The sequence below is a fragment of the Dermacentor variabilis genome, chromosome 5 (genome assembly GCF_050947875.1).
Source record: "Dermacentor variabilis isolate Ectoservices chromosome 5, ASM5094787v1, whole genome shotgun sequence".
Classification (NCBI taxonomy): Eukaryota; Metazoa; Arthropoda; class Arachnida; order Ixodida; family Ixodidae; genus Dermacentor; species Dermacentor variabilis.
This window is the reverse complement of record NC_134572.1, coordinates 41,605,729-41,677,817: the sequence shown is the minus strand read 5'-3', so window position 1 is coordinate 41,677,817 and position 72,089 is coordinate 41,605,729. Positions and strand designations below refer to the sequence as shown.

At 45.3% G+C, this 72,089-nt stretch overlaps 2 protein-coding genes across 2 annotated transcripts; both read left to right on the top strand.

Moving 5' to 3' along the window:
• Positions 1 to 15,529: 15,529 nt before the first annotated feature.
• On the top strand, positions 15,530 to 53,307 carry LOC142583504 (uncharacterized). The gene is made up of 11 exons (XM_075693991.1): positions 15,530 to 15,617; positions 28,380 to 28,472; positions 31,453 to 31,727; positions 33,917 to 34,009; positions 36,891 to 37,028; positions 42,729 to 43,013; positions 44,395 to 44,665; positions 46,284 to 46,385; positions 48,197 to 48,373; positions 49,840 to 49,902; positions 51,201 to 53,307. Exons 1-10 carry the CDS (start codon positions 15,530 to 15,532, stop codon positions 49,899 to 49,901), a joined length of 1,584 nt encoding a protein of 527 aa, XP_075550106.1. The 3' UTR covers position 49,902; positions 51,201 to 53,307.
• Positions 53,308 to 53,930: 623 nt separating this feature from the next.
• Positions 53,931 to 65,503, top strand: LOC142582467 (uncharacterized). Its single transcript, XM_075692224.1, has 2 exons — positions 53,931 to 54,113; positions 64,881 to 65,503. The coding sequence occupies exons 1-2, from the start codon at positions 54,094 to 54,096 to the stop codon at positions 65,122 to 65,124; spliced, it is 264 nt and encodes an 87-aa protein (XP_075548339.1). The 5' UTR covers positions 53,931 to 54,093; the 3' UTR covers positions 65,125 to 65,503.
• Positions 65,504 to 72,089: the final 6,586 nt, after the last annotated feature.

Genomic DNA, 72,089 nt, shown 5'->3' with positions numbered 1-72,089 from the left:
AACAATCAATAAATCAAATAATCCTGTATTGAACAATGCCAAAAAAAGAAGGGAGGCATAGAAAAATATTTGCACCTATAGACTTTACATCTAGCATTGGATATAATACGAGAAATCACTGTAGGTCAGCCACAACTCTGGTGGCACACACACACACACACACACACACACACACACACACACACACACACACACACACACACACACACACACACACACACACACACACACACACACACACACACACACACACACACACACACACACACACACACACACACACACACACACACACGCGCACACACGCGCGCACACACACACACACACACACACACACACACACACACACACACACACACACATAAACACACACATAAACACACACACACACACACACACACACACACACACACACACACACACACACACACACACACACACACACACACACACACACACACACACACGTGCGCGCGCGCGCGCGCGCATTCATAACAACAGATCAATCAACAAAAAAAGAAAACGTCCTTGAAATGAAGGACTCCGTTTGTATTGTGCGTGAGCAGATTTAAGCGTATTTATGCCTAATATTTAAGCATGAAGTAAAAAAAAGTGGGCAATCGAAATTTCATTATGCCCCAAAACCGTCGTCGCGTCCGGACGTCATTACATGCGCCTCCCGACGTCGTTAACGAGAAATTCAGTTGCACTGGTTCGTGACAGTCGCTTCTTTGCCCTTCCGTTTATCAGTTCTCCGCTGGAAGCATTCTTGCTTTCGAACGCGTAAACCCACGGATGGCTCGGTAAGAACGCGGCCTGCGGAGAATTGCAAGAAGAAAAAAGAAGAACGTAAAAGAGAAAGAAATACGGTAGCGGAAGATTTCGACGGACTCAAGGACGTTTCCTGCCATTTTCAGGCGCGGAACGACCACTTCCGTTGGCGGCAGAGCTGACGATGCAGCGCGGACATTCCGCTCGTTCTAGAAAGGTTGGGAAGGGAGCTTCCTTCTTTCCCTCCCCCCCCCTTTTTTCTTGCTTCCCGAAAGTAGAGAAATGGCGTCGACAAAATAACAAATAAACGTGCTCGAAAAGAGAGAGGACGAAGGCAGAAATCATCAACGTCGTTGTTCGCAAGCATTGGGTGTTCCTTTTTCGTGAAGTTTTCGGCACCCTGTTGTCAGAAGTGAAGCGGAAGAAACTCGTCCCGAGTAACGGTCAGCTATGGGCCGCTAGGTTTTCTTTTCAAAGCAGTAAAAGGCGCGAGGCGCAGCCGAGTCGACGGGAGAAGCCGTTCTGGCAGTGCGCAAATAATAATCTGGGCCAACAAATCTTTATCTCACGATACTTTTCCTAGTGACTTTGCTTATTTACGAACTTATTTTTGTTGCTTCGAAATGCCGAAGTAAAAGAAGGCACCGAGCCGCGCAACGGAGAACGACGCGTTCTATTTTCGCCCTTTGCACGTTGGCCATAGTTTCGTTCAGTTTGTTCATCGCTTCTTATATATTGCAAGAACAAAACAAAACACAATAACAACAAAATAATAAAAAACGCACGGAAAAGATACAGTGTTAACGTTTCAGCGGTTTCTGTGAGAGGCATTGTATGGGCCTCTTTTTGTTGCAATGGATGGAAGTCTGAGTTCATACATCACACGTCGCTTTGTCCGAGTTCGTTGCGCTTCCGCGGGGAACTGAATGAAATGACACGCGAAGTGAAAATGCTGTGTCAGAAAAAGTAATGGGGTGATGCGTTATCGCAGTTACGTAAGCGCGTTTTCCCACTTATCTACCTCGAGAGTTGACACCCGTGTTGTGTATTTGCTGTTGCTACTGCGCGTATTACGACGCCTGAACACTGAGAACTAATGCGCAGTGTTATGAGCAAGAGGACGTGCTAAAAGAGCTATAGGGCATGTGGGCGGAAAGCGCATTCTTAATAACGACAGAAATAATAGACTATAATACAAAACAATAATAATAATAAAAAAGACACTTTCGCCGGTGCTCACATTGACTATGCATCAAATAAACAAACACGTGTGAATAAAGGATTATGCTAGACGCCAACGAAAATAGATGAGTACATCAGTAATTCTGACAGCGTAATACTGCGTCGAATGTGGGGTGACAAACGTTGGACCTTTACTTCAGTTACACGCGTTGTACTCTCTACCAGCTTAATTAATATGTAGCAAGAAAGGCACTTATCTTGCCTTCCTTGTCACTGTTCTCTAGGTATTATTGAGGCAAAATGCTTGCTATCCATCCGACAAGCCTGTTTGCAGCAACTTTTTCACCATTTCGTCTTCGTTTCATTATTCTGCTATAGGCCACAATCGGCTAAAATGGCCACATCTTCATTTCTTTTGCTGATGCTTTATGAATAGGGCAACTGCCCTTGGCCACTTCATTATTCAGTGAGATACTTGGAATCACAGGCGCCAGCTGCACACAAGCACAGGACCAGGGGCGCTATAACGTAAAACTATTCCAAACTTTTCTATTCAAATTCTGCAATCAGCCCTCCGAGATTGGTCAAAAACTTTTTTGGATGACCCCCACTTCACTTGTCTGTCACGCGACGTCACCAAAAACGACTATAGCTCCCCATCTGATATGATGTGTACACACTAATTATGCATCATTTGCTGAAGAAAAGAAAAATGGTTATTTGTGATTCGATGCCTTTCGCCATTACCCCTCGGCTATTGGTCACAAGTTTTGGGGCTGCACCCACTTCACCTGCCTGTTACGCGACGTCATAAAACCGCAAAGACTGACCACGTCAAAGTGACGTGCACGCGTTAATGATGCATTAATATGCCGAATAAAACTGCATTTTCTTCTGAATAGTCGCAGGCTGCCCCGTTCGGAAAGGAATAAAAGATGGCTGCCGCCTATCGCTGCGGCACTGGCTACTCGCACCTGCTGGGGAGCATAGGTTTATTTGCGTATAATAAAACATATTGCGGGGCCGTGTAACGTTTTCGAGCACTTCCGGCACGTTTACAATCTCGCTCTGCCAACTCTTGTCTGATGAGGATCCGTTTTAGCGTCATTTATAAGCTTCCGTTGCATACCGCTGGAATGTTCGACTAGCCACCGCAAGATAACTAACGGAAAGCGGACCAATCGTAGACGCCGGTACCACCCTCTTCCCTCAGTTATCGATTTTCAGTGCAGTGGCTCGGCCCCGTCGAATCCCTCTCCACTTGAGCATGCTCCTTGCCTCTTGTCAGCCATTTAGATAAGACAAGCCGCTCAGTGCAGGCAATGTTATTCGTTTTTTAAGCAAACAAAAGTGACCTCCTAGGAACGAGGAAAGCGTTTGATTGGTCTGTCTAGACAACCCTGCGGGTCAACGTCCGATGCTTGCGTCGGCTGTTACGCAAATTTGACGTCAGTAGATTGCAATAAAAACATCTTGGAATAGCTTTACGTTATAGGGCCCCAGGGTAATATAGATGGCATAAATTTTTGCAGACGCTCTGGTAGCCTAATCATTCACTTAACTGCTACAATAGCACTGGCATCGACCAGACCGAATGCAGGACACCTATATTTCCAGTGCTCAGCTTGTCTTATTAAGAGGAGTAATGATTGCAAGGAAATTGGCTGGCGCCCATTTCTACGCCGTCTGGGACAGAAACCCTGCGCAATTTCTTCTGAAAAATAAAATAAAAACAATAAATAAATAAAGAAACAATATAGAGCCTCCAATTTCACTACAGAAATCTCTCGCCTTATTCTAACCGAATACTCGGGCAGTTCTTTGCGAGCAACGCAATTAAAGTGCGGCTGGCTCAGCTCATCGCCACCGTCAGAAGGGCGTGAGGAGAAGAAGCCCCGGACGGAATGATTGCCGCCGCAGGCCCTGGAAAAGAATCGATCAAGGTTCGTGCACCGGCCACCCTGCGGCATTTCCTAGCGCCCCGTTCCTGTTCGGTGCCTTCTCGACAGCCCCTACACACTTGTCGCAGAACAAGCTGACGTCGCGAGTGTTTATTTTGCAGTTCGTTTCCGCGCGAATACAATAGATAACGACGAATGCCTGCGCGTGGACTAGGTGTAGTGGTTGTATAGAGGTCGTTTGCAACCTGAATCGTCTTAATGACAGATTCAGGATGCACGCGCAAGCTTCTTTCTAGGACGGTATTCAGAATTTTCGAACGTCGGGCCAGCTGATTGCCATCGGTGCAGCGAACCAAGCTGATCGAAACAGTGTCCTGAACGCCACTCAGGGATGAAACAGTCGATTTACGGTAGTTCGCTACAGTGCTATCAAAGCTGCGAGGTCGCACTGAGACCGCATTGGTTTCGTGCTTCCGCAGCGAAATGTAGCACTTGTACCAAAGCATTCATGTATAAACTGGACGGTCATAAAACACACGTCCACGTTGTCGCTTTGATTTGCGATTGCACATTTCTTTACGTAATGCATACATACTTGTCACATAGTGTCACACATTTGATTCCGATTTAGTTGCTGCTCAAGTGTAATCGAATGCACAATATATCGCATACAATTCAAAATATATATTAACAAAGCATAAGTAGAAGCAGAATCTCTTTCAAATATGGTGACCTTAATGGAGTCTATGAACTAATTACCATCCGCAGTGGGCGCAGGATCAGCCCATACAATAGCCATGCCTGGAACGTGACTTTAGATTGACATTCATGACTCTGAACTTCTTAAGGATAATTCATTTGAGGTATAAGCTGTCACTAGGGAATTACGGTAGCTTTATGTTCTCTGTGTATTCGTCTTCTCATTGTCGCCAAGTTTGCGATAGGGTCTGTTGTATTTGGCGGGAGATTGCGTGAACTTTGAGCTCGAAATGATGTTTCTTTGAGCAATAATCTAGGGGCGGTTTTTAATGGTTCTCTCTCAACAGAAAAAGAAGAAAATTTGCTGAGCCCGAGCAATGACAGTCAGTATCAATTAAATGACTGGTCCTTGTAAGGAACTTTCTTTTGGCTACGAAAATCTGCGACAGTCACACCTTTGTTCGTGGACTGGGCGCGGGCCGGTCGTCAGGCTCAATTAAGCGTCCATCGCTATGTGGTATAGCTCTGTTGTTGGGCATTAGCGAACATAGACGACTTACACATTGCAAACAGTATAAATAGAGTGTGCTGGGGTATCTCGTGTTTTCTGCACATTGCTATTTTCTTTTCTGCCCTATCTTATTTCTTTCGTGACATGTAGTCACGCTGCTCTGGAGATTTAATGGTTCTGGAGTATCTGGTTTCGGCTGGTGGAGCCAATATCTACACTATTAAAGCAATACCTCTTCTTTCTCCTTAGTTGTTTTTGTATTTGCAGATGAAAAAGATAACTTCGACATCGGAAAGAAAGAAGGAATGATCAGTAGCTAAATCATGCGCGTCACAAAAAATAACGGCTGACTCTCGTATCTCGAAGCAGTCGTAGCACTGTCCTATAGGCTGCAGCCTTCAAACGCAGGGTACATTTCTTTCAAATCAGCAGCCTCTACGGCTTCCCTTTAAAAGGCGTGATCGGCTATAAAATGGCATGCCCCTTTTGTCATTGCCGTCTGCATACTACGCACGTCATTTCATAACAGTCGGTCAGCTATAAAGAACGGCACCACAGCGTGCCAGCGCGGATAAAGAGGCGCACCCGAAACTGTCCCGCTCTTGAAGGGATGTCGGCTCGGTCGTGACGAAAGCCGTTCGTGGCAATGAGACCGTACACCGGAGACACTGACCACGCACGCGCGAGCTCAACGACGGCGATGAGAAAAAAATGTTGCGACAGTCACTCGCCGCCCACGCTACGGTGAGGCTGCGCAGGATATCGCCAGACTTGCAGGCCTAGTTAGAGCCGCAGAGGAACACAAACACTTTGGAACGAGTGCTGCTGCTTTTCCATTCGGCGGACTGAGCGCCGCTCGTTTAGTCTTGAGAGAGAAGTTTCCCCAGAATTCCGCGCAATCACGTTGGTGACGCAAGCCGCTCCTTCGATCGTCGCCGTGCGTGGGTCGGAAAGAATGCCCGCTAGGGAGGAAAAAAAGGCGAGCCGTAGCACACACGGCGAGGTTTCTCGTTCCCTGCGTCAAGCAAAACGCGATTATGAAATGAATCCAGCCACATTGCTGTGCGGCACAGGGTTTGACATCGTCTAGTTTCTTCCTGGCAGGTCTTATATTATAGAGCAGTAGTTCGCGCAGAGAATGGCAATTGGAACTTACTCTAGAGGTATTTCAAGTAGTCAGTTCTCTTTTAACTACGGAGAGATAGAAGTAGAAAACCGGTTGTCCTTGTACGTTTCAGTGTGTCTAGGGATATATGTGGACTTCATTTACTCTCCTATCTAACTCCCGCTTTAGATTTTCCGAACCTGAGGCGTTACTTCTTATTTCACGATATTCCTTTACTGTTATTACTATTGCGTGAAGAGAAGTAGCCGCCATCATTTATAAGGGATTTTCGTTTGCATAAGAAACAGAGAGAATGAGAGAAATATAAAAACAGAAATAGCTTGATTTGATTTTCCAACCGTGCTTTGTTTTATGCCTTCATTGCATGGCTTTGTGTTATGCGGCGAAGACACACTTCACGGCAATGCTGTAGATTGAGCGATCTCCCGGCTTCGAAATTGTATCCCCTGAAAGATAGAAATAAAAAAAAATGTTAATAAATAAACTCTCTCTCCCTGTTTATATATATATATATATATATATATATATATATATATATATATATATATATATATATATATATATATATATATATATATATATATATATATATCACAGCGAGGAAGCGTTCTGGTATTATTGTGACCTAGCATAAATTATACTCTGTCTTTCGTTCTACTAGAAACCGCACCGTGCCGGAATCAACCTCGAAATCGCACAACTTTTATTTTCACGATTCTTTTCAAATCAACATTTTTTTGCACGCGTTAAACGAAACTCACTTTAACCTATCGTCCAGAACAACTGTCAATCTGCCAATCTGTTCTGTTATCAAATGCGCCATATGTTGCGCGAAGTAACTGGGTATGCAACTCACCGACTGAGTAAATACCAAAGATTAATCTCTAAACATCAGGGGGCCGCATTCGCACACACACGCACACGCATAAAGAAAACGTTTGAGCTAAGGTCGTTCACAAGAGCAACTGGCAGCCAGTGCTTATGCTGAACGTATTGGCGCTGGGCGCATTCCAAAGGCAAAAAGTACTTAAGAAGAAAAAGAAGAAAATAAACTTTATTAGAAAGAATGGTCCGGTAATTTTGGGGCACTATAACCTAAAACTATTTCAAACTTTTCTATTCCAATTCTGCAATCAACCCTCACCGATTGGTCAAAAACTTTTTTTCGACCACCCCCACTTCGCCTGTCTGTCACGCGACTTCACAAAAACCGCGATGGCTCTCCATCTGATATGACGCGTACACACTGATTATGCATCATTGGAGCAAACAAAAGAAAAATAGTTATTTCTGATTCAACGCTTTTTCGCCATTAGCCCTCGGCTATTGGTCAAAAGTTATTGTGCTGCACCCGCTTCACCTGCCTTTCACGCGAAGTCACAAAACCGCGAAAATTCACGCGTCACAGTGACGTGTGCGCATTAAAGATGCATTAATGTGCCGAACAAAACTGAATTGTTTTTTCTCAATAGCCGCAGGCTGCCCCGTTCCAAAAGGAATAAAAGAAGGCTGCCGCCGATCGCTCAGGCACCGGGTACTAGCACATGCCGGAGAGCATGGGTTTACATGCGTGCAATAAAACTTCTTGCGTGGCCGTGTAAGGTTTTCGAGCAATTTCGGCATGTTTACGACCTCGTTCTGCCAACTCTTCCTTGCTGAGGATCCGTTTTAGCGGCATTCTTAACCTTCCGTTGCATGCCGCCGCGATTTTCGACCAGACACCTCAACAAAGTAAGGGAAAGCGGACCAATCGCAGACGCCGGCATCACCCTCTTCATCCGGCTATCGATTTTCAGTGCACTGGCTCGACCCCATCGAATCCTTCTCCACTTGCACGTGCTCCTAGCCTCTTGTCAGCCACTTAATAAGACAAGCCGCTCACTGTGGCAATATGTTATTTGTTTTTAAAACAAACAAAAGTGACTGCCTATATACGAGGAGCGCGTTTGATTGGTTTGTTCAGACAACCCTGCGGGTCACCGCCCGATGCCTGCGTGGGCGGTTACGCAAATTTGAAGTCAGGAGGTTGGAATAAAAACATATTGGAATTGTTTTACGTTATAGGCTCCTTGGTTCACAGGGAGGTTTGAATTCACAAATATTTGTGAATTCAGCCCCAGAATTATTTTTCTGGTGTATGTCATATTTCTTTCAGCGTCCAAACGTTTTGCGCCGAGCATTTGCATTAAACACGACCTGGAAAACCTCTTTAAACAACTGGGAGGACAGCAAATAACTTCATGAACAATCTCGAATCTTTCGCGCACTGTTCATTCTTTGACGATGAAAGGCTTGCCATTCGCACCACGTTGAGGCATTCAGAGGGCAGAGCAGTAACGGACGTCACAACAGAACACTCATATAAAGGTTGAGTTCTTCTGACTAAAGCAGGAAAAATGTTTGTGAAAAGTAATAAATGTACTGTGTGCAAGTATGGAAGAAAACAGAAAAACTAATTATTACAAGATTGCCTGTAGCATTTCACTTGGTCCTTCGGCGTGCTATTAAGGCAGTACTCACTCAGTAGAAAAACAGCCTTTCATTTCGAGGGTACTATGCTATCAACGTTATTCTGAGCTACGATACTTTCAATACATAATTTGGAGGCGGAAGAGTTAATCGCCTGCAGCGGTTGGTGTGGAATTGCCCAATATGGCGGGAGTAGATTTGCCTATCGCCGAATGTAAAACTCTCACATTACTTCGTCCACGGAACTTTTACCTTCTTACTTTTATTCTGTTTAGTGCAATTGTAATTACGAGCGGGTAGCGTGTGCGCATATCTAGGGTGGGAAGGGGGGGGGGGGGTAGAGATGAGATGAGATTCGAAACAGCTGTGAATGCAGCAAGCCCGCGCACGATTACACACGCGCTACGCCGCAGTACCCTACGCTTTATTCCCACATAACTGTTGGCGAGGCTTATTCAAAAGATGAGAGCTTCCATTTACTCAGTAATCCCTCGTGCGGTTGAAACGAAGACTGACATTTCTGCCGAATAATCAACCGCACTTTCGAGCTCGAATGCAAGGCTCGTCGGCCTTGCTGCATGAGGAGACGACGGGCTTAGCCCTCCATACATCCAGTCTCATTTTGGGTGTGTGCGGAGAGCGGCAGCGTGACGCGGGAGAGGACGGAGGGTGGGTGGACTAACGATCCACGCTCGAATCCTGCAAGGCCTGCTAACTAGTCTGCGGGTCCGCATGGGAGCGTTATTAGGTCTCCCGGCGTCGGTTGCATGGCTCGTTCCACAGCGATGAGACGAAACGGATGCCTGGATCGAAGGAAAAGAAATATTTTGGGAAAGGGACACGATGGGGCTTAGGGGGACCGTACAGCATGAAGAGTGGAAAAGAGCTTTATAAGGCGACCTTCGACGTCCATCACCAAGTGCAGTAACGTGATTTGGTAAGACCGCCTTCATCGAAGCGGGTCCGCGAAGAGGAACAGCATAGGGGAACACGTACCGCGTCTGGCGTCAGAACTAGGAGTGCGGTAGTCGCGCCGCTCGCATGAAACGGCAACCTACAAGGCCGACTAGCAACGCGAAGCAAGGCGGACCGTTTCGAAGGTAATTAGTGATTGCCGTAATGGCTGCCGATAAGCGCATCTTAATTGATTACCGTTAATTGATTACAGCTTTATTGAGCTGTACGTTGTTATGTTTATTTTTTACATTACGAGGTCTAGTTGGAGAATACACTATCCCCGAGAGAGAAAAAGGAAATGTAGTCAAAGTAGCAGAACGTGTGTTCAGTAAGAAATGTTCGTGACTGCCTGGTTGCCTTGACTAAATATTGCGCTAGCTATAACGTAAGACCAACGGCTATTTTCTCGAACAGCTCTAGAAAAGCAGCTGCATTTGAAATATTTTTTTAAGAGGAACTACGCGAACAGCTCTATAAAAAAAGATATTCTTTTAAATAACATCTGAGGGGGCCAAACAGATTTTGAAAAAATATGGTACGCTTGGTTAATGCTACTGTTGGCGTTTGAAAGGTGCCTCATGCAACCCCTCGTCTTCGGAAATTGTTTTGCGCACGAAATAATATATGCTTCTTGCATGCCTATCGCAAACTCAAACGAGTCCTATATCTATAACTATGGGGCAGTCATAACACGAAGTAATTCCTAATCAATCAATCAATCAATCAATCAATCAATCAATCAATCAATCAATCAATCAATCAATCAATCAATCAATCAATCAATCAATCAATCAATCAATCAATCAACTTTTATTTCTCCACGAGAAATATGGGCGTGACGGAAAAAAAGCCGCTAACTGCAGCTTGACAAGACTCCGGCCCCCTTACAAAGTTCAGCAGCAAGTGAACCGCGGTAACAACGTCTAATAAATAGAAATAAATAAATGTGAACGGGAAACAAGTAAACATACTTATTGAAAAAAATGCAATTTGACAAAATATATACAAATAGCCCATAATTTGCGCAAACAGAGAGCAGGATGGGTTTTAATTTGTCGTACAACATGGGAATATCAGAAATAGAGGATCAAAACCAATTACAAAGCTGTGAAATAAAAACGAAGAAACATAATATATAAAAAAGAAAAAATCATCTCGCAATATATGAGGTCGTAACATCAGTGTCTTTAATAAAGGGAAAATCAGACATCCACCCGTTCCTAGAAATTGCTACAAAGAAAAACTCATACGGGTTCCTCGAAAGAAAAGCCTCACTGTTGAAGAAAAAATTTGTTCTATTCCGGGACTCGAACCCGGGACCACCCGCCTTTCCGGTGCAGCGGCTCTGCCATTTGAGCTAACCACGCGGCTAGCAGATGGCAGGGCGAAGTCGAATTTGTCGACAACACGAGGCAAAGGCAAGTGTTTGAACTGCTAGGTCCGCAGAACTACTACGTCAAAAATCAGTGTCGTATCGAGCATGTGAACTCTAATAACGGAAAGAGGCAACGAAAACAGTTTGCCATTTGCAAGAACAGAGATCAAGAGAAAACCAAAAATGGAAAGAGAAAAATTTGTGATGTATAGTGAGAAATTGGTACCACGAAAAACTAAAAGAAAAAAAGCCTTCGAGAAAAAGGAATAACACAGTCATTGACAAATACATGCGCTGCATGTACAATTGACAGCGTTCCGCGAGTGCTCCAATAAATAATACACGGTGTTGCTGAAACTGAGCAAGCACCCGGCTATCCTGTATCGAAGGATCCACTGCACATTGAGAAAAATATAAATCAGAGAGAGAGAGAGAGAGAGAAAGAGAGAGAGGTTACCGAGGAACTGCGTGGAGTTGGTTGCCCTGTGAACGGTCGGAAAAAATTTAGAGAAGGCAAGAAAGAGTTGATGTGCCCTGGAGTGTCCATATTGTAAATCTCAGCGCTGCGTCACAGCCATCTACTCAGTCCGGTTACCTTCAAGAATCGCAGCAACGCTGTTGTAGCCCTTTGAAGCTGTGATGGGCGATACCATGGTCCCTAGATTTCTTTTTTTCCGTGAGAAGGATGAGACGTCTAGCTGGTTTAGGGCGGTGCTGAAAGTCCACCTTTTATCTTCTAAGGTCGGGAAATCGACTGGGAGTTGTATCGTTTCTTCGCAGCCACAGGCATTGGCATCGGTGCTATGATTCATTCCCATCAATATAGAGCAGGTGTTGGTGAATTTAACGCCCAAGCGCAAGAGATGAAGCTGTGTTTCTTCACATGTGAAAATGTCAAAATTAAATGGGGAGAGGAGGGGGGTTAACTTCCCGAAATTGCACAGTGCTTTATAATGAATGGCGTAGTGGAGAGCTCGGGTATAATTTTGACGTGGATTTCCTTAACGAGTATCCAACTTTAAGTACACCAAGCTTATTGCACTGATGCCACCGCAGTCGGTGTTCGTTCAAGCAGACAATAATAGCACTTGTGAAATAAGGGCCGAGTGAATTAAAATAACGGTAAGATCGGATTGTATTCCCCCACTGTATTTTTTTTCGATAATGTCTAGGATGTAGAGCGTTGAAATGTACGCAAAGTATCAAAAAACGTGGTGCCTGAGCACTTGTGTTAGAGTTTTTGTCTGCGTGTTCGTGTTCGCGTCCTACACTTCCCGCTATCGGTATTACAATGAACAGAATCCAACTCCTGCCTGAAGCTGCTTTCTGTGTATGCAGCGCGTAAACATAAATCATGGGTGATCGGTGCCATAGTCACTGGCAAAAGTTGGCGTACGGAGGTGCTCAAAGAAACAGCACTACAGTTCATTTGTGCTGCCAAAACTGGGATGGAATCGCCTCTCTTCCTCCACCGTCTCCATCACTAAATCATCATTATGTGATCCCCTGTAGTAACTCCTCCCATACTCTTCCTCCAACTCCTCTCTGCAACGCCGAAAGGCACTGAGAGTAAATAAATGAAATGAATGGAAGAAAGAGGTGGGAAGAAGGGGCCGCTTGTATGTCATAGCGCCAGCTGACTTTGCAATGGTGGAGTGCCCCATGATTTTAAGAGAACAATAAAAATAAAGGGCGATAAAAAGAATAGTTTCCGTCTCATGCCTGTAGGCCTGCAGATAAAAAACTATGAGCCCAGAATATGATAGGTAGGCCTTGTGTGGTACGCCTGAGTTCCGCTTAAAAAGTTGTCGCAGCTGGTTCAGCAATAAGTTAAGCAGGACTGCACACAATTGATCAAAATACACTCTGCGAAATAACCAACGACCTTCGTTTCTGTATTCATTTATACATTGATTGATTGACTGATGTCGACAAAGAAGTACACTATATTGCACGACGGTGATCGGCTGAATGAAGTAAGGATGTCGATTAGTGAAATCAACCACTCCATCCATTCAGCCGTTCACAGTGAAGTACGGAGAGCTCACTTCCAATTTTAGAAAGAAGTGCCACAAATAATGTTTATACAATGTTCCTCATAATCTGATCAGTTTCGCATTCTCTTGCAAGTTTATTATTTTTCTTTGCTATCTTTATTATTTTACTTGCGCAACTGGGTCATGCGGTAGCTAAACGGTGAGTGTTCGTCAAGTAGATAACAAAACGTTGTGAACTCGAATTTTAACAGAAGCCAGTCGCCTATCCTTTTAATTTCCGCTGAAAAGAGACGCTATAGAACCTTACTATGGTGCAATCGACATACTCAGAGTTAAATCGAATTGATGGACAAAGAAAACTCCACAATGATTTCAAGCTAACTTCGTACCGACTCTTTTTCCTTTACTGACTGGGATGTTCTTTGGCAAGCAGGTTATAGCTGACAGCGCGCTACTTAAAAAAAGTGAAAAAAAAAACGCTTTTACTTTTCTTCAGCTTACTTTTGTACTACTTCGCGTTTATATTGGAAGTAACAGCGTGCGCACTTTAGTTAAAAAATAAATACATTTAGAAATAGTTGGTACGCATGAAATTCAACAGCGGAAGTATGATCAACAGAAATTGCTTCTTCTGCGGAAAATAGTCACTTATGCGCGCAACATAAGCCTCTTAGTTTCACCCATCTTCAGCTGAGTTGAAAGTGTTATGTAATAAATACTTCTGTGACCTCTTTGTCTTGTGCAAGGACTGCCTAATTATTAGCGCAGTCAATCTTTGCTCGCTGTTCGCCGGCCAAAATGAAAAGAAACTTACGAAAGACGCTCAATCAACAAGGGCAAAATGTTCGTTTTTCTTTTTTGATGACCTAGGGCTCCACACGATTCTTTGTTTCATCTTTTTCTTTATCTCAGGGAGGCGCACCAATTTGTAGGAGTATACTGTGAACTCCCCATTGAAAGTGCCAGCGCTGCAATTTTTGCTGACGCAAACCACTAACAGTGATTGCATCCCAGAAAAGAAAAATCTATGTAAAATAACCCACCTAAACGCCGCGCTGAAAAATTGCGCCCTGAACAGACCAAAACGCTATGGCGGAGTGGGGCGCGACAAGCTGGGGAAAAAAAGAGAAAAACTGAAAGAAATCTGCCGAATTTGGAAGGCCTGTTCAACACGAAAGTGCACAACAGGCTGTTTTGTTGATGGCTGTTATATTAAGATGCGTAGCACGGCTTTACGTAGCACAGGGGACAAAATCGCATTCAAAGTGTAGTATTCGTTTTTGATTCATTATACATGTGATCATACCGTGATCATACTGTGATCAGCCGGCACCATCTTCGTGAGCCAACGTATGTTTTGTTTACCATGTTTGTACAAAAACAAATGTGTTTTTCTCGCTGTGTGTGAATTAATACACAAACGGCGACTTTAACCTTAGACTTGGCATTGGAGATTGTTGCTTACAGGTTTATATATCTTTTTCTTCTTCAATGCTGTCTGGTGCAGGAGAGCATGTGAGTATTCCTCTTGACCGTCGTTGCGTTTCTGCAAATATTTTTTTTTTGTTCAGAGCCTTGTCAAAAGTTCATTCAGATGCATATTTCAGCATTTGTTTGGCATGCAGAATCACGAACACGTTTTAATAAATGACGTTCCTTCGGGAATACCTCATCCAGCATTTACCTTAGTGCGCAAATGCCTCTGTGTTCTTTTTTACCTCTCCATAGTACGCCTTAGAGGCGAGCCCGTGCTCGCGGATTTAGCGAAATTGCGTCGTTTGGTATTTAATTTCTTTAAGACATTAGTAAACTAGGGTGTTATCCACCGCATGGAATCATTGTGCTGAATGTGCCTGAACATATAAGAATACATTTTGTCCAGCGTTCTGCCGCACTCTTTAAAAATAGTGCGACGTTCCGCATTGGCGTAGTGGCTTTGGCGTTGCACTGCTAAGCCGGTGGGCGTGAGATCAAATCTTGGCCACGGCAGCCGCATTCAATGGGGACGAAGTAAAAAAAAAATAAATAAAGAAAGCCGTCCGCGTACCGTGCATTCGGTGCGCGTAAAGAAGCCCGGGTGGTAGAAGTTAATCAGCAGTTCATCCTCTCCCCTCCCCCCCCTCTCCCTTGCGGCGCGCCTCATCATCTTATCGCGGTTTTCGCATGTAAGCAATAAAGAACGAAGAAAACAATGCGACGTTCTGTTCGAGCAGTTATTGCTTGAAAATGAGCAAGGAAACTTCGAGGAGTATTGTTTTTCCTGCCCTAGTCGCTTGATTAAAGTTTCGTGTTTCTTTACTTAGCAATGCATACGCTGATATTTTTTTTTCTACTAAAGATTGGAGTGTTGCTACAGTAGAACTGACACTCAAACACGTCCCCTTAAAAGCCTCCTTATTCAAATTACCGATCTCTATACATTCACGTTACTTCTGTCGCTTATATATCTTTTTATTTGCCCCACTGAAAATTTTGTCTATGTCAACTATATTTTCATATATTCCTTGTATGTTATCATCAATCATTGCATGAGAAACTGGGATGTTAACTCCGCAGAGGTTATTCAACCTGTACTTTTTTCAGGTTCCTGACGAAGTTGAACAGTTAGATCAGCTTAGAAAAGCAACAGGTAAGTGGAGTTTTAAATCTATGCGCATGCGTCATTGGGTGCCCGTATTACATAAAACACTTCAGCACATGCGGTATGGTTGAACTTTCTGTGGCAATGCACATGCGTTTTTGTGTTTGACTAGAAACGTCGTGATTACACTTTCGTATTGGCAGTTCTGTTCGTGGCTTTTGCAATTACGATGCAAGAATGAAAATTATTGCAACTTTAGCAGTGTACTTAACTTGAGTAAATTGAAGAAGTTGCACTCAAAGGCAGGATATACATTTTTCTGCACTAGGGCCCTGGTTTAGGCAGATTTGAGTGAATCACAGGCAGTGCGACTTGAAACAGCTATTCGGATATGCCATTACAAGTTACAGGACATTTTACGCCTGCGCTGTCCTGTTAGAAATTAGAGCGCTTTTTGTTATTTTTAGCATCACTAAATTTTAAAAATCGCCTGTGGCAGACAGCACAATTCTAACTGTTGGGCTAAATTATTGGATGAGGCAGACAACACATAAGCGAGCACTCAAACGCGTGAATAAATGATTAACATAATATAACTAATTAGGTATGTACTGAATAACTTAAGGCGCCATTACAATGACGAATTTTAACCGGTGAGCTTGCAAAGCAAAGCCTAAACTAATTCTGAGGATGGCATCGGATTCCAGATATGCACCGTCATACTTGCGGTAAGAATACACTGTTTTCTCACTTACTTTTTTTAAGCATTGAAGCACAAAAATTACTAGAATGACAATGTATTTTGTCGCACACTTTAAAAATTAGTGCCTGGAAACAGCTCTAATCCTGAGAATTTGTTCCAAGTGGATGCGCCTTGCGAACACAACAGCTACAATTCGTAAATTGGAATATGTGCCCTGAAGTTCCCTCTGAGCGGCGTTCAAAGAAACGACATTCAATTCGATACCAACGCGGTATAACCACTGCTCACGGCTGTTCGGTTAAAGTGACGGATTAAGGAATTATATTTCACTACTCGACGCAATATCTCATTGTCATTAAACATGCTACTTTCAAATGCAGAAAGTTGGGCTAGTTGGTTCAAATGCATACTGACAAAATTTGCGTGGGGACACGAAGACAAGCCGAGAAAAAACAAGGACGAGCGCTAACTCACAACCGAAGAGATAAGTGCCTCAGTAAGATTTCCGTCCGCTTATCTGATAGAGGATTTCGATTATTCCAAATCAATTATTATGCCAAATCAATCGGGTACACGGGGTAACACGTGATGTCCAAGATGATATCCTTGTTTTGTTTTGTTTCGGTTGCCCTATTTATTCGTGCATGTGTTTGGAATAAACTTCAGTTGTGAGTTAGCGCTCGTCCTTGTTTTCTCTCAGCTGGTCCTCGTGTCTCCGCGCAAACTTTTTCAGTATACCATTTTGGGCTTATTTTGCAGAGGTCTAGAGCCCGGGATTCCACTGAAACGGTCGTTAGAGAAAATTTCATTGAATGATCAGTCTTTATAGACATCGTAGTATCATATGAACACATTATAATGAGCGTGAAATTGTTCTGAAATGCCTGCGTAAGCATAGTTATAGCAGGAAACGAGGATGTCGGATGACTATCGTAGTTTTGTTTGCTCTCAAAAACATAGTTACGCAGTTTTCTTTCTATGCTTTTTTTTTTAGTTTCATCCATCTGCCCTGCCATAGTTAAGTAGCTGTGTATTCTCGCTGCAATTAACTAAAATACCTCAGAATTCCAGCCTAAAGGCAGATTTCCTGAAAATTTGAATCAGCAAAGATTTTCTTAGTAATGTCAAAGTAAGAAGGAAAGTGCGAAAAGCATATAAACGAGGCACATAAAGAAGCCGGCGTAATTTATTCTCCGAAGGTATAAAAAAGTGTGCGACGAAGCGGAGCGTTGATTAAGAAAAGCTGTTCTTGGAACGCCTTCATTGTTTGCCGAAATCAATCGACCAAAGTCGAACTGAGCCGGGAGAGGCGGCACTCACGCCAAGAGCAGAGTTACTAACACTCGACACAAAGGAGCAGCGGCGATTCTTATTAGCACAGCTTTGCTCGAGTGCACTGAAAACAACGTTTTAAAACAAAAGGGCATTCATTGCTGGAGTGTGAATAGTCACGCCATTTCCCGCGGACCTAAAAAGGTCGCGCGAATGTCATTTACTTAAGCGCACAGCGTCCGCTTCGGAGCCCGTCCGAATGCACGAAGATGAACGTACCCGATAACGCCTTCCCCTTCAAAATGAGCGCGGTTTACTTTCGAAAGAAAGGCTGAAAGCATCGTGGAATGAAACACTTTCATCGCTATCTTTACTATGTGGACATAGGCAAACATTGAATTCAATTATGGGGTTTTACGTGCCAAAACCTCAATTTTATTACAAGGCACGCTGTAGGGAGGGGCTCCGGATTGATTTTGGCCACAAGGGGACCTTGTCGATCCTCGCGAGGCAACAGTGGGATGATATTTGTAACTCGGCTCATGGTAGACTCAAACACGGAGGTAGCTGGAACCTGCTCAAGCATTTGCTGAACGAGAATGAAAAAAAGGACAAGCAAGAGAACAGCTACAGCTAAGCTGGTTCATCAGGAAAGCCAGGATAAAACAGAGGGAGAAATCATGGATAGACTTGCAGCCGAATAGCTGCCAAATGGAGGAGACGAGAGCCCCGAATATACGGGAGGCATATGTGAAGAAATTGACCGGAACTTCAGTAAGAGTGGAGTCACGGCAGCTCTTCACAGTTTTAATGGTAGATCGGCGGCTGGACCTGACGGAATAACTAACAAGATATTAAGAAGTCTAGATGATTAATCGATTTCTTATCTAACTGAACATTGCGGAACGTTGATAAGAGCTTTCATGACCGTATATTGGACGAGTATTATGAAGTATGGAGAACTGGTGTAATCCCTGCATAATGGAAAGCGTCCGACCAATTTTAAAACTCGGGCGCCCTGCAAGACACTTCAAGTCCTACCGGCCAATATGCCTAACTCCAAATGTCATCATGTTAATGGAACGAATGGTTTTGTTTCGCCTAGATGTCAGACTAGAGAAGCTGAATTTTTTTTCCTTGATGTCATGAATGGCTTTCGTCCCCGCCGTTCAGCTTTGGACAGCGTCTAAGACCTTGTCTCGGTGCTCGAATTTGCTAGTGGAAACAAGCATTCCGCTTACATGCTCTTCCTATAGACATACAGCAAGCTTTCGATTCAGTACCGCATAAGGCGATTATTTTCGCTCTTGCAACCGCGGGAATATCGGGTCGTCTGCTCCGCTTTGTGCACAATTTGCTATCGGAGGGTAGCAAACCGGATGCTGTTCTGGTTGACCTCTCTGCCTTTCCTACCCTTGCTTTCTCTCTCTCTCTCTCTCTTGCTATCGGAGCGCCGGATGAAAGTGCGTGTTGGAAGAATAAGTAGTGAATCCCGAAATGTGAAGTGCGATGTCCCACAAGGCAGCGTTTTATCGCCGCTTTTGTTTAACACCGTACTCGCTGCGCTTCCATGTCGTTTGCCTCGGGACAGTGACTTCCCTGTGAGCATAGCTGTCTACGCAGATGACATTGCTCTGTGGATAAGCGGCCCTTCGCACCTTGGTCCGCTGCTTCGTGCAAGCCAGCAAAGAGCTCTAAACGCTACTTCGGAGTACTTGGGTGAAGTTGGCCTGCTCATATAACCTGCTAAGTCGGGTGCTATAGCATATGACCCTAAACAACGCGCTCGTCGACCAATGAGCCGACTGTACCTTGACGAAACGTATATAAACTAGGTGCGACAACACCGTTATTTGGGGTTAACTGTGTATGATCGCATCACTCGACGTCCTGCGGTTAAATTTGTACGACGCAAATCGCACTCCTTCCTTAAGTATGTGGCCGCCTTGACTGCTAAAAGTGCTGGCTGCGACCAAACAACGGCTCTCCAGGTATACCAGTCACCTGTACTCCCAGGCATGATGTATGCGTTACCAGTCCTAAGCGTACCACCTAGTTTGATGGCCCAACTGGAACGAGATGATCGCGTTGCCCTTTGACTAACGGTTGGATTACATCGTGAGGCGCAATCTGTTGCGTTACTCACAAGAGCGCATCAGTTACCTCTGAGGCTGCAAGCAGACCAGAGAGCTCTATATCATATTGAGCGTATGTACCACGCATCGAATGGTCAATCGCTCTTTTATCGTCTCATTCACCACCCGTTATCTCGCATGGCAAAATGGCAGCATTATTTATGATTACCACTGACATTTCTGAACATGCTGCTACAGTCAAGCCTCCACCTCCAAAAAAGATATCACGAAACACGCATTCCCCATTTACCTCACAATCCCTGACATACGCGAAAAGTCTGATAGGCCTGTTTCGGCAATATCCCAATTTGCTCAGTCTCACATGTTCAAAAGACTTCCAGATTATCTTCAAGTATTCACAGATGCATCTGTATATAGCGACGGTCAAGGTGTCCCTGCAGCTTTTTTCTGCCTTTCCACTCAAGTACGATGTATCTTTGAAATACTTCATCCAATTTCGTCAACAACTGTGGAGCTAGCAGCGATTAATGTTGCACCAAAATAAGTGCAAGAGGAGTTAATCACATTGAAGATTGCCATCTTTACGGACTCCCGCGCTGCCCTTAACCGGTTGCAACGCAGTCAGATGGATTGCCCAGCTGTGCGCAGAATTACTGACTCTGCAAACGAAATTTCACCACGTAGGGTATCTCTCGTTGCTTAATGAATACTTTCACACGTAGGAATCACCGGAACTGAAGAGGCTGATAGGCTGGCTTCAACTTGTGCTCATAACAACTGTGTCTGCCCTGATATTTTGTGCAAGCTTGGTGACGCTCGTCTGCTTATTCGTCGCCACCTGCTCAAACAGCATCCAGACCAGCGCGTCGCAAGCGGAACGTCCCCGCCCCGTGTTCGCGGTCGAGGCTCGCCTCATCCCGTTACAGCGCAACTACTCAAGTTGAGGGGTGGCTGCGTGAATATGCGCAGACGTTTATTCAGACAAAGACGTGTGGCCAGTCCATCGTGTACGTCTTGCGACTGCTGCAAGACACTCCAGCACCTGATATTTGAGTCTCTCGCTTTCAGTGCGCAGCGCATGTCGCTAGTGAGAGACGATTATCATCTCCTTCGCCTGCGGTGTACGACACACAGCGACTGTTTCTACCCCAGTGGTTTTGCGTCTCGACGTGATCACACTCATCGCGCTCTACTTGCTTTTCTAGAGTTAACTAATTTAGGTTCACGTTTGTAGGGTCGATACTATTTCTTTTATTTACCCTTCTGTAGTTGCGTGACCTTCAGTGACCGGCCCTACTGTCTGTGATCTATACTGTGTGTTTTACTTTATTCTTTTAGATGTGTCCTGTTGCTATTGCCATTCCTGTTGTTATTTCTATCTTTCATTTCTGTGTTGATGTCACCTCCCTTCTGAAGAGTAGGCAGGCGTAGTGCCCCTTCGGTGGCAGTTGCTAGCCTGCTCCTCGCTTTCCCTTTCCTGTTAATTGTACATATGTTTTCAAAACAAATAGTAATAATAATAATAATAATAATAATAATAATAATAATAATAATAATAATAATAATAATAATAATAATAATAATAATAATAATAATAATAATAATAATAATAATAATAATAATAATAATAATAATAATAATAATCAAGGAGGAGGAGGAGGAAAGAGAAAAGAAGAAGGCAGGGAGGATAATAATCAATGTTGCAAAAGAAATGGTATACCCAGAGCAATGGAGGGTCGCCAATGTTATGCTCATACCAAAACCAGGTAAACAACTCCCTCTGAACAACCTTTGTCCTATTCCCTTAATGCCCTTTCTAGGCAGAGCTATGTAACATGTCATCCTAAATCGGCTCACGAAATACGTTGAGCAAAGCGGCATCCTCCCATACAACTTAATCGGCTTTCGCTCCGGGGTTGTCATCCCAAGATGCTGTGCTACTGATCAAACACCAACTTATACAGGCCAGCCCAGCGCATACGGAAGTTTTTTTGGGATTGGATGTGGAAAAAGCTTTTGATCGTATATAAAGCATAAGGCAATACTTGATGTTCTCTCAGAGATGGGGTTAGGTAAGAGACTTTTTAACATGGTTAAGGACTTTCTTAGAAACAGAACTGCTCAACTGATGCTGGGAGAGCTTAAATCGAAAGCTAAGAATTCGGGAAATAGGGGCACTCCCTAAGGGGCTGTGCTATCACTCAGGCTATTCAATCTAGCAATGTCCAAGGTTGCAAGAATTTTGAGAAAATTGAGGGTATACATTATGTGGTTATGGCGACGACATAACCATGTGGACTGCCAAGGGTCATGTAGGACAGACAGACACCAGCGTACAGGAACGTTTATATGTTGTAGAGAACACCCTGAAAGACATGGGGTTGAAATGCTCGGCAGTCAAATCAGAACTCTTGGTCATTAAGCATCCTAGAAAAAGTCTTAACCCAAGAGGTTAAATTCCGGAAGATGAGCTAAGGGTGTGCTTATACACTCATGAAGAATCAGCAATCAGGCTAGTTGAAAAAATAATTGTTCTTGGGTATCAAATAGAAGGGAATAATGCTAACTATAGAACAATGCAACATATCTCGCATAAGACAGATGAAGTCGTTAGGTTACTAAGAAGAATTACCGATAGATACAAAGGCTTACGGGAAGAAAGCGCTTTGCGGCTGATACATGCCTTTGCTCTCTGTCACTTCACCTATGTGGCTGGATTATTCAAATGAAAGCAGGCAGAACTAAAGGTAAATACTAAGCCGGCGTGGAGTGTTTAAATACCATTCCAGAAACCCCGTAACGCTTGTTTTGTGCCAAGAGAAGACTTAGTTAACGAGAAAATTGCATCTGAAGGGTCCGAATACCTTTTTCGAAATTCAAATTGCCCGCCATCCAACCGGGAGTGGCGGCATTGCATACGCCATCACCGTCCTTCGCTTCCGTCAGTGAGCAAAACGGTGTCCGACTGGCGACGGCACCGAGCCAAGACTGAGCGGTGTATTTGCCGCTGCAGCTGCTTTTTGGTCAAGTGGCGTAGACTGTTCGGGCATCTCGCGACGTCACACGGAAGTTGAATTCTCTGCTACTTGCAGTTTGTGCTAGTTTCGCGAGCCAGCAAAACTAGCGCAGCACTACGCGATAACGAAACTACTGAAACGCGAAAGCTTGGACGGCGCATAGTCAAGCGAAAAAGAAACCTTTCGACCACCCGCGTCGTTATGAAGGGTAATTTCAATGAGTTCTGTTTTCTAAATATGAAATATAACTGGGCAATTAGCATCTTATTTCATGTTATAATACAAGAATGTCTTTTTCAACGAGTGGTTGAGTACTAGTGCGAGAATTTAACTGAGAAGGGCTTTCGTCATGGGACAAGTACTAGAGTACTTGAGTGTCCCGGGGAAGTCTCTAACCATGTCCTGCATTTACATCAATTTCTCTGTTATTAAGTCTTTGATCGCAATAATATTGCCGCCTTAGGGATTCTTGAGCACTAATCCATAACTTTAGCTTAACTTAATATTTGCCGTTAGTGTCTCTTTAAGAAACTTAATCTGATGCTCAGGAACCTTGCTAAGGTATCCCTAAAGATACCGAGTAACGGCGCAACCGACAAACTCATGAGTCTAGGAGTGCACAACACAATGGAAGAAATCACGAAGGCCCAACAGCTAGCGCAACACGAAACATTGACAAAAACAAGAGCTGGCCGGAACATATTACAGATAATAGGTGTAGAAGTTCATAGATCAAGGAACAATAGAGGCTGAAGTAGAATTAAGGACTGAAGGAATAAAATCATAACCGACCCTCTACCCAGAAACATGCATCCAGAATTTAATATAGAAAGGAGAAAGGCACGAGCTAAATCACTCTTGCAGGACATAGAAAAGGAGAACCAACTGGCAGCTATAGTTGATGTTGCCTGGGTGAAAGGTAAAGACGCACATACGGCCATTGTAACAAATTCTCGAGGGAAAGTGCAAGACGCTATCACTATGTTTGCGAAGGTCCCCATGGTGGCGGAACAAGCGGCAATCGCTCTAGCCATCATGAGTAATAAGTGGGTCTGCATTTGCAGTGATTAGAAATCAGCTCTAAAGGGTTTTGATAGAGGATACGTAGCAGGAGTGGCAGCTAAACGTTTTGACAACAATGTAATTATGAAAACTGAAATCCGATGGTTTCTTGCGCATCATCATGCAACATGTAGACTGAATTCGTTAACTTGACCCTTGACTACAACCTCTCCCAAACTGTATCTCAGCCAACCCGTGGTTCTAACATACTAGATCTTATACTTGCAAACAATTCTGAAACAGTAGTTCACATAGAAGATTTAGACGGCTTTACTGATCATAATTTGCTTCAACTCACCTTAAATATACCTTCTCCTGTTTCACCCGCCGTGGTTGCTCAGTGGCTATGGTGTTGGGCTGCTGAGCACGAGGTCGCGGGATCGAATCCCGGCCACGGCGGCCGCATTTCGATGGGGGCGAAATGCGAAAACACCCGTGTGCTTAGATTTAGGTGCACGTTAAAGAACCCCAGGTGGTCAAAATTTCCGGAGTCCTCCACTACGGCGTGCCTCATAATCAGAAAGTGGTTTTGGCACGTAAAACCCCAAATATTATTATTATTACCTTCTCCTGTTTCTAATATGTCACCGAAAATAATTTGCGATTATAACAATAGAAATTACATAATCATCACCATTGAACTAGAAACGTTTTGGGAGCACCAGATGCTACCATCAAGTGAAGATAGCTCAAACGTACCGTTCGTACCTGATTTAGATTACGATTACATGGCAGAGACAAACATCACGGTCGAGAGCATTGCTTCGCTGATAAACAGCTTGAAGTGTCGTCTTCTCGTGGCAATGATGGAATAAATTCTAAGATATTAAAAAATACTACTTCTGCTTCAAGTGTCTTCCTGGTTCATATATTCAGGCAGTCCGTAATGTCTGGTATGCTTCCTTCCGACTAGAAGGTAGGAAGAGTTGTACCGATTTACAAAAATGGAAGTGAAAACTCGATTGAAAATTACAGGCCCATCTCGCTTACCTGCGTTTGCTGTAAAATGCTCGAGCATGTCATCGCTTTGCACATTTATAACCATATCGAATCTAACAGTTTCTTTTTCCGCAGTCAACATGGTTTCAGAAAAGGCTTTTTGCGCGAGACACAGTTACTCGAATTTACAAGAGATACGCATCTTAACATGAATCACTACTTAGAGACTGACTGCTTATTCCTTGACTTTTCTGAAGCGTTTGATCGTGTCGCATGCTGCCGCCCCATAACGAAATTATCTGCGTTAAAATTAGTCTCCTGTGCATCGTCACGGCTACGTAACTTTCTATCGAATCGAGAGCAATTTATCTCGGTTAATGGCTTCAATTTTCCCAAACCTAACATTATTTCTGGTGTGCCACAAGGAACAGTCCTTGGGCCTCTGTTGTTTCTAATCTGTGTAAGTGATCTGCCTAACAATATATCGTCTTGCATACGAATATTTGCCGATGATTGCATAATCTACCATCCAGTAGCCGACAGTGATGATTATATAACGCTCCAATGAGACCTAGTAATAGTGAACCAGTGGTGTACCACATGGCTCATGACACTAAACGTGTCAAAATGTAAAGCAATGTCTTTCACACTTCAATCTGGTAATTTGCAGTTTACCTACCACATTAACAATAGTATTATATCCCCGACTACACATTATAAGTATCTTGGCGTGCATCTTACACCTAGCCTATCATGGTCTGAGTACATTACTTGTGTCTCGGCCAATGCATCGAAAACATTAGGGTTTTTGCGCCGGAACTTTCGCAGTGTTCCATCTAGCTCGCGCAAAATGGCTTACTTAAACGTTCGTGCGACCCCAGCTAGAGTATGCGTCTCTTATTTGGTCTCTACACCAGCATTATCTAATTGAAACGTTGGAAATCATTCAGAATAGGGCAAGTCGTTTCATTACTAATAATTACATCGTCCAGTCTAGCATAACGCAGATCAAAGCCGAGCTATCGTTGCTCTCGTTGAGAGCTCACCGTGATATTGCACTGCGGTCATTATTCCATAAATTCATTCACTCTGACGGATTATCCCTACCGTACTTGAAACACCAAGTCTTCACATCGTGCAAATTGCACAATAATTTCAGCTACGTCCGCATATATTGAGCGACACAAGCATTTAACTTTTCACCGCTGCCTCGCGCTATCCGTCTCTGGAACAGCCTTCTAGATAGTAATGCTTCGCTCAGAAATCATGATAACATTTGCAGCAATTTGGTCAAACATTTTTCTCCACACTGTGCGTAGGGTTGAGTTAGTACACAGGTACTTATCACTCCCATTACGTTTACGTTTTCAATGTATTGGCACGCGTTATTGCCATATGTTTGTTTTTTGTTTCTTTTTTAACACTATGCTTTGTATAACGTCTCAACGCAAAGTATCTTGCTGCTTTTATGTAATACTTTTTGCTGTTCTTGGTGTTTTCATGCAATGCTTATCTGTTCATTCCTTTTTTCCTTTGTTTTGATATCTTTCTGTACATATGTAAGTTTCATCGTTTTGTCCCAATGTTTCAATCCCTGTATGCATCGATATCTTTTTACCGATTGTATGTTGTGATAAACTGTACTATATGCCCCCTCACGCTATGCCTCTTCGTAGGCCTGTGAGGTCGTTTTAAGTAAATAAATAAAATATGGAGAAAGTGGAGGAGACTCGGGCAAACCTTAATGAGGTTGCGCATGACTTGGCACGAGGACTTGCTAGCTGTGGCAGTCACAACCGAGCCGTCCTCCATTTAGCCAGGGAATATAGAGGTCATTTAATAACTTACAATGACATTACCCAACATTACTATTTAGGACGCAGGCAATTCCCATTCCCACATTCAAAACTGAACAGGGCTCAAGCAGTCTCACTGCGCTTATTGCAAACAGGTACGTATCCCACGCTGTACCACATTAATAAAATATATCCAGAGAGGGAGATTAAGAAGGACTGCAACGATTGTAATGGCATCATTGGAATCAGACGTATGCTGGCAGGGTGTCCCGCAACTCTTCCCAACCTCGTTGAAGAATGGACACAGTGAAAAAAAAAAGATACGAAGCCCATTGTTTCAAGACCAACGAAGGGCCGTCCAGAGAGCCCATGATGTCGCTGAAGTGCTTGGTCTGACAGTCCCAACGTTGGAGCGGCCCGCCTTGACCTAAAGAATCAAGCTTGTGGACCTCATTTAACCAAAAGTTTTCACACACACGCACACCTTTAACATACCCCTAATGCATGGTGCACGATAGTTTGTGCCGTTTAACATTGGCGGTGATATTGTGAAGTGATCAGGGAACCATATGGCGCTTCACTTCCTGCTTCGAAATGTTCAAGTTGTTGTTCATAATAAAAAAAATTATGTTCGAGCACGTAAATGCTCATTCCGTCATTTACTATAATTTCTAGTTTTCTCTTCAACAAAATGTATTTATTTGAAATAGTTCAAGCAGTTGCTTAATAGAGAGCTTCTTTGGTTCATATGCAGCATTTTAATGGAGAAATCGCACTTGCACCCTGTGTAAGGTTTCATTTAGGGCATGAGATTTCTCCAGAATTTCTTGCGAACCTTAAGATCGCCACGTTGTGCATAACCACGTGAGCGGAGTATTTTAAGGTTTTGACGGGGCACGAGAAGCGCGGTGAACGCAGTGCATTCGGAATATCCCATTTTTTTCCTCTTACGTTTCTTTCGCGTGTTTTGTGCTTCGGTTGTTGCATTACTGCATACGCCAAGTTATTTTCCCTGACTCTCTGAAGAAGGAGAGAGAGACAGAGGAAGGTCTGGAAGGTTAACCAGAAAGAAGCCTGGTTAGCTACCCTGCACGGGTGGAAAGAAACTAGTGATGTAAAAGACATAGGAAGGTATACATGGTAGTTGGTTGTTTACTAAATTAAAGAGAAAAAATGAAGAGAGGGAAATTAGCACTGACCGCACTGCAACTGTCTATCTTTGGCTGCTGGTCCCAGAACGGGGGTCAGAAACGGGGTGTAGCGATAGGAAAGTCACACGACAGGAAGAGAGAATAGCAGAGATGATCGAGAAAGATGAATAGAGAAGCGGAACTCGAGGGCACAAAATTCTGAGATGGTGCATGTCGCTGTCACAGTCCATCTCGCAGGCCTGTAAACAGCGTTCTAGCTGCTTTTGTAAGGCATACGTCCGTTATAACTACTCGATTACTATATTGTGTTTTGGCAATCGCCAGGCTGTCTACTGTGTATCACCGGCTTCTCAATATTGTCACATAGATAGACAAAAATATGCGATTGCTTGATCATAACCGTCACAGGTAAAGCGGTCGGCCCATCCAATAAGAAACAAATATGACTTTGTGAGCGGGACACAAATTCGCAGCCGGTACCACAGAGTTTCTCAAAGCCTCAGTAGCGCGGGCGGAGGACATCTCTTCAAATCACGAACCCATGAATTTAGGCGACTGTTCGTGAAACTAGTTGAGTTCCACAAGGCTAATGTACGATCACGTACCATGGAGCGAAGTGTAGCTGCTACTGCTTATGTTCTTGAGAGTTGAATAGAAACTCCCTGCGTTTGTAAGAGCAGTTGTTAGCACAATAACGAGCAAGAGCAGGTTGGTCGTTACAGCTTTTTACTGCATACTGGATAGCTTTATTGTGAAGCTGTTCAATTTTTGCAGGAGCCAAGGCGACGAAACTGGTTGAGGTGGAGTCGTCTCGCATCGTTAACGTGGACGGCCAGGTGCAAGCATCAAGTAACAAGGAGAAAGCGGGTAAGATACCTTGCCTATACTTTTTCTTCATAATTAAAGAAAGAGTGAACGTTACAGAAGTCGAAGTAAAGAATGTCCTTGGTCTTTTAGGGGTATTCATTAATTGGAAGAAAGCCAATACTCAGGCTGTATATAGATCGCGTAACTGGAACTTGCTGATACTGCCCCAAAGTATTTGGCGCTGTAAAGTACATATGCATTCGGCACTTGTATTTAAAGAATCAGCTGTGCACCAGTGACCAAATCTTTGTCTTTCATTGCTTCCCTTTGCTTCTTGAACTTTCCTTTTTGGCTAGCCTGTGTCGTAGAACTTGTTCATTGCAAGGATGACTTGATCCCGAATTCTTTGCAGATCTTGCAGTCAAGCTTCGTGAGGCTGCTGAAAAAGTTACAAAAGGTGGCTTAAATGTATTGTTGCGCTCGACGCTGTACTTTTGAAAACCACAGCCTGTATTCACAAAAGGCTCTTACGCTAAATCTGTTCGTGACAGCAGATTCGAGCCAAGATGTGTTGTACATATTGTTAGCGAAGGCGTCCGGCCAATGTCGAATAGCATTTACGAATGCAACGCTTTGTGCATTCGGACCCTGAAGAATGTATTGCATGGTAGCGTATTCTTTCCCCTCTTTCCACGTGTTGACGAGTTGTAAGCCCTAGAATCCTGCCGAAGGGCACAGCGTACGTCAGAAATGTAAATCGCCAAACAATTTGCCGTTCCATGTATGGGCGGCACAAAAGTGCAATAGAAACTTGCGAGGCTCAAACTGTTGACATGCAGAAGTGTCAGATTCGTTCGGGTTTGTGTGCAAGAAAATGTCAAGCGTGCTTAACGCGATTACTTTTTTTTATATATCACCCGCTTCTCCTGTGCAGTGTGGCAGTCGACGAACGCGTAGGGTAGAGTTTCTTTGCTGTTTGTCTTTTTTGCTAGGACCTGACGACACACAGCGACAGTGAATGGACGCTGTACAACAGTGGTAAGAAAATGGGGCCTACCACATTGGTGTTCGCGCGAAACGCGTAGAGCGCGTGGGATTTTTGGAAACCAAGGTGACACGAAGGGAGGGAAGATGAACACACCACACAGTTTTTCGGTTGTTGTAGCAGCCCGCATGTCCGGACGAAAAAGTGTTTGAGGAGTGCATTTATAACCCACGGGCATTCTACGAGTTCTGCTCGGTTAAGAAGGCATGTGGCGTATAGAGTTTGCAGTTTTTAAAAGGGAAGATTTTCGCAGGAGTTGTCCTTAGAAAGTGCGTACACGTGTAGATAAATAGAAAGAGAAAGAAATAAGGAGGAAGGCCGGATGTGTAAGCAAACGGGAACATGCAATTTGCTACTCTGCTCGTAGGGCTAAGAAAAAGAGAAATGTAAAAGTTAAGGAAAGGAGAATGTAAAACACCAACAGGCGATTACAACACTAGCACGAAGAGAAAGGACACCTTTTCTTTTAATGCCTTTCTGGCGGATTCAGAGTGGCCTTCCTTTTGGATCTTTCAATGCTAAGAGTAGCCATCATATGCTATACATTTCTTATTTGGTTCCTGTGTGAGCTGTGACGCATGCACGCCGGTGCCCCATTTACGACACACCCGAAACACGTCCCATGTAGTCGCTGCATTGGGTCTTCGGAGACCAGACTTCGTGTGGTGTAGACACGGAGGAAGTCCTGTTACTGTGCGCTTTGCAAATAGGCTACGCAGTCTACTTTATGGCCGTGAGCTAAGTGCCATTTTTTGTGTGAATGAGTGTCGTCTCTTAGTGTTTCATTTCTCAACTTGTGAAGTTCTCTCTTTCGCTATTTTGTTGATTAGTTCTTGCTACACGAAAAGGAGCAGCCGTCATCATTGTACTGTGTCTTCTTATTTTACTTTCCATTCAAGATAGAATTATTTTAAATACGTCGCGTCAATCGTGGGACGAAGAAACACTTTATTGAAACATTGTCCACATAACAGGCACTTCAGGTCACGTAATGTAGCAGCAATGAGACCTTCTCGAATGTATGGTGCGGTGGGTGCACGGTGGTAAACAAAACAACTGCGACTTGCTTTTTCAGCGTTTGTCGCACTAAAATCAGTTTGAATGACTTTCAAAGAGAGAGTTTAATATGTTGCGTTCCTCATTTACTCAACGTGGCCGGACGTGTGGAACTCCAACAGAAGCTGGTTAACTGGCTTCGAAAGGCTTTGGATACGTTTTCCACAGACCATGTTGCAATGTTTGATTCAGTGAATAATTAATGTCTTGTTTAAAAATCTGTGTCCTCGATTGGTATAAGAAATAGTATTCTGGTGATGATTAAATATTTTTGCTCTCTGCAAAGTGTAACGTATACACCATTGTACAACATTGACGTGAAATGTTGTAAGCCATAATTAACTTAAGAAGGTGAATCATACTTAGAACAGTACGTGCCAAATTCGTTAAGTTAACCACTCCCGGAGATCGCCAGATGCAGTAGCGTAGTAAAGGGGGGAGGGGGGCGGTAAGTGGGAAGGGTGAAACGGGCCCGTGTCCTGCCCAAAATTTTTTTGTTAGTATGCGGATTGTCGAGCCTTTATTTTTCTCCGTGCACGCTCCCGCTGCCTCCACAATAAAAGAAGGAAAATAAAACGGTTTCTATCTACACCACCGCCCATATAATAAAGAGTCACGCAAGATTGTTCTGTTCGAGTGGATAATTTCCAATTTCCAATTTCCGAGTGGATAACACATCCAATGGAGTTGTCCCTACCTTCTCCTCCCTATGAGCAGCCACCTATTAACCGCGTACCATTTGATGAACTCGCTGGACAGCTGCATTACTCTCTACCTGAAGGCAGAGCGTTCTTAATGTACTCTTGTAGCCATTGCTGCTGACGAAGCATACATCCAGTTGTATACTCTATGAGTAATTTTTTTGTCAAATTGAAATCGGCAGCGATAATAAAACTACACACATGGCTAAACTGCCCCTCCCATTGCATTGGCGTGCAGTGAAAGACGCCCAGACCGGAGCTACGCTCGCGAGCGTCAAGGAGGCCTCGGAGTTGGAACAGAGCGGCCCGGGTGAACGGCCTCACAGCGTGTCACGCACGCAACTCGACGTGCCGGCCCTAGGCATCCACGAAACCAAGGTCGAGGACTCCCGTAACAGCAACAACCTGCAACGGCAGCTGCAGCAGCAGCAGCTTCTCCCTGGTCCTGGCCTCGCCGAGAAAAAGAACTATGTCCCTTACTCCTGGAACGCTGAGGAACCAGACCGTACCGACGTGCGTGTGACCCCCCCCCCCCCCCCCAACACTGGCGGTGGAAATGTTCACACTCATTCTTTGGCTCGATGCTCTGCAATAAGATGGAACTCATATCCAGCGTACTTGCTTGACGGCGCTGCAGGCGTCGACGCGTTCAATTGTGATATTCATTAGAAAGAAATGTAATCGCCGTGGTTACTGGAGACGCAGGTAGTTAACAATAAGCATTCTCTGCCATAGCAATAGCGTGGATATAAAACAACCGCGCAGCCGCCAAGGAACGTGAGGCTGCAAATGAGGACGAAAATTCGTTCTATGTAGCTCATGTTTTAGAGAGTTTCAACGGGAAGCTTTAGCTCGGGCCCATTTCCAATGCTGTCTATTCAAATAGATGTAAAATGCAGAAACGCTTTTCTGAGATAACCACTGGGTCCATGTTAATGAAAGTTGTTGGCATTAGAAACATGAAGTTAGATTCTTGTCATTGGTTGAAGCAGAATGTTGATTTAGGGCTTGAATATTTTAAAAGGACGTTACGAAAATTGGTAAGTATAAAAAGAAAATGGAAGCACGAAGTTAACAAATTCAGAGCTCTGCACCAAGAACAGATGTCTTAGTGCTCTGACTGCATCCGTTAGAGAATCCAAAGCGGAGGAATTTCATATATAAATTTATATCTTACGTGAATGTATTATATTGTTTACAATAGTACAGCAAAATTTCTAGTGACATATAGGTGGTCTATTTGAGAGCCATATGTAATACATCAATGCTGTCCGCTTTAGATCTGCTATTAGATGCCATTTACAGATTTGCGATATCGCTTTTCTTTGCTGAGTTACATAGCTGTAGCGGAAGCACTGACAACTGGGCGAGTTGCTATTAATTCATATTAACTGCACAACTAAACGGCGACAAATAAGGGACAGGGGACACAAGCGCAGCTCTCAACTAGCTTGTTTCAGGAAAAAGATTTGACACTTAAATACTTTATTGTCACATGACTACCCTGCTGTTAGAACTGATAACCACAAAGAAACCCTCAACATAGAAGAAATGCTACCTACCTTCGACTGGACCGAAGCTATAAAATCGTTAATCAACTTAAACGGGAGTCGCGACACGTGCTGTGCAAGAAGGCAAATTCTTTATCTGACAGTGTGATGATGCGCTCATTGACACATGCTTTACTCATTTTTCTGACATGAAACGCCTCTATGATTCGCCTGTAAATTTTTGTTGGGTAGTCGAAAGGATGCGCGTGGTCGTCAACGAAGCGTCGCAGAGTTGTAGACTTGATAATTTCCTTTTCTTAAAGCTTGCGGTCTACAACAATTTTTATTTAAGAATCGGCGGCCTAAATAAAAGATTTGGAAACAACAGTCACTAGATTTTAACTTTTTCTTTAAAAGGCAACAAACATCATCAAATTTGGTGCAATGTTTGACGAGAAAAACGATTTCTCCTTTCCCCGAGCTAAAGCTTCCTCTCAAGGTGAACGTCTCATCGCCGATATGTCACCGTGACACTGATAGCGTATACGGGAATATCTGGACTGGTCGAAACATACTGCGATGACGTGGTAAAATATAATGGGTTGAAGCTATACGAATGTTATCTAGCGAAAAAAAGCAATCCAGAAATAATGTTATAAAGATTAATAAAGATTAATGTCGCTATCGCTATCTACATGCCATCTGATGCAAACCACAGTCGATCGTTGCTGTAAGCGTTCTGTTCTTTTCGGTTGATCAAGCGTCACGATGTGTCGTGATTGGTGGCAATGCCATCTGCGCCTGCACTGTCGTGGCAATACAGTAATAATAATAATGCCTTATCATGTGGCTCAAAGACACTGTTTTGCGTTGTTGTATTTTACTTGGGACAATGGGTCGTGTTCACTGCTCAAATTCTTGTGGGAAACTATGTAGTACTAGGTGTGTAAAAGCAGGTGTATTAAGGTGATGCTGCCGCCATTGCCACCAATAGGTAAATTAATACTTTTAATAAAGTAAGGTATATTTACAGCTATCATATGTTGTGATCAGCAGTTAATGCGTAGCTGTGGCCATTTGCGATTTCCGTGTAGTACACATCAATTGTAACCTAAGGCACTAATATAAGCGAGCCGAAGGACGCACCTCTCAGCTTTCACAGCTCCAAAGAAAATAAATACGCACTGTCTTTGTCTTGCATCTCTCATGCAGTACACCCCTACTGACCTGGCTGAATACATCCTGAGGACAGGAGACGAAGAAGGAGTTGCCATTGCTGTGGAAGAGCTGCTCAGGCAAGGAATGGTAAGAGGCTGAATGGCATTTCAAGTAAAGAAGCAGGAGTGAGCCTTCACGTGTATAGTGCTGCTTAAGCGTGCAGTGCGATAGGAAAGCACATTTAAATGTCCTTCACAACACACGTCTCAAACAGATACTTTAACTAGTTCTGCATGTCCCTGAGTTGATGTTTTTTTCTATCAGTGGTGCGTCCATTTCTCATAATTTTAAAGCGATAGCTTTCTTTAGCTGCTTCACCCACTTTGGATGAAAGTCTTGCCGGTCTAGCACAATGAAAGCCGGGAGGAGATTCATCTAATGTCACTAGGGAAGTGCTGGCTGCTGTCTTGCCTAGTAGACAAATTGGGTCACTGGATATGTGCTATTGGGCATTTGCTCGAACCGACAACTTCACCACTACGCCAAAGTGGATCGCCACTGCATATACGATATTGGTATGTGCGCACTCTTGGCCGCTACCCCAGAATGGATGCGCCAAGGTGACACAAGGGGTGGCACAAGGTGACACATTGTGACACAAGTGTGCTGATATTGCAAGAAGATTATGCTGTTTTGTATTATTTGGCATGGTTGTTGTCAGCGAGAGTTCCACTTCGTGTGTCTGCTGATGTGTACATAAGAGTTCGGAATTAATTGATGAGTGGAGATATGCAGCACTTCTCAAGAAAGCTATCGCTGTCTCTGACAGTCATCTTCGAAGATTTCTGCCACAATATTTTTTGTCATCGTTCTAATCGGCAGTAGAATGCTAGGCGTACCGAAAGGCGAACCTCTCTAGTTTTAGCAAATATATTCGTTTTGTCTCATTTTATGCTTCGGCGACACAGATGTATAGCTGGTAACGTGACCACCCCCCGAGTATGTTTCTATCGTTTCTTACTTGTACAGTAAAGTACCGTCTGGCAGACCATCACATACATTGAATATATTGTTCAATAAGACATAAAAAACAACGCAAAAGAAAATGAACAAGTTATGAGTTTTCTGCTTCAGGAATATACAACAAAACAATTTTGTAAGTGCTACTCGTAAAAAGTTAAATGTAGACAACGTTAAAGACATCGTTAAAGTTTGCATTCCTTCCTAAGCTCACTCATGCTAGTTTAGTTTATAGACAACTCAAAATACAGCTGTAGCTTAAAAGCACGTTTAAGCGCAAAGCACGGAGAGCATAGAGGAGGCACAACGCTTGGTACTATCGTTTCTCTTTCCGTTTTTTTTTTTGTGTTCTCCAGCCTTCGGCATTTGCACTGTAGAAATAATAGTGCACGTGTTGCTGGAATGCCTCCTAAGTGCACAGAAAAGGTAGCAACCACGCTACAAATTTAGCGCTCTGATCAGCCACTTATTCTCACTTGGGATAATCTTGGATGATGGCCAGTAAGTGGCCTTGGACGAACAGTGAAATATTTTTTTTATCATTACGGAGGTGGTGCTTAAAATACTACGGTCGACTTTATGCAGTCACTAAAGCTCGTTTTTCATCTTTCGTTTTTTCTTCCTATCTTGCACGTGCTAGAGTTTGCGCGAGCTAAAGCGTCCTTTTGCAGGACCTACAGCATTTACATAAGCGATCGTTTGCGGAAACGGCACCGCTTCTCTCCGCTAAAACAAGGGAGACGCACTCCCTACGACGGAGTTGACGCCGTTGCAACGTCCCTGCTTTAGTGGACGCTGTCAAACACCCGCCGTGGTTGCCTAGTGGCTTTGGCGTTGCACTGTCAAACCCGAGGTCGCGAGGTCATACAGGGGCCATTGTGGCCGCATTTCGATGGGGGCAAAATGCGAAAACGCCCGTGTACCATGCATTCGGTGCACGTTCAGGAATCCCAGTTGGTCAAAATTAGTCCCCAGTCCTCCACTACGGCGTGCCTGATAATCACATCTTGGTTTTGGCACGTAAAATCCCAGAATTAAATCTTAAATTGAACGCTGCAAAACTGCAATACTACATATATAGTAAGTTGCCTGTGACAGAAAGTAGAATACTAAAGCGTGTGGATGCGAAAGGGTCGATATGTATAAAAAAAGTACACGCTCGCGCAGATGTGGCCCGAACAGAACATGCCATCCAGTCTTGTTGATATTGAAAGTGCGAAGCCAGGAACGAGAGATGAGGAACAATGATTTATCCAAATCCATAACTGTGCAAGTGTAGGAAAGAACATTTGTTAGGACGCACAGTGCACTTGACAAAGTGGTGAGCGGTAAATGATTAAGAAACAAGAGTGCACGCACATACAGACGCAAACTCACAACACGGAATACTCGTGGAACATGAAGCGAGCGGCGCTGTTATTTTCAATAACTGTCAGTGATGCAAGTTCACCAAAGAGAGAGCGCCTCGCCTAGTCAGCGGGAAATTTCAAAACGCGCCTTCGATTTCTTCACTTTGTTGAGCAAACTCCGCCGCAAATATAAAGCTTTCAAATCCAGCGCAGGCCGCACTGCCAATGTCCTTTCCTAAAATAACGTGTTTCCGTCGTTCGAAAGCCTCCTTGAGCCGTTTATTGCGCGGTGTTATCCTTTATTTGTCGCATGCCTAAAGGAAATAAAAAAGGTAGTTGTATGTGTGCTTATTTCGTGAACACGTCTTTCACGGAAAAAAGCTCTGGCTGCCGGAAATATTTCATATGGAGGCTGTATCTATCCAGGAGCACTTTAGCACTTTGAAGCTTCGTGTGCGGAGCTTCGCTAGTGCTAGGAAACTAAAATCCATGCCGTCCAACTACTTTTTCACACGTCATAAAAGTTGCCGCCGCGCTTATTCATTCATTCATTCAAGCATTAAAACGCCTGTATCACTTCAAGGCATACCGAAACACATTTTCTTCTTCCGCAACCGCTGGCGTAGCTCACAATGTCCTACCTCTATTCTCTTGCGCAGATGACGCGAGAGGAGGCCATCGTGTACCTGCAAGATGTCAAGGCCGAGATGAACTACATTCGCGCTCAGCAGGAGAAGCTGCGCAAGATCCAGGAGCTGCGCGAGGCAATAAACATGAAGAAGAAGGATGAATTCAAGGTATCGCGAGCCTCGAGGATATTAAGCTTTATTAACTTACTACTCCTGCGTGGCCACGACGTACCCACTGCCTCTTCGTGGACTCTCCAACTGTCCTCTGTTGGGCCGCATCGAATAATCCTTTTCGATATGTAGCATCCTCCATAACTTCTGACGTTTTTTTTTTTTCATTTGGTAATCACCGAGATTACGTTAACAGGGCATGGGCTACTCTCCCTTCATCTGCTCTCCCTTCCTTTATTCAGCAAATAGCCTCTGTCTGTCTGTCTGGTCTCTTAGGCGGAGCCTCCGAGAACCCAATTCAGGACAAAGCCGTTCGTTTCGAACGCACACACAAACGTTTAATGGAACTAAAGAGGGCTAAAGAATAAATAGAAGAAAATAGCAAATATAATAGAAACACTCAAATACACATCAAGACACACACTTGGGGCTAGTATGGAGCTAAGTAGTGCGCGAGTCCGGGCTTGCCGCGACGGCAGGGATACATAACAGTCTCGACGCTGCGACAAGCTGGTGAAAGGAGTGGCGCCGGTCTCACCAAAGGTCGTGGTCGAAGTTGGTTGACCGGGCGACCGGAACTGGCCAGCTCTGTCTCGGAGAAGTAAACCAGGCGGCTTGGTGGCACGACCAGACGGCGTACTAGAGCTCAACCCAGCTCCTCAGGCGCGGCGGTGTCGCCTTCAAGGCTGACCACGTGACACCGTGACGTCACGACAGAGGAGAAACGGGGCTCCAACTCGCGCTGTCGCTCGCGGCGTCGCGGCGGTATATAAGCAGCTGCGCTTGTTTCTAGGTGGCTTTGGCTCAACTCTTGCAAGATGGGCTGGGTGGGAATCGAACCAGGGTCTCCGGAGTGTGAGACGGAGACGCTACCACTGAGCCACGAGTACGATGCTTCAAAGCGGTACAAAAGCAACTCTAGTGAATGCGGTGTTGCCTTAGAAACTAGCTGTTTCTAAGGCTCAGGCGTGCGTCGCTTGCTCAGGCGCACATTTCGTTGCCGCGCCGAACGCTACGTTGCTCGACGCTCACCGCGTCCAATGCGGGGCGCGTAGTCGCTGCGCCGTAGCCCATTGTCTTACACCCCTTGGCGGGTCGACGGGAATGCTGTCGCGTTCCACTCTTGAAGGCGAAGCAGAGTAAAGGCCAAGTTATACTCCGACGTTCTCGGCGCGCGGGCTAGCGGCGGTTGCGGTCGGTTACGTCACGTCGGCGACGCCGCGCCAAGCGCAAGTCCGACGCTCTACACTCCAACCGGCGGCCGCTGCACCGAGCGCCCCGAGATCGCGCGTTGCCACAGCAACCGTCCCAACGCATGCACAGAGAATCAACACCGCGGACGCGCGCCGCCCGCCGTTTTGTTTCTCTTTTTTTTTTCTCGAGATCGCGCGCGTTTTGCTTCTACGTGCGGAACGCCGGGAACGCTTCGCCGACGCGGCCCGGCGCGGCCGGCGAAAAATAGGAGCGGAGCTATTCATGCGCCGGAGACGTTGGAACGCGCCCGACGGCGCCGGTCACGCCGGTTACGTCGTGTCGCCGGAGTATAGATGCCAGTTTTTCTCCAGCGTGGCGTCGCGGAGTTCGACGCGCGCGCGCGCGCACGCTACGTCGGAGTATATCTGCGCCTTAACGCATGAGTTGTTTCTTCGTCTAGCCGAACCAAATATAGCCAAGCAACAGCAGTTCACCAGGCTAAACAGTGGTTCAACAACTAAAATAAAGGCTAGTATGCTTCGCATCCTGGGCTTAACCTTAGCTAAGCCACGGCCATTTTTTCTTCTTTCTGGCGGATTAGGCGTTCTCGGATTGGCTGCCTGACGCCCCGTGGTCTTTTTTAATTGGTTTGCTTTTCTTCTTTTAGTTGTTTTTCTAGCGCCGCGCGTTCACGTGCGGGACGCTCTTCGGCGTTGTCGTCTTTCTCCTTCCAGCACGGAATTTGCCTTGGCGCGCGCACTCCTTGTCTGCTCCTGACCGTCCCTATCACCGCACCATGTAGCGCACCACACATAGAAGTATGAACAGCATTTCTTGGCGAACAGCGTTCAACTGCTCAGAGCAGGAAGCTGTGTGTGACAGCTGCTCTTTGCGCTGTTAACGGTATAGCAGGGCATTCGTGTTCAATACAAGTGGCTCTACGTCCTTTGTCTTGCCGTTGCCACTTGTTTATAAACCAGGCGCACGGGTATATCCTAGAATAGCAGCTTGGGCTTGTTGGTTTTCCATCCTGGTGTTAACAGCGCAAAACGCAGACGGGACACGAGACGAGAAGACGACACCACGAGCGCTGATCTTCAACAACGTTTATTGGAAAGAAACACGGCTTCTTATACCTTTGCCCACACGTATCACAGACACGTCATTGCACTTCACGTGAAACACACGCCTTTTCGCACACAATATAATGATTGTACGTGCAAATACAATCAAATACAATTCGATACCCGAAGATAAGATTCTGGAGTACGTGGAAAAATGTATAGATGCACACGGTGCTGTCGGTGTTTTCAAAATTCCTGCAGCGTTTCGACTGGTGGGTTCCTGGAACTTCTTTCTGTATATTTGAATTCCACTCATGTTATGTGGGAGGGGACTGAGTACTTGCAGAAACGCGGCGTGTGTATAGGGTCCTGTATTGGCGCCAGCAGCTAGTGATTTATATCTTGTCCAGAAAGATAGATTACTTCAGAATGTCCTAATCAGAACAAGCGTCCGAAAAGTATTTCGTTTTGTTGATGATTACTTAGTTCTCTCTGATGGCAGTGGCCCGAATTCTGATGACGCAGTTTTGAAGGCCGTAAGGTGCTGTATTCATGCGCTTAGGCCGCTTGCTGTTACCCACGAGGTCCCCACGCAAGGGTCTTTGAGATTGCTTGATCTGAGACTCGAAGTCTCTGGGGGGAAGGTCTGCTGGGCCTATGCACCCAGAGGCGACAAGGCGCCACTGCCATTCCAATCAGCGCATTCAAAACTGGTGAAGAGAGCCATTGCAAACCTGTGTCTAGCAAATGCGCTTAAAAAATCGTGTATCCACGCGATGGAACAAAGTTTTCGTGGACAGGTTGACCGCCTTATTGGGGCTGCAGTTACCCGTCGCACCTTCTTGTGTCTGTTGCGGGACAAATGAGCAAGAACTTGAGACTCGAACGTGTCAGTGGCAAGCAAGGTGGCAAGAACACAAAAACAAAAGAAAAGCGAAGGACCGTGGCCTTGCCATACATGCACACCGTTTGAAAAAAGATAGGGTGCAAAGCTGGTGTTAATGTTGTGCTTACTGCCCCAGAAAAATTGAAAAGCTTCCGCGGATGCGTAAATGCAGAAGAGCCGATAAAGCAGCAAGGGTGCACGATAAATCACCCGAGCCGTTTTGTGGATTGCGCAGAAGCCGTGGTGTATTCTGTACCTTTGAAATGTGGGAAAAAGTATATTAGGGGAAACTGGAAGATGCACACGCGAAAGACTAAAAGAACATAAACTTAACGTCGAGCAGGCGTACATGAATCTAGGTATCCACGACAGGGATTGCCCCTCTAAAGCTTGTGCCGCAGAATTCGGACACTGTGAAGTGCTGAAAAAACACAGTGACCAGCTGGTTCGGGAGATCATTGAGGCAGCCGAGATTGCCAGACTTCGTGACCAATGTGTTAGCTCGCCGTCCTTGTTACTAACAAAAAAAGAACTTGAGCTTTTGCGCGTACAATCATTGTTTCACATGAAGTGAAATAACGTATCGGTGACACGTGTGGGCAAAGGTATAAGAAGCCGTGTTTCTTTCAAATAAACGTTGATGAAAGTCAGCGCTTGTGGTGTCGCCTTCTCTTATCGTGTCCCGTCTATGTTCTGCACTGTTAACATAAAGAGAGTACATCCTGTTATTCTCGTCCTTGCTTTTGTAATTGACGCATGCACACATAACCAGACACACAGACACACTGATAAACATACGCATGCGTCCATACACAGACACACCTACACACAAAGAGCCCTCCCCCTCCCCACACACACACCTCGATCCTCTCCCCTTTACCTGACGTTTGACTCCGATTCCTTGTCTTTGTAAGCAGGAAGCCTTGGATAAAGACTCGCAGAAACAAACTTTATTAAAATGCTGACGCATTAACCCAACCAGAAGTTAGACTGCCGTGTTGTATTTACATGTTTTCTGTGTGCGACGCATTGCAAAACACTGTCCTTTAAGGTTGTCGAAACATGGTCTAGGACTAACGGGTACTCCGAAAGTCTTTCACGTATTTCTTGCAAATTGCGTTTCGAGTTCCCATTTTGGCGCACAGGTTTCATACATGACGTCATCTAGGCACCTTCAGCACACAGTACAATAACCTTAAGCGCACTCGTCACAAGCGAGGAACGTCAAGCTTTTCTTAAGGCGTAAACAGTGTCAACATGGTTACTTAGAGTGACCACTTCTTAAACGCCCGCTGGGAGATTAAGTGGTTCAACAAGGAGTATAAACAGTGCGGTGTCAACAATAAAAATAATAGCGATCACCGATCGGTCCGTCTTGTACGCTGAATAGTTTATTATCGGCAGCGGAAAATTGTGTTGTTTGATTGCTTATTGTATGCAAAGTACCGCGTGTACCTTTGCCGGTGTGTCATGTTTTCGGTACATATACATTTTTTGTATTTCTTGCTTTGTTCTGTGTTACCACTGCGCTAGGAGCCATATCAGGTGTATTTCCTTTCCTTTTTTCTCCAGTACCATGGTAGTCAAGAAATATCGGGTGTGGCAAGAATCAAATAAATAAATAAATAAATAAATAAATGAAACATAAAGCCCATCGGCTGTCCTCGCATTTGAAAACGGGGTTTTTAACAAAAGTAAAAAAACAGAAAAAAACAGTAAAACTCGTGTTTTTGTGTGTTTGCTACTGAGTGGATACAGTTTGACGGGATTTATCAGGAGAACACTAATCACTAATTTGTTGTTTGTTTTGTTCATTGGCTTCATCAAGGTTATCGGGGTTACATTGCGGACAACTGCTTGGGCAAACGACCACAGACTAGCATTAGGTGAAACGGAGTTGCTGTCGCCAGCAAACGGCGAGAACTTGCCTGATTATTTTTATCTCAAATAAAAAATAGGACTACGCACTTCAGCATTATTTGATGTCTTATGGTCTCCCTGATTGCATTTGTACTCTCTATTTCTCTTTCAGAAGGACTTCACTTTGGCCTAGTTGGTATTTACTGCATATCATATTGACCGCAAATAAAGACGGGGACAGAGAGAGACAACACATAAACGTTTATGTGTTCTCTCCCTCTGTCCCCCTCTTTATTTGCGGTCAATATGATATGCTATTTCTCTTTGTTTATCTTTTATCCTCTTTTTCCACTCCCCGAGCGCAGGATAGCAAACCGAATATTTTGACCTGATTAACCTTCCTGTATTTATTCTGAGAGCGCTTTTGCAAACAAGGCAGTGCCGTCCGTGTGCGGGTGTGCGAGTGTGTGCTGGCTGACTGTCTCTTTATTATTATCATTTTTTCCCTCTTCCTATATTCCCCTTGCTGCAAGTGTGGGGTAGCCAACGAGACACGGTCTTGGCTGACCTCCCTGCCTTTCTTTTATATTATCTCCCTCATTTTTTTACTGATAATGATATAAAACAATCGCGTTCGCACACGACTGCGGCTCCACACTTTACGGCTTTTCTTCTTCTTGCATACATCTGCAGGCGCAGCGTCGTCCGGCTGAGGCTCTTCGCACACGGGAAATGGAGCACTCGCCCAAAGTTCCAGTCGCCTCCAAATCGTCGCAGAAGGCGGCCCAAGCTCCTAATAGTAAGGCGGCGGCGGCAGAAAAACCGAAGTCTCCCGCCGCCAAGGCCGCAGCCTCTAAGGAAGTGACGCCGCAAGGGTCGTCAAAGGCCGGAGGAAGCAGCAAGGCAGCCGATTCTTCGAGCCTCTCAACAGCCGCGAAGACCGCCGGAGAAGACAAGAACAAGGCGTCACAGCACCAGGTGTTTCCCTTTTCCCATAGATATTGACCGTGTATGGACTGCATATAGACGGTGCATAGTTCTGTATTGCGGAATGTGTATGGATTGCTCGTGTCCGCAAATATTGACGAGGGTGGCCTGCCTATGAATTAAAGGAAGAAAAATGGCCGACGATTACGCTTCTTGGTAATGCGACCTTTGAGCGCAGCTGCTGCCTTGTTTCAACAAAAAGCGACCGCATACAGAACACGCAGTCCCGAACGGAGGCGGTTCTGCGTTTCGGGTTGGGCAGCACACACCGCGAACCGCTGCTATCCAACCGGCGCTCCGGCGACGCGCCATATTATAGTGGGTCACCACCGCGAAGGTTGGGGGGAGGGAGATTAGAAATTATTATTTAATATTACTTCTGAGGTGGGATGAGGAAACAGGTGGAGAACAGGAGTACTAAGTAGAGGTCAAACACTGATTCACTCAAAGGCAGGACTCGATGTGGCCGCATAAGGTTGGGGTTGGAAGTAGATATAAGGGTACGAAAAGCTATAACTGTCTTTCGAGTTACCGCAACGGCACTGCACCAGGTAAGGGGCAAGAATGGAGGCGGGAAAAGGACAGCCAGGCGCAAGCACTACTAGAGGCGACAAATGCCACTGAGGAAGGCGCCGCGCGAACGGGTAAGCTAGAGACACGGCTGAGAGCCGTACAGCCACACGACGCGGAGACGGAGGAGCAGAGAGGCGTGGATCACGCGTGAGGCGGCAAGGGGTGCCCGCCGCCGGCACCGCGGCAGTGCCGCGACAGCGGGAGAAGAGACGGCGAGGGCGGAGTGGACGGTAGCGGTGAGAGTCACCGCAACACCTCTGCGCGGAGGAAGGGGCCGAGAGGATAGGCGAGTACACGTGATTATGCTTTGGAGGACAAGAGGAGAGCAAGACTCGCGCCGCGAGCGAGAGGTGGCAGCAGGAGCGTGCGCGGATGATTACGTTCGTTACGACGAGTCATGACGGCGAGGCCGACGGCGACGTGAAACGCGGCAACGGGCGCCTAAGAGCTGCGCTCTAAAAATAAATATGAAGTTTAAGAAGGCGTATTGCGTAGTAATGCTTAACTCTAAATTGACATGCAGGATCGGGTTAAGCCCCTTAGTGTAAATAATCAGGCAGTCATGTGAGCGAATGGCAATGATTGGACAGACTGTGGGGATTGGGACGGGGAGGAGAAATATTTTTCAGCTCTTAGCGTTCAGTGTAATCCTAAAAAGTCGGAAAATAAAAATCGCCATTTTCAATTTAATTACACTCTTAGAGTTACTTCATTTCATTGTCAGCATGCTATTGCCATTTGCGCAATGATTCTACAATCTGAAGTTTACTTTTCGGTCACGGACACAAATACCTCCCAGGCCTCGGCGTCGTCAAGCGGAACACAAGCTCGGAAGCGCGGCGGTGAGAGGATGATGCTGCCTGGTGGTCTGGCGCCCAACAAGCTGAGCGTGCTCGAGCTCGAGCGACTGGCAGAAGAGCAGCGAGTCCGGTCGGCGCAGCAGCAGGCCGAGGAAGATGTGCTGGGCGCGCTGAAGAAGCTGCGAGGCTCATCGCTGTATGACGAGTACACGCTCGAGGAAATCATCTACTGGCTCGCCAAGGACATGTTTGCCCACAGCATCGTCAAGGGTGAGGCTTTGACGACGTGGTGCTTGAAACGCGCTGAGCTTTTTTTTTCATTCTTGTGCCAGTTTTTAAACGAGGCTTTCTTTTCAGATCGTAGAGGAAGGAAATAAATTAGGAGAGAGCATTACGTCAACCAAGCCAGCCTTGGCAAGCGAACTGTCCGTGTCACCATTCTCCTCGCTTTTTCTCTAGCAGCATCGGTCCATTGCCTGACCTCTGAGACGCAGTGTGTTGGCCGACTACGTCTGGCGGCCGGTTGTTTTTAACGATGTGCACGTGTTCGGCTGCGGTGCTGTAGCTCAACTTGCAGCGCGAGAACACTAAAATCTGCTGCGAGCTCTGGTGTGACGATCACATGTTGGGCCGATAAGTTTTGGCATGAATTGTGTTACGCGACGCTCTCTCCCAGCTTTATCTTCCCACATGTTGCAAAAGCTCCAGTACTTTACTAACCGTGGCTGCTGCTGCTGTCTCTCCGAATAGCTCATACACAACGCAGCAGTCATATAACGAATCTGCTTATGCAGTATAACCACTTGTACTGTCTGCCCCTAAGGTGGTGCCGAAGGCCGGCTCGGTTCTCTACTGAATTATACAATGAAACAGCAAACGGTACCTAAATAACCCTTCTGAAACAAATACATGCCTTCAAGCGCACCATTCATTAAAAGGGCGAGGTATCTTTTTTTTTTTTTTGCCTTCTCTCCCGCAATTTGGCGCGTCTGATCGGTCGCTTTTGCGCAGCGTAAAGTGGGCTGATCCCAGAGGCAGTGTTATCTGTGGTCGCGTGGGGCACGTGAATCAGGGGAAGTGGTTAAATAAAAGTTAAATTATGGGGTTTTACATGCCAAAACCACAATCTGATTATGAGGCACGCAGTAGTGGGGGAATCCGGAAATTCGGACGACCTGGGCTTCTTTAACGTGGGCCTAAACCGAACAACACGGGCGTTTTCGCATTTTACCGCCATCGAAATGCGGCCACCGTGTACGGGGTTCGATCCCGTGACCTCCTTAGCAGCCCAACACCATAGCAACCACGGCGAGCCCGTGATGTGGTTCTCCGCGTCTTGCCATCTTCCCGGATCGGCAATCAATCAATCAATCAATCAATCAATCAATCAATCAATCAATCAATCAATCAATCAATCAATCAATCAATCAATCAATCAATCAATCAATCAATCAATCAATCAATCAATCAATCAAAGGAACTTTTATTTCTCCACGAGAAGTATTGGGCGAGCGCCGTGTAGAGGGTAAATAATGTAACCTTATTTAACCAATTGACATAGATTGTAACATGTGTATGTAGCTGCTCAATTTTGTTCTCGAATTCATGCCCCTGGAGCGACGTACAGTGACTGTCACGCAGCGTTGACGCCCGGCAACTTGCGAAGGGTTTGGCGCCCACACAGACTGTGAGCCTGGTGACGTCTACGCATGTATTTCTGGGGCAGCGATAGGTAATACTGTAGCTAGCGGGCAAAATGGCACTGTGTTCATCGCGAAAGCAGTGCTCTTGAGATCCTGTGAGATAGCTGTGAGATCCTGCTGGTGAAGCAATAACTGAGAGCCGGTAGTTTTGCAAAGTGCGCTGATCCAATTTTTCTTCTTTGCAGGGGATCAGAGCGCCGAAGAAGCTTTGGCGAGGTTTGCAAACTTTGTGGAAACCGAGGTGTCCCAAAACAAGCTGTCTGGTGAAGTTGAGAAGAAAGTTCTCGGTAAGTGAGATTGTACCTTCGATGCAGTTTTCTCCGTTTTATTTGTTCTAGAATTTTGAAGGTTACGCCTTCTTGACAAGCATTATAAAGTTAAAATAGATTGATACAGTAAGGAGCACTTCATTAGTTGTATTATTATTATTATTATTATTATTATTATTATTATTATTATTATTATTATTATTATTATTATTATTATTATTATTATTATTATTATTACTTTAGGTTCATTAGATCTGAAGTATTATTTTCCAGCGAATCTCATCATACATTACCACATATCAGTGAAGGAATGGCGTTTGCAGCTAATGAAGTTCTTAGGTAACGACAATGAATTTATCCTAAGGCAAAAGTATGACACAGAGTAAATAAAAATGAAAATCTTTTTAGGGCTGAACGCATTTGTGCAGCAATATAATATGGACAACCTGAAAATACCACACCCGTTTTATTAGCACAAGGAAAGTATACTGGCATCAGATAATGGCAACATGCAAGTCCCCTACCGGCGGTCCTCACAAAATCCTACGAATAACAAAACTGTCTCATAGCTTTAAAAAGTTAAAACAGGCACCCCTTTTAAGACAAACCAGTCATCAATTCTTACTTTACCGTGCTTTCTTACTAAAGTTTACTATGTTTGACGATTTCACGACTGTGCTGCCGTCTTCTTCTATAGGGTTGTGCAGCCCCTATCGGTACTTGCATAATTTTGGAGGGCTTCCAAGGCAGCCCTACCGAGTATACTCTCAGCACTGCGGCACGGATCCCACCACGGAGAGAAGTCCACCATCGCATAGTTGACGAAGGACACGATATAATATATCAGTGGCTGCCTAGTCACTGTGACATGCATGGCAATGATCGAGCAGACGCAGCTGCCCGATCTGCCCATGACGGGGTCAACTGCGTTGCCATTCCTCTTTAGAGAGCCGACGCAGCGAAATAACTTTCCGCACTTGAGCCTGAATGAATTAACATTGGTTCAATGGAATTCCTCCGAGTTCACAACTGCACGCTTTCATACCCTTGACCCTAATTTACAGCTCCGTATTCCTCCCCGACCTTCCACAACGTAACTGCACCCTTCTAGCCTGTCTAGGGCTTCAAGTAGCATTTTCAAACTTGCACTTCTTTCTTATCGGAATGGCCCACAGCCCACTTTGTGACTTCTGCGGGTGAAATGAAACAATCGCGCTCCTTTTTTGTGAGTGCCCTAGTTTTAACCCGCAAAGAGCAGCCCTTTGAGCCACCGCAGACATGCTGAACAAGCGCCCAATAACAGAAAACAACATCCTTGGAAACTGGCCTACGCGAACATCAGCGCGATCCTCTATGAAGGCGCTACTGCAGTACCTAAAAGACGCGGCACTTTATGACAAATTGTGACTGCACACTGTGTGATGTAGGTTTGGACGGTGACACTGCGTAACACTTGCTAGACGTGTTAACACCACAGAAGCAGTTTGTGTGTATCGTGTATACGTGTATGAGTGTATGTTCTTTTTTCATTTTTTCTTCGTTTTTTATTCTTTTCTCTCTCTCACCTATCGCATCCCTTTGGCCCACCCCCAGTACAGGGTAGCCAACCAGAGACAATCTCTCGTTAACCTCCCTGTCTTTCCTCTGCCTCTCTCTCTCTCTCTCTCTTGGAGGGGTTCTTTTCTACGCTATACATATGGAACTGGAAAGTCGTCGTAAACGTAAACAACTTAGAGTTCTATTCTTTCAATTAACGTTTTTCGGCAACCCAGAAAAGATGCGGTATTTAGGGAAATCTTTGAAATGTCTCTTTTGAATATTTTCCGCAGACATCATGCTCGCTGCCCTGGTGGACATGCTTCGCGAGTTTCCCAGCTCTCAGTACAGCGGTCCGGTGTCAAACCAGCTTCCTCAGCGGCTCTTTCCAGAGGCCACCGAGCATCAGGCGGCCAAGCTCGCCAACGCCAGGGTTAGGAACGCCGCCATCCGGCTCCGAGAGGAAAAGAGTAAGCGGCATTAGGGCAGGCACGAGATAACAGGTTATAAACGCTACAAATTTTGATATAATTGATAAGAGTGTCAGAAGTGTGTGTCACAATATGACACATTTCATGGTTTAGCAGTAACACGACGTAGCATGTATGTAGGATCAATCACGGAGTGATTTGATCATCCTTATTACGTCATCTATCATCTGCTAGATAACGTCTTTGTTTTCTTTGATGTAAATTTTTTTTATCTCTTACTGCCTTCTTCTAAAACCCCTTTTCCTCCACCCTCGTGCAGACTAGCAACCTGGAAACTTGCGTGTAGTTAAACTTCTTGCGTTTCCTCTCTCTGTTAATAAGCGAGCATTTGTATAATTTATTCCACATAAACGTGCTGGTCAGTTGTTTCAATTTGTACATCTAAATACTGCACTACAGAAACCCTGCCATCCTTATCCGCGTTTATTCGTGTTATTCAGCACCCCCCTCCCCTCTTCCTCTAGTAAGCCCATGAAAGCGATAAGGTATTCACTTTTTATTACATTTACATGGTGAAAATCCGATTCTACTGCAGCTATCACGGACTTGCATGATTGCAATGTTTCTGTACACTTTTTTGACTGGCTAGACCTTCCTTTATTTGTTAGGCACATAAATGTTGGCCAATCTTGCAGTCTTCCACAAACAAGCGCCGATGCTTAACCACGAGGAACAGTCAGCTAATCTTTGCGAGTACTCATGTTTACCTGTTATTATATGGATGGTGGAAATCTATACACAAAACTTGTTCCTCGAGGCCGCCCACACCCACGAATGAACATAAAACGTTGTTGCTTTATATACATAATATGGGGGGGGGGGGGGAACAACCCGAAACTAACGCACCGATTTATTAGCACAAATCAACAATACTGACATCTGATATTGACCAAATGCAAATGGATCTCGTTTTAATGTAGCAGAATTAAATAATTGGCACACGTACGAAAAAGCGCCTTTACTAACGTTTAGGCCGTGGCCTTCATAATAGTAGCACTCTGACGAAGGCTGTGCCACGGGCGAAACGTTATTAAAGATAATTTATCGTTCGTGTTCCAATTATATCATTCGGCTATGTGCGTGTGCGCTTGTGTGTATGTTTGTGTATGTGTGTGTGTTACCTCCAAACATACGACACTATGAACTTCTGGAGCATGAGTAGCGAATAAACTCTCAGTCCATGCTGAGCATTTATATAGCACGATTGTTGCATTATGTACACCCAATCCACATACGACATACGACACCGCGAATTTCTGAAGTATGCAGTAGCTAATGAACCCTCAATTACGTTGAACTTTTATATAGCGTGATTGTTGGTTTTTCGTAGAACTTTACCACAACTACAGGTTTAACACAACAGCGATAATATTATTGCATACTCTCAACCAAAGTCACTTTCTCTTAGATCCTTCCATGTTTGCAACTATTTTACTATTTTACAGAAAAGACCATTCCAGCGGTGATCAAGCACAAGGAAGTTCCCACAGCCTCTCAGAAGTCTTAAGGTAAGCATTCTATAGTATTTAACATTTTCCTGTACGTGTCTACCTGACACTGGATTGGATTTTTTAAAGAACATTTGTTTAGAATGTCCTTGTTCCTTAACTGATAGTGTTGCACATTCTGATATATCACACGAGGAAACTATGTCTCTTTCAGTACTCTTTCCAGGGAATAGAAATGCGGCAGATAGTAAGCTGTTATGTCCGTGTTAAATAAAATACTCGGTAATCATAAACTTACAATATGGACTCGTTGTAGGCTCGGGCGTTTCACCATTGTTATTCTGCTTATTAAAAACTTATTGAGCAAGTAGAGAGCGTGGTGAAAGATAAGCTGCTAAAACAATCTTTTCAAAGCTCCTATTTAGATTCTGAGTTTCTAGTTTAAACCAACAATTTAGTGGCGTTAAGCGCAGCTAATTGCAGAAGGCAAGTGGGGACAATTATTGCATCTAAATACGTGAAAGGGGCGTGCTTGATTTTGCATTTTCGTCTTGCTGTTGTCGCTGACGTTTACTGGGTTCGTATAAACGGTCATGAGTACACGGAACATATTTCCAAATAACTTCGCATTCTTTCAAAGTCTGTCTGTTGGCCTAGTTGGTGTTTGCTGAAGGACACATTTCTTGCCGCAAATTAAGACACACACAAAAGGAAGAAACATAGACGATCCGCGCCGTCGTCTATGTTTCTTCAATGTTTCTTCGACAGAATTATTTACAAGAATTGTTGGTTTCTTGGTAAGTTACGCGGTGACTGTCGTTTCATCTCGGAACCTCCGAGCCATTCTTCCTCATTTTTTCATGCGCGTCATGTCGCAACAAAAAATCAAAATTTATGAATAAGAAACTAGTCCTCATGGCGTCAGAAAAGTAGGAGAGCAATTTTTAATCTGTACTTGGCGCTATATATTATACGTAATAATCCTAACGTGCATTTCGTCGACAAACAAAAAATGTGCCCGTTTACAGTTTACAATGTACTATCAAAAAGAAGACACCGGCCTTGTTTATCACCTCTACGGCTATTAATGGATTAGGAAAGGCACAACGAGAGAAGTGTTCGATCCATTACGTTTCATTTTCAGTCCTAACATATCTCGAAACTTTCACCGGTCTGTCGGGTTCTCTTCTTTGCTGACTGCGTTATTCAAGTTCTGTAGGAGTACCTCCATCAGAAACATCTTGGGCTGTTAAGGGATGAAATGTCTCAGAGAAAATAGTCTATGAGTTAGGGTGGTGCTATAACGTGAATCACTCCTCAGTTCTTTGTGTGTGCGTGTTTCTTTTTTATCCTTGCAGAATCATGCTGTGAAGAAGCCAGCTGTGTGGAGTGCTTACCGTGACACCGTTGATGACCGTGACAACACTTCACCAAATCTTCCGAATCGCCCCACACCCGATCTCTGACCTGTAACCAGCCGACACTCTAAGCGTGCTCGAACCCCTACGCCAAGTCCAAACCCCTTCCATCGTTTGCCTGTACACAAGCTAATCTTCAACAGAATGTATTGAAATACCAGGATAGCTCCATTGCCATCTGGCACCCTCTCCCTGACTACGCTAAACTTAAACCTGTATTTTTTTTCTAGAAAATGAGAAAGGTATTTAAAAAAAAGGGACGACGAGCAGTCGATTGAAAGAAGCAACCTGACGCTTCTGTATAGATGTACAAGTCGTGTTCGTGAACACCTCCGTATCATTCGACGGTGTGCGTGATATATCTATAAATCTTTACTGTGGTTGTGTTATGCACTGTTGCTAGCGACATGCACTGTTAAAGAATTCCCGAAGAGAATTTTCTCTCGCCTTCTTTTTTTTTTCAAGGCGAGTCGCGAGGCTATGTTCTTCTTTTGAAATTTTTCCTTCACTTTGCTTACGTAAACAAGCGCTGTGCAGTGTCTTCGTTCGCTTCTGATGTACCCATTAAAAGTATAGATCCTCTTGCAAATCGAAAGACCGTTCGAACTAGCCTTCGCTGCCTATCTCATTGATGACCCTTCGAAGCACTTAGGCTCTCGACGCAAATAGGTACTGTGAATATCAAATTTATTCCAAAAGCACTCGTAACTAGTCGGTGAGTAAACGTCACAGTGTTCTGCGCAATGAAACAAAAAGAGAAGCGAGTGGCTGAAGAATGGTGGATGGCTGATGCTTTTGGCAAAGAAAAGAAACACCGAAGAGGTGAAGCGGGTGATTTTGTGTATCTTGATAGGGGAAGTGCCATATATGTGTACTGTACAACTCTATTCCTATCTTCCTGCTTTAGTCACAAAAGACCCATGGCTATCAATATTTGTGTTTTGTCCTGTCTATCTAAAGCACGCAAATCTCACTTGCCAAGCAACTACCAGAACGTGGGCAAGCTGTTCTTGAATAGGCGCAATTTCAGCTTGTGTTTCACCGTTAAAAAAAAACGAAATAAAGCAAGCAGTTATATATATAGTGCACCTAGTTTTACAAGGTTAAGTGATTCTTTTCCAATGCACAGTCAGGACTCCAACCAAACTGTTACTCAAAGGAACCATAGTAATGAAAGAAACAAAACATAATCGATACACGTTCTACACAGTTGATATGCTTATGAAAAAGAAAAAAAAAGCAATTCCTTCCCTTTGTTGTTGGTTGAATGCTATTTTTAGAACCTTTTTGCGATTGTTGACCTTGATGGAAGGACGCTAATGTTGTTTGCTGACCACCTGAAAACGTGGTCGACGGTAAAGCGGCAACCAAACGAAGCGTATATCTGGCAAGTTTTCGGCGTGACGTCACCAAGCATCGGCGAGCGCCTATTTCAAGTCGAGCGCCAACAACGTTGTTACGATGACCAAGGGTGCTATTCCGAATGCCGTAAAATTGCGCAACGTTGACGTTTCAATCAGGCCGGTCATATGGAAGCCCCCTGAGCCCATCAGGACAAGATGGCAAATTCGAAAATATGGAGAAATTTGACAATGTTGCTTCTCCATGGTTCACATATCGACCGGGGGTCGATATGTGAACCATGGAGAAGCAATTACTATGTTAAACACATTTTTCGCTCAGAGCAGAATAAGCGTTCCGGCGCCGGGACGATGCCACGCCGGAGACACGTCGGAAATACGTCCCACGTGTCTTTGCCGCTTTGATAAGACGCGGTTCCACTGAAGCGAGATATGTAGATAAAGAAGAAAGGAGAACACACGTTGACATCAAACCTTTTTCACGCAGCTCCTCCTGAGGCTTATACCGTAAACTCGTGCGTATTTTGTAAACGTAGTAGGATTGATTTAGCGGTTGTTTTCTCTCCCGCAGCGGCGGCGCCGACGAGCCGTCGCTCACTGTTTTCACTGACACTGGTCATATCATGAATGTTGTGCACTTTCGGCTAAAATAAAGTCACCGAAAAGAACCCTGTTTCCCTCTAGCATTTCCGCACGTTTACTGTTGGTTCTTGCTTTACACACACACACACACACACACACACACACACACACACACACACACACACACACACACACACACACACACACACACACACACACACACACACACACACACACACACACACACACACACACACACACACACACACACACACACACACGCAGAGACAGACATACAGAGGCTAAGTTTTCTATTCAGGCGACAAAAACACATATGAATACAGAAGCCAAGCATACGCACACACAAAAGACCAAAACAATGCGGACGCTTGACCGGTGTACGAGAACGCCTGGAGAGATAACTCGTGTTGACAAGTTAACAATGGGAGCTTCTGTACACTGCCCGCTACGCGGCATGCTGACTCCCTCGCTCAAGCTACAGCTGCCCTCACAAAACTCGCCGCGGAGCAAGCAGGTATACACAGCAGCATTGCTGTAGCAGCGGCGGCCTTTCTGCTGCCGTCCTCGCCCTCTCGTGTTCTCTCCCTCTCTTTTTCCCGCCGCCGCTTGTGTGCTCCCTTTGCAACGCTGATAAAGATGTGCCGCAGCTGCGAAACTAGAGTTTGCGGTGCTTGTTCCGCACGGTTCTTTTTTTGTTTTATACTTGCGTTTTCGCCTCCACGTCGGCTGCGCTGCGCACGCGAACAAACCGCTGCACCAGCGCTGCTCAGAAGCGCGTGCGACAGAGCGACGGTGCGCAGCACGAAGTATGGCGTGGAGTGTGAGGCGGTGCTAGAACGAAGGATACCCGTACGAAGGCAAGCAGCGATATGACACCGGCAAGCGAGTGGTAAGTCACCTTACGATAGCTAAGGTAAGGGGCCGAGCTTCGTTCGATCCTAGACGTGAAGCGCAGACGACGAAACCTTTGGGTACAACTGGAACGCGAAATGAAAATGCTGCTTATATAGTATATGTCCCACACACAGGTTCTGCGTCCTCGCCAGATAGAAATCCAGCAACACCATGTTGCTTTTAAAGTAGGGCGCTTGAAGTCGATGATCTGAGCTTCAGCGACTATAGTGCGCTGGAGGGTGACCTTGCAAAGGCAGTGAAAAGGCATGGAAGAAGATTGTACCTGGAAATGCTCTAGCTTTCGTCGTTTTTCAACCTGATATCAAGTTTTAAAGAATACTCTTGCTCGGTGACGTCTAGAACACGCGAAATCACACAACTAGGTGCTTGCGGCAATTGCACGTGTGGACGACCACCACCTGTATTTGCTGACATAGAACGTTAAATGCGAGCGTGTAGTCGAGACAGAAAACGACAATGTGGCGTTACCTATCCCGGAACAGGTGTCGCCAAACGGTTGTTATTGCTGGCAAATCTGCGTAGATAAGGAATCAGTTGTGTTTACACGAGGAAGAAACCTTGCGAAAACACTCCAGACATGGACTCTTGCGAGCCCTTTCACTGAAGTATATCATTTCGCTAAAGTATTCATAGAACTCTAAATTAAACAAGTGCTACCAGTGAAGCCTGAGCATTTAAAAGTGCCGTTCGGTAAAGGAAACTACTTTCGACTTGAATAAAATCGGCCAGACAGCACAAAAGCGCATTAGTTAGCCTACGCCCATGGACCCTGGCACTATAGGCGTGTTCAGTGCTCGATTGTTGCAACCAATTCTCGTGCTGAATTATTGCAACATGTTCAGGCACGCTATCATGATCATGTCAGTAGTAAGGTTCCTACAGTATATAAACGCGGAAAGATAAGCTTACATCTACCCATGACAAGGTGGCTTCGATCGTCTCGCGCACAATTGTCAAAAACCAAAAATTTAGGAAGCGCAAGTGTACACTCTCTACTGATTTAAAGCGTTACAAAAACGAGAAAGTTCCGTTTCAATCCCGTTGTCTCTTACCCAGGAATATCTATTTTGATACTACTCGACTCAACGGGTTCTGGAATGGCCCATAAGAACTGTCGACAATTACAATTGGTGCCTGCCGCAGTAGTCACAGCGCAACACAGGCTAGGAATGCAACCGTTGCGGAAATGTGTTGAGGGCAACGGCAGAAAGCGTAGCAGTTGTACTTCATTTCAAAGCCATAGAGAGTTTAGAGGTAAAAAATAAATTGAAGGATCCCAAGTGTCGTGCGTCCCGAGTCCGCGCACATGTGCGACCCCCTCGCATACACGTCACACTTCGCGTTATTTTCCAGACGGGCGTTCCATACGTTTACATCGCATGAAGTTTAAAGGTTGGCGGGGAGACGGCTAGCATTGCGATAAGGCAGTCATCCCGCCAAATATATTTATTATAGGGTCATCATTCTTGCAGCTTGTCTGACGAGCAAAATGATGCTGCTCGGCGCAGATGTGATTGAAGCAGTTATTATGTACCGGATGCTCTTTTCAAAACGGTTCCAATGTCATCTGGACAACCATGATGGACGATAATGCACTGTAATAGCGAACGACTTCCTGTGTCAATGAAGCGATATATACGAGGTAAAGCACGCACAAGACTCTTGAAAAATAGAGCCCCAATGTCACCTCCGCTAGTTTAAGATCGGAAAATAAAAATAAGCATATCTTGCACAACAGCAGAATAACACAAAATACATTATTGAGTAATACATTTGAGTTCTTTTCCCGTTTTTCTCCTCCGAGTTTGGGCAAATGCGGAACCATAGCGCGTGGACGCTAAGCTGATTCAGGTATACCGGTTCAAAGAAAACAAAACCACCATCAAGCTATGTCGCTCTGTTTGGCGCACTAACGCAGAGCCCCCGTAGCTTTCCCTTTACTGCTGGGCCCCGTGAGAACAATGCAAGGGAGCTTCGCCCTGTATACGAAGTACACGGTCACTAAATTCCTGCACGCCATACATCCACGATTCCGCGGCCAGCCTCGGCCTGCCCGTCCCAACGTGGGAGCGGCCCGCTGCACGATAATCGCGTATCTCAGGACTCTCAATAAAGTTTTTCCATCCCTCCATCCATGCACTTGTCGGCGTCCCGACCACTTGTGGGGCAGGTGTAACTGTACTAATCTTATTTTGATATGCAAAAGCATAGTATATATCTTTATACCAGTGTAACGACGTGGGATCGACGACGATGAGGAGCAGCACCACCCGCAAATACACTTTCAAATAGAAAGAAACAATGTCTTTCTTGTCTCCACCCTTAACCTAATAACCCGCGCTATACTTCAACCTCGTTCCCACTGGCACATACCCGCAGCAATACAGTTGTGTCAATATAATGATGTATATTATTAATTTAATGCGCCGTCTGTGCTATCCATAATTATTTTCTTTAATTTTCTATGTTGGTTGGTCGATTGTTCATCAGGAAAATGGTACAGCCCACTCATGGCGATTGGCCATGAATCGGGCATCGCGATGGTTTAAGGAAGTAAAACAAAATAGAGGGATATATACCGAAACAAGTGTAGTGGCTGAAAATTGTGATATTAAAAACTGACTGACGCATACATGAAGGGAATAATAAATAAATAGTGCAGATTACGTAATACGAACATGGATCGTCTGTTTTTTTTCATGTTAATATTGACTCAGCGCTTCCAATTTCTCGTGGTGCGTCATCACAAGAGTGCAACCTATCACCATATTTTTACTCCGGTACCCGATTGAAATGAAAATCGCGCAAGTACAGATGAATGCAAACATCGCAGCCATGTATTTGGAGTACAATGCGCTGAAAGAACTATCATTTGTACAGAGCGCGAGGGTAGCTTTCCACAAAAAAATTCAGTGCCGTTCGACTCTGTGAAGGATGGCCAGCGAAACTGTGAATGTGGGCCCCTTAATGGCTAACTGCACGCATGGAGAGTTCATAACGCATGCGTGACCTCCGCCGCGGGTCGGCCCGGTATTGCACTATCTTCGGGATCGGCCCACGTATGGGGAGTTCTCAACGTCCACTTCACCTCCGCGTCGGGTGGGCCCGGCATTGCACTATCTTCGGAATTGGCCCACGTATGGCGAGTGCTTAACGCATGCGTCGCGTCCACCGCGGGTCGGCCCGGTATTGTACTATCTTTGGGATCGGCCAACGTAAGGGGAATGCTTCACGCCTGCGTCCCCTTCGCCGCGGCTCGGCCCACGTATGGGGAGTTCTCAACGCCTGCGTGACCTCCGCCATGGGTCGGCCCGGTATTGCACTATCTCCGGGACCGGCTCACTTATGAAAAAGAGTTGGCCTATGTCCACGGACACGAGATATGCCAGGACCTAGCCATAAACAGCTTCTGTGTAAAAGAGAAAGAAAAGAAGGAATCAGGTCATTGCTAAGTGGTAATTGTGCTGGCTACAAAAGTCCAATTGCGTTCGAAGTTACTGAGGTGCCAATAAACATAAAGTGGTTTTAAAAGTGCGTTTCGCGTGCAATAGCTTTCTAGGAAATTGCAATCCTTTGGAAGTAGGCTTTCGTATCACCTTCCTTGACAACGAGCTTCGCAATTTATGAATTGGCACTCCATACTTTCCTAATCTTTTGTAGCGTGAATAGGAGAGTCCGTGGCGTTAAGTATTATCAGCGCAGTTTAACGGTGGCGACGAAACTTTTGCGTATGCTCAGTAGGTGCAGAGTAAATCCAGCCTAATACTTCATGCGCATGGCGTCACGTCATCGCGCTCGGTGTCTGCTACGCCAAGCTCTCACAGCCAAAAAACGGAGTATTAGCCTTTGGAGAATGCATATCGGGGCTCGTGAAAGAACCGTGGTGAAACGTCAATTTGTTCTAGCACTGCTGAGTATCGATGAGCAGCTGTTTCTGAAGAGCGGTGAAATATTAGAGCAGACAGAAACTTCGTGCCTGATGTCTACAATTTATTCCCGTGTAGCGTGCCAGGAATTGTTGAGACCGAAGGATATTTCTCCATCTATCTCGATCAAAACAGCGATTAATCAACGCCAGCGGACATTAAGATCCTGTCTGTGCCTAAAATCTTTAGTTACGCGTAAAAAAAATGAAGAAAATGGTCAGTATGCACCTTCGCATAGCCTGTTTGCGTTTCGCTCTTCTTGCATTGCATTGTGAATGTATTTGTGGGTAGAAGTGACAGCGAAAATTATGCTTCATGGCACTGATACCAGACACCAAAGTTCAGGAACGCAACGTTTGATCTCGCGCATCGTTTGCCTAGCTTATTAGCTAACTGCGTCCCGCACTGAACGAAATGCAAAGAACCTAGCTGGTGACAGCCGCGCTCTCACGTGATGCGCGCGAACGGAGAACGGAGGCTACTCTCGCCGCACACGCGTATTACATCGACTCTGCAGTACCGCTAGGCGCTGCACTCGTAATATGAAGGCCACGCCTTGCCGTGTTACCACTTGAAAAGATCCGGATAGTACCTTCATGAACAGTAGTTCGTAGCATTGCCCACAATCCCAGAATAACGCGTTAGAACGATTTCATTGCGCATTTTTCAATATCTCAAATTAACACATGGGCTATGGAAGAGTCTGTATAGCGGAACTCGCGTAGTTAATTTTGACCACTTGGGGTTCTTACATTTCGAGCCTTTCAGAATGCGGCTGCCGCCGCCTATGGAATCGCACCCATGACTTTGTGCTATACAGCGAAGCGCCACTTGCCCACCATGGCAGGTGCCCTCGACCTACGGCTGCCTGTACATGCTTGGTCAGCGACTGCATGCAGCTCACCACAGCCTTCCGAAAGGCAAACATGCAATATGTGTTCGAGCGCTTCGGACCGCTGGCGGTACTCCCAAGTTCCACAGTTTATTGGTAGGTTTTAGGCTTAAGGGCATCGTCCCCGTGTTTCCGGAACCTGCGGGCAGACGGGCCACAGATGAACATCTTGAAGGGGCAGCGCGAAAAAACTACGACAGAAGGCAGGAACACACAGGACAGCGCTGAACTCACAACTAACTTTATTCGAAGGCATACATACACTTAAGTACACGACCCATAGCCACGTGCTCTCCCATCCATGGCGTCATATCAGTGCGCAGGCAAAAAAACAAAAAAACACGCGAAACCATTTAATCTAATACTACGTTATGGAGCTGCTTAAAAATTGAAATTCACTATCATGTAAATTTATCGATGGCATGCTTACACAGCGCGACCCTTTTTTTCTGATATAGAAGGCCTCAATAATCTCCCTCGTAGTCTGATTTTTGTGCGTGAAAAGTATTGTGGTGTCTTTATATATTGGAGTGCACCCATGCTCAGAGCAATGCCGCGCGACATGCTCGGGTAATGCCTACTCGCATGTCGCGCGGCATTGCTCTGAGCATGGGTGCACTCCAATATATAAAGACACCACAATACTTTTCACGCACAAAAATCAGACTACGAGGGAGATTATTGAGGCCTTCTATATCAGAAAAAAAATTACCGACGATTACGTTACTTCCTAATGCGAAATTTGAGCGCAGCAAATAAGCTGTTTCACCTTTTCGATAGATTGAGGCAAAGAAATCGAGCAACACATGTATGCGCTATCACAGAATTTTTTTTTATTTTTCACACGTATTCCTTTAACAAAGACTCCACTAGGTAAGCTTCTGCTTCGGCGGCACGCACCTCTGGATTCTGACGGCGACGGCGCTGGGCCTCTGCTCTGGCAGCTCGTTTAGCAGCAGCAGCAGCAGACGGAGGACTTCCATCGGTCGTCTCGCTCATGGCTCAGAAAGAACTGGCAGATAATTTCGCAGTGGCGAACGGCAGCGGCAATTTCGGCTCGGGCGGTGCACATATACAGATCCGCCGCCACCGATCTGGCTCTCTGATTGCCACCGCACAGGGGTTGCATTGGAGGAGGAGCGAAGAAAGGAATTAAGTTCGAGCCGGCGCTTTGACAACCGGAGACTCGCAGGAAGAGGGGGGAGGGGGGCGGCGTGTACACCCAGCGGCAAACGATGGGGGCAGAAGCGCGCGCAGCAAGCGGACAACACGATAAAGGGAGGAGGGAAGAGATAGCAGCGACTGACTGATGCCGCTGACGCCGATAGTGAGTCAACCCCAGCTGCGGAGTTGGTTTCAGGGACAACGCCGCCGATGCCGACACAAACAATATGATACCCTCGCTTCCGCAGCGCTAAGAACCAGGTCTAGCCGTGGGAAGGTGGTCACGTATTCGTCGACGTGCCGGGGCCTACGTGAAATAACCGGCGCGTCGGCAACTGAAGAGCACCCTATCCGCCACACAAGAACAGGGGGGGGGGGACCCTTTCCTCCTCTTTCTGCATGGCGGCGACGGTGTTCTATGCAGTCACGTTATCTTGACTCTCTAGCGGCGTCAGCGGCATCCAGCGGTATCAGTCGGTCGCTGCTAGCGCTGGGGGGATGAAAGGGGGGCGGAGCTGGTTACGAGGCCGACGACAACGCCGACGACGACGCGAAACCCAGGAACGGACGCCAAAGAGCTGCGCTCTAAAAGGGTCGCGCTGTGTAAGCATGCCATCGATAAATTTACATGATAGTGAATTTGAATTTTTAAGCAGCTCCATAACGTAGTATTAGATTAAATGGTTTCGCGTGTTTTTTTGTTTTTTTGCCTGCGCACTGATATGACGCCATGGATGGGAGAGCACGTGGCTATGGGTTGTGTACTTAAGTGTATGTATGCCTTCGAATAAAGTTAGTTGTGAGTTCAGCGCTGTCCTGTGTGTTCCTGCCTTCTGTCGTCGTTTTTTCGCGCTGCCCCTTCAAGATGTTCAACCAGTACCAACTCGCCCAAATGTCGATCCTTCTACAGGGCCACAGATGATCTACCGCTCAACTTTGCTCCCACGGCTCGTTATTCCATTGATGCCCATCGGTACCATCATGAGGCGAAGACTAAACATAAGTGCCTTCTATCCTAGTGGTGTGCGATATCTGTGCAGCGACAACAACGACAGCAATAATACTTTCATATCGCATGAACCAGTTAAAGAATAGCTTGCTATCGTCTATAACGAGGGTGGTGCAACACTTGAACGAATCTTCGCCTTGATGGCGCAGTGTGAAAAACTTACCGGGCACACCCTCATTTTCGGGAAGTGCTCACTCTGCGCCGTGTAGACGTTAGCTCTTTGTGAGCACTGGCCGGAACGCGCTAGTAGCAGTGGTATATCGCAGCTATTCTCACTGATGATGTCATGTTCGGCATAATCGCTGCGTAATTTCTTCGACAACGATATTGTCCAGAAAGCCACCTTTATTCAGCTCTCTGGACTTCTGAAGAAGCGTCGTTAGCTCTGACAGTCGAGACAATAGCAATAAGTAAAGGCGAGGGTTAAAGAGAAGTTATAATGGCAAATTGTGGAAAAGACCATCAAAGATTATTGTCAAATTCAGCGATAGATTTATTTGGTAACCTGCTGCATATCCCCATGTTATTCGTAAATCACGAAATCTTATGGACACATCAGCAAACGCAGGAAGTGGCTGGCAACCACAATGCCAAATGATACTACGGCACAGTATATCTAGTTGTAATCAATGCACGCCGGCTGTGGCTCCGTATCAACCCTACTGTCACTAGGATCCGGGCTGCAACTTCGTTGCAAAGCATGATTAGCCATCAAGCGGTACCGTTCGATACGGAGGTGTCTATTGCGGATGGAACGCTATCGGTTAAATTCATTTAATGCTGCATGCCTCTTGCACCACCTCAGCACATCTATTCTGGAAGGTTGTACAAGAATGGGCACATGCGAATGTCGCATACACAGTGCCGAAGTTGTCTGGTCACGCACATACCCCCTGATCCAAGTTGTCTATTAGGCCAGCCAGCACCACTTTGTTTATTCGGGCACATATCCAGTGGCCTATGTTGTCTGCTTGGCAACTTCAAGAAGTATTGCCATTGGGTAACCAAGAAAAGCAGCGATAAGTAAAGTCAGAAGTAGCCAAAAGTAGCCAATTCGTCCATTTTCGCGCCAAATAATCCGCCAGTATAAAAAAAAACACTAAAAGTATAAAACCAAGTATGAGAATGCACGTCATTATGGCGCATAAATTCTGACACAGCTTGAGTACTTAAGGAAGATTTTCTTTCAGAGATTTGCGAACACGTGTTACAGTACTAGATGGCGTGTTGCTGCTTGCAACCTTTGTCCGAATTAATAATAATCGCTGTCGCGGGTCTAGCTTTTTATTGCTTCAAAGCTATTTTTAGTTAGAAGTGCTCGGGGGATAACTTGCTCACACTCACCTATTCAAATGGGTAGACTGAGTTTTCGGGGAACATTCCGCGATGTGTGATAAGGGCATGCGCCGGTGGTATTTTTGTAAGCTACCAGCCTTTTCCCGAATGTCATGCTTCTATCTGATCTCACGTACAGGCACCTATCTGCAAAAGCTGAGCTTCGGACTCGAGCATGAGAGGGGTGCATTTATCAGTAGTGCCATTTTATCACCCCAGACCTGAGCGCTTGCTTTAGTTTCTGGGTAGATGGCATTCAACCTGCGAAGTGCCGACAAAGTATATGGTTGTTCCTATTACAGATGTACCTTCGCGTTAAACATCAAAGGAACATCCGCGAAATGCAAGCTACGCTGCCATCCGCTCCTTCAATATTCAGCGCGACTGCTAATCAGCTTCACCCGCCGTGGTTGCTCAGTAGTTATGGTGTTGGGCTGCTGAGCATGAGGTCGCGGGATCGAATCCCGGCCACGGCAGCCGCATTTAGATGGGGGCGAAATGCGAAAACACCCGTGTACTTAAATTTAGGTGCACGTTAAAGAACCCCAGGTGGTCAAAATTTCCGAAGTCCTCCACTACGGCGTGCCTCATAATCCGAAAGTGGTTTTGGCACGTAAAATCCCATAATTTAATCAGCTTCTCGCTGAACACATCTCATAGGTCTACGGAGTTAAAAAAGACCGATGTCATGCTCGTTTGATTTCGTGCGACTTATCACCCTGTGTCTCACGGTGACCACATGACTGCTCATTTTTAGCAGCACCTTGACTATGACATAATGGCGCTTCTCCGTTTCATTTATTTTTGGGCCTTTCCATAGTCGACGTTTTAGCCGCTGAATAACGAGTTCTCTAGGAAAAACCTCGATATATGTTCCGTCTTTTTTTGCGTGCAAATGCTGCGCAACATTGCGTGCAAACCACATGGAGCCAGAGCGACAGTAAATACGAGAAGTCGAACATGTGGCAGAGATTGAGCGCAGGTGACTATATGTCAAAGCACAGGAAGACAATATGAGAAAACATAGATTTATGGTGCCCTTGTAAATTACGTAGGCATAGTGCCTAAAATTCTATATTCATGCACAATAACGTAGCCGTCCGTTCTGGGCTTCGTGCGCCCAAAAAGAAAATTACTATAAAATTTACCGAAATGTAAGTCAAAAGTAGCCGAAACGTAGCCACCGAACCAATATCCCATTTTAAGCGCTATACGCTACGGAAAATAGCCGATTGGGCAGAATGTAGCCACCAGTGGCAACACTGTAAGCACGACACTAGCCAGAAGATACGTAGAGGCCCAAACTAATAGACAGCTTGGGTCACGGTGTGCGTGCAACTGTTTATTGTGCAAGATCGACCGGCCGACTGAAGTGGCCGAGGTAGCCAAAAAAATCTAAACAACAGGGAAGAAACAGAACTGCCCTGCACCAAGAAAGGGATGAAAAGGAAGAAAACTGATCAGAGAAGGTGAGCAGAAAATATAATGCATGCTGAACACCAGAATGTGTAGGAGATATGGCTCCCCCACAAATTTAAACGTATAATTTATTTTCACTTGATATGAGCGGGAATTCGGGAACAAAGGGACTCCATCTTTGTTAGTTACAAACACATGACGCCAAGAGACATTGATTTTAAGGGTAAGAGAATTTCCTGTTTTTTTTAAATGTAGAAATAATGATGAAAAGGGAAATGGAAATATGAGAAAACACAACCCGCCACCGGTGGGAGGCGACACCACACTACCAGCATATCGTGTGCGATACGGCAACAATGAGGTACCGCAGCGATTGTCCTACGGTGCACTTTCTTTGATACTTCTGAACAAGATCTAGTATTTGTACTTGATCTAGCCATGGGTGGGCTAGCCAATGCCACTCCCGACAATGACTGCAGAGGGAAAATATCCTTTCCACCACTGGCGTCGACATTGGAGCAGGTCACTAAGCAATGAACCCTCGTACGCTACGCCACGACATCAAGTGATAAAGAATCTTGGATCTCTTTTTATCACTTTATCCCCATCTTCTTGAACCGCTGTCGTGTTTTAAGCACATGCAACTAGGCAGCCTAATTCTAGTCCATCACTATGATATTTGCAAGATGAATAAGGAGAAACGAGGCGCTCGATATCTTGTAATGAGTTAGTCCAATAGGGCATGATTACTCGACAATTAACACGTGTCTTCGAGCGCGTGCGTGATTATTCGCTGACGTGCACGTGCTCTACCCACACGCTCTGTAGTCTCACCACTCTGGCTGCCATTGTGATTTTGGCCTGCCAAAAGCGAGCTCGCATAACTAGTATAAACGCGGCCGCGTCAGACCATCTCATTCGCGCTATCCGGTTCCATTGAGTTTGTGTATGTGCAAAGCTTATCAGTATAGAAATCCTTCTGTTCCACTCATGTAGGTGGCTCTTCGACACATGGCACGTGCTGCTCGTGCTTGCCGGCTCGGCGGCGGCATGCTGCGTCCTCCTGATCGCCTGGAAGGTGGCGCAGATGGTCCGCATTGCGCGGAAGCGCCAACTGCTCGCCAAACACGTCCAGGAAGGGTACGTCTTTCTCGGTGAGACCAACGTGGCTCTGGAGTACAGCTGCCTGGAGAACGACACGCGCCACTACCGGCTCCTGGAGGCTGCGCAGACGTTGTGAAAACGGACGGTGTCGCTGCACGCATTGACTCACCCAAATGGCTGTCTCTCGCCGGCGCTGAACGCGCCCAGGCACATTGCTGGCCAGACACTGTCCATACAGGGTAATCACAGCAAGAAAGAAATCGTTGTTCGCCCTTATGTTGACAGCGGTTTGAACTTGGAAGCAAACAGTAGTTGACAGTGGCGCCTAATGCAAAGTGTTACTGCGTCAGCCACTTCAGCAGATGAAAGACGCCTACTATAACCATGCGCCCAAAAGAAGCCGCTGCGATGCTTTTCCTCTTGCAGTTCATAAACCTTCGACTGAAGGAACTACGTGACTTACATTTCATGGTATATCAATGTCTGTTAAGAGTAAACGGAACATTATTCTCATATGTGTTCGCGTTCTTGCGTTATGTGGAACTAACGAAGGAATCAGCTGCGCAACTAACACAGCACAGCCGTAATACTAAGAGAACCGAGCAAATTAGATTCTATTTGAATGTTGAGGGTTCAAAACGAAGTTTTCTGCGTAAATTCTGCGCTTAAACAGTATAAAAAGTATCGAGGGTTCTGTTTGCGCAGACTTCTTTTTGCTCAAATATTTCGTGCGCTACTTATACGTTCGAAATTTCGCAAGGGATCATCCATTCTACAAGTTGGAAAATGTTAGCCACACTGCCCTCGTTAGTCAGATGTGCGTTTGCGGGTAAAGCCCTGTACGAGCTTTAATCTTTGCACTATCGCTAGTCAGTGATATTTTGCAACAGAAGCGTCTCTCGATTACATTTCTTTTTTTCAGAAGTTTGCCTAGAGGCATAATAAATGTGTGGTTATGGATACGCAGGGACGTTTGCTTCGTGCAGGTAGTTCATTAGCGAACGGTAGTAGCAGTCATGTACCCAACGTTCTATTATTTTGAGTGTATCCAGGGCGATGGCCTGGCGCGCGAAAGTGGCGAAGACGGCTTCATGAAGTCTGGGATAGTTTCACAGCAGGTACGTTACATTCACATATGGAATAATGGCGTCACAAAACAGCCAGGAAGAACCATATGGACAGCTTCGTTGTTGCCGCCAGAAGGTAGCCACAGACGGCCTGAGTACAAGCCCGACCCACGGCCTCTGCAACGCCATCTACTCGTGGCGAGTGAGCCCCCTATGGAGGTTTGAACCACAAGCAGGTGTAAATGCTCGTGCGGTGCGTCTGCGGTTTTCTTTCTGTCTAAACAAGTGTTCCAGTGTGCCTTCAGGAAAGATTTGGATGGCGCTTCAGCTTCGCCTTTAAGAGTGGAACGTGAAAGCATTAAAAGATTCCCGATTGCTTCACACGCTTCCCGGCAACTGAAGCTTTTGTAACCGTAATATTTGCCTGGAAATGCTGGCGGCAAACGCTATCCACGAATGCCAGCTTTCTGGTTCTTTTTTTTCCTTGTAATACTATTGCAACATCATCTGAATGGCGTTGCAAGGAACACAGCGAGCGCGCCGCTCCTATATACTAAGACAGACCTCAAACGGCATCTGGAAAAGGGCTTTGTGTTGGAGTTTCCGCGCAAAAGAATTATGTTTTCTCGTATGTTCAAATAGCAATACGACGCTATCATGTCTATAGGTTGTGTGTAGGTCGCGCTTTACGAATTTTCTTACGCACTTTACTTTGAGAAATTCAATTATTTCAGCAATGCCTATGTACCACGCGGGGGGCCTCCGGGGATCGGGATGCGTGGGTCAGGATGATTTTTCTCATACGCACATCACCGCCGACGACAGTTTGCCTCATGGCAAACGTCTCATTAACGCTTTTGGCCGTGTTGAGACGTGACAGTATGTGCCCAAATAGAAAACTTGATGCTAGCTGCCAGCTTGCCGAACATGAAAGTTGCAGACAAGGACCACTGGATCACTAGGTGTTCTAGAGAGACAACCATTCTCTTTCGTTTTTCTTATCTTTTTGCCTTTTTGCTGTTAATCAGTTCGAGATTTACCAAAGACTCGAACAACGAACAGTCATTCAGTGGTACACCCTGTAAACAGGAGTGATCGGCAGTGCTTTGCATAATGCGGGTCTTTATTTTGTTGTGCCAATGAACATATCACTGAATAGCTGAGCTTCCGCTCTGCAATCAGTGAGTGATCTGAATTTAAAAATAAACCTCCATGTATCCTTATGTCAACTGCTTGAGCTATAGCTAGTATAAGATATAAAATGTGATCGACTCATTATTGACGTGCCGTGTGGTCTGACGAACATTTAATACACTTCGACAAAGCGATGAAGCCCTTTTTAAGACCATCTTCACGGTTCCAAATGTAAGCAAAATGATTGAACTTGAATCATAGGTTTCTACAGGCAATATCCCATGTTTACCGGTATTCCATAGCGACGTGCAGTAGCACCTTGTGAGTCGCTTGTTCTAAACCATGTTTCCTTCGCAATCTTACGTTCTCCAAATGCCTTTTCCCCCTTGCACATGAACAGGATTCAAAATAAGACAGTGATTGGCTGTGTCAATGATAACATCTCAAGAGCTGTTTTGAACGATGACGCTCTGGAAATAGCGCCTAAAGGGAAGCCGAATGTGCTTAACTAGGCTGAAAATTAGTTGATTGTGTGAGTAAACTATATTTACAGCACTACTGCTAGCTCACGATCCCAAAGCGACAGAAATGCTTTAAGAGACACTGTGATGGAGGGTCCTGGATTACCTTTACCGCTGAGGAGTTTACAAGGGGGTGTTGAAGAGAAACACCGAATTAGTTTGTGCTTATAAACTAGCCTTTCAAAAATATATTTTTGTTAATTTCGCGGTATGAGGTTGAACAATCGGAAAGAAAATGAGGGCCCAATTCATATTTCTTGAATTTCGTACAGAAACCCCGGCACGTCAGTGTGATGTCATGGATTGGAAATTATTTTTTCGTATGTGGGTCGTTGTGGTGCAGTAAAAGTGCCTGAAACTTGCTGAGGTAACTCTTCGGCTACTTTATTACGCAATGTAGTCCATCTTAAGCGATAAGAAGATTATACAGGCCTGAGCAGACGATATCAAAATCCACGACGTGTCACGGCGCCATTGTGCGGGAACTTCTATGTGGCGGCGCCACATAGCTTTCGTTCTTACGCATTTTCTTGGTAATCAAGCCTGCTATCACGTTGAGAGTGCCATCTTTTGATATTGTAGAAGAGTACCTTACTGATACAGCTCTAGCAGTTTTTTCTCGTTAGTGTCCCGTTAACAAGAGTCCTAAGCTCGGTACACGGACGATTTTGCATTGCGTCCTCAACGCTATGCGGCTGTCACGGCTGCAAAACCGGCCAGCGACACCAAGTTCTGTCATGTAAATTAAATCAATCTGGTGGGTCCACCCAGGGAGTAGCCCATCGCCAGTGAATTATTGTGGACTGGCTTTACAGCATACACTCGTAACCATCTGAAAAATTACCTGTCAGAAGAAACCTACAAAGCAGGTGTTCTTTTTCTGCACGATCGCTTGACATAATGTCATTGTGCATCACCCAAGCATAAGAATAATTACATCAGCCCTGGATATTATTTGTTGCGAGATAGTATTCGTGGTGTTGGGCTGCTGAGCACGATGTCGCGGGATCGAATCCCGGCCACGGCGGCAGCATTTCTATGGGGGCGAAATGCGAAAACACCCGTGTGCTTAGATTTAGGTGCACGTTAAAGAACCCCGGGTGGTCAAAATTTCCGGAGTACTCCACTACGGCGTGCCTCATAATCAGAAAGTGGTTTTGGCACGTAAACCCCCAAATATTATTATTATTATTATGAGATAGTATTCGGAAATGATTTATGTGGGCTGGAGCCAAGCTGGTAGTTGTATTCCTTTCCTGATAACGCGCAACTCAGGAGGCAGCTCACGTGCTGCATTCCTTTACAATGACGTCTACGGCACGAGGAAACTTGAGCGGGCTTAAAATTTAAGAAATTTTCCAGAACGTTTGGCGGGATGCCGGATGCTGACTGGGGCTGCTGCGCCACGGAGCTTGAATTCAAATCTATACACTTATATATATACGGGTGGCCGCCTGTGTTCTTTAACACATTTCCAAGTGAAGCAAGAGGGTATCCAACTATACTTACTGCAGCAAATATATGCCTTCAAGCGCATAGTTTCTTTCTTAAAGTAAAGCTTTCAACGGGGCCCTCTTTTCCGGGGTCGCTGTATCAGTCTCTAAAGTGGGCAGCTTGTTGAGATAGCGCAATAGTAAAGTGGGCAGACCCTGGAGACAACGTAATCAACGGTCGCGTCCTTCGTGTGCTGCAGAGCTTCTTCTTGGAGTCTTGCCCGGCAGGCATGTACTCGTATGCTGCAAAACTCTGTGCACAAGATTAACAGTTGTACAGAATTTAAGTAACCGCTCAACGAAAGATTCACTCGATAGAGCTTCTAATTGAATGATTGGATCTGTATACATATTATGTAAATATATTTTTTTTTACATTTCGCACGGTGTTTATTACAATGAATAAACTGGTATACATAGAGAAACTATATAAAATATTGTGAACACCAGATGGTCATAACCAATGACAGTGCAACGAGCAACAGATACAAAGAAAATTAGCGTCATACAAGGCAACAACATTCATCATAATATAAACTAAAAAGGAGAAGCTAAACACCTACTCAAAAGTGTATACCAATCGGGCGGACATTCATTTTGATTGTAAATGTCCTTTGGGTGCATAATCGTCTGAGTGAAATGTACCCTCCAGGGTATTCTTTCTGCTGGTGGTCTTGTATACGACTTTTCCATGACATATGCAGTCTTATCTCTGAGAACATGAAATTTACGCCATGGAACGGTAAGAACAAGATATCGGATGCTGTGAGAATTTACATCAGATTTTTTCTACAAACCTCTATGTGGAACATCCCCGAACAAAACAGCATATGTACAGCTAATAAAGGAGTGTTCACTCGTTTCAAGCGCGCTACAAAGACGACATCTAGCTCTCTCTGTCGCTACTGGCACACCTCTCATGTTTTGTGCCTCAAACAACTCCCGACAGATGGTTCTGGCCCCCGCACGACCCCGCGAGATTTAAACTTTCTGTTCGAGCGCTCCACTTTCCCGCAAAACACAAAAGGCAGAGAGAACGGCACGCGTAAATCGGATTAAGGCGGAAATGAGAGGATATTTAGGAAGCAAGCAATAATATAAATTAACGACCGAATGAGTAAGAACATTACGGAAAGTCCACGCTCCCATAGTGAGCTCGTGGTGTCTCCTGGAGAAAGCAACAAACGAAGGAATACGAGGACGCGAGTCAGCAGCCGCGCGCGCGACACGATGCTTAAAGTTAAAATACGAAAACCACCGCGTACGGACGCACGGATTCGCACCCGTCGCAACTCTCTGCTAGCGTCGTGCACCGTCTGTCGTCCGCGGGGGACACCCAAAGACTCGCACCAAAACTTCTTGCATTTCGCACAGCACACCAGCCGCGTATCCCAAGCGTGCACTTGGTGCACACCGCCTTTCAGATGCCTCGCTTTACAGGGCATACACGACGCCCCTGGCCGTACACCACGCCATGCGCGCAGAAGGTATATGTATAAATATTCGGCTACCCTGACTACAGGTCACTCCCCGTCAACGAGGAGAACTCTCGTTGCGTCGCTTTACAGCAAATGACACAACTATGGCCCCGCGCTTTTGGACGTGACACAAGCGATGCCAAAGTGGCAGTCGCTGTTAGTGGGCGGGTATTAGAGGCAGCAAGTTCAAATTGACAGTTCGAGTGAGAACATTCACGGAGAACCCAGTTTTAAAGAAAAGCTTTCTTTGCCTACCCTCCTTGCTTTTGGCCTGGTTATTGCTACTGCTGTGTGCTGCTGGTTCGGTCCGTTAGGTTGCGTCGGCCAATCAGGCGGTGCATTTTAGGAAGCTCTGGGCCTATCCAGAGACGTCTAGTTATGCACATCTTCGGCGAAAGGCAAGAGCGATTGCGAGATGACCCTGTTGGAGTCTTTCCGCCGATCCGGCCATCCAGCCGAACCCATGCCTCGCAGTATGACATTCGCCTCACCCTGAGGTAATGATCACGGTGCAGTGTGTGACGCTGTCACTTCCAGGAGAGATGGGCCATGGTCCGCCGCGGGGCCAGACCACAGTCCGGGGTCCTGTGCGACTCCGGTGACACGTTCTGGTCCTCGCAAACTGTTCTTTCTTTATTGTTTTGTTATTCAGAAGTCACTGCGCATCGCCAGAAGACGTTATAGTAGGGCGGTTACAGCATTTAAAGAACTTCGAGCAGAGTCCATCTCACGATTAATGTCGATGTTGATGCGGTTAGCATTGAAGTAATGTAGTTGAAGCAACTAACAGCAGCTCTTGCAAATCCAGTTCACAGCACTAGCTGCATTCACATGAAAGGCTATGCCGGCTTTGGAAAAATTACCGGTTTGCTGTGCATAAGCCCGACAAATGCATTAAAATGAGACAAGCTTGTTGTCCGGAGGAGTGCTTAATAAGTGGATTTGCTGTGAGATTACATTAATTTACAGAACAATATTGTGACGGTGTTCTACACCCAGAAACTTCATGTGAGATACAAGAGTTGCCTAACAGAGAACTCTGGTTAAGAACTCTGGTTTAAGTTTGCAGTTCATTTCAGTTAGAACACAGCTAGCTTGGCAAGAAAAGCAATACCTGACCTTACAATAAGCATCGTGGGCAAATCAGCAAAGCCACTGCACCCAAACGACCAATTTCAAAAATCAGTGTCTTCCTTTCAGAGATGCGTCAAAGGCAGCTAGTAAATTCATCAAAACTGATAGCGTTCCCAATTCACAATCATCAGCTTATTTATGCCTGCCTAAATAAATAAATGATGTCACTTTTTCAACAATTCAAATATCCTCAGTAAGCTAGCATGTAGAATTTAACAGCTGGTGGTCACTTTTTTGAAACGGACGTCACTTTCATACCTATAGCAGCGCCTGT

Bases quoted from the DNA above. Each gene is read 5' to 3' on its own strand.
- LOC142582467 (XM_075692224.1), top strand. From the start codon at position 54,094: ATGACACCGGCAAGCGAGTG. The intron at 54,114-64,880 runs GTAAGTCACCTT...CCACTCATGTAG, and splicing joins ATGACACCGGCAAGCGAGTG to GTGGCTCTTCGACACATGGC.
- LOC142583504 (XM_075693991.1), top strand. From the start codon at position 15,530: ATGTTAACTCCGCAGAGGTTATTCAACCTGTACTTTTTTCAGGTTCCT. The intron at 37,029-42,728 runs GTATCGCGAGCC...ATACATCTGCAG, and splicing joins AGAAGAAGGATGAATTCAAG to GCGCAGCGTCGTCCGGCTGA. The intron at 44,666-46,283 runs GTGAGGCTTTGA...TCTTCTTTGCAG, and splicing joins TGCCCACAGCATCGTCAAGG to GGGATCAGAGCGCCGAAGAA.